Below are 71,629 nucleotides of genomic sequence, written 5' to 3' on the forward strand. Positions count from 1 at the left end.
CCTGCCAGACTTTAAACTGTACTATGAAGCGGCAGCTTTCTGCTGGCTAAAAGATTGGCTGCTTCTTGAAAATACAGACATTTTGGATTTGGAAGGTTTTAACAATATTTTTGGGTGGCATGCATATTTGTGGTATGACAAGGTTAAAGCGCATAAAAGTTTTAAAAATCATATTGTCAGAAAAGCACTATTAAATGTCTGGACCAGATATAAAGATTTGCTGGAAAACAAAACTCCAAGGTGGCTGTCGCCAATGGAAGCTAAGGCAGTTAAAAAGTTAAATATGGAGTCGAAGTGGCCAAGATATTGGGAAATTTTGGAAAAGGAAGGGGACAAACTGAGATTGCAGAGTTTTGAGAAACTAAAAGGGAAGGTGAGAGATTGGTTGCACTATCACCAAATAAATGAAGCGTTTAAATTGGACAGTAAAATTGGCTTCCAGGTGGAAAAATCAAAATTGGAGACTGAATTGTTAGAATCCAGTACTAAGAATTTGTCAAAAATGTACAATTTACTGCTGAGATGGAATACACAAGATGAAACGGTTAAATCAACTATGATTAAATGGGCTCAGGACATTGGTCATAATATTCTGTTTGCGGATTGGGAAAAGTTGTGGACCACCGGGATGAAATTTACGGCATGTAATGCCTTAAGAGAAAATATTATGAAAATGATATATAGGTGGTACATAACCCCAGTCAAGCTTGCAAAGATTTACCATTTGCCTGATAATAAATGTTGGAAATGTAAAGAAAAAGAAGGTACATTTTTTCACCTTTGGTGGACGTGCCCGAAGATTAAGGCATTCTGGGAAATGATCTATAATGAACTTAAAAAAGTATTTAAATATACCTTCCCTAAGAAACCAGAGGCCTTTCTCTTGGGTATTGTCGGCCAAGGGGTGTTAAAGACGGATATAATTTTCTTTATGTATGCTACAACAGCAGCTAGAATACTCATTGCAAAGTACTGGAAGACACAAGATCTACCCACACTGGAAGAATGGCAGATGAAGGTGATTGACTATATGGGCTTGGCAGAAATGACGAGCAGAATCCGAAACCAGGGAAGAGAAGCAGCGGAAGAGGAATGGAAAAAGTTCAAGGATTATTTAAAGAAATATTACAAAATTTAATGAAAGTTAGAATGATGTTGGACTGGAAAGTAAATGGTTACTATTAGTAATGGTTAAGACAAGGAGAATAAGGAAGATTAGCTTAAATTTAAATTAAAACAAGGGAAGATTTGCTGAAGTAATTGATTAGAACCTGGAATACAGAAAAGGGAGGCATGAGGAAGTCGGGGAAGAAAGGTTTAAGAAATTAAGATATGAAATGGTACTCGTTTTCTTTTTCTGTTTTGTTTTTGTTTTTGTTTGTTTATGTATTTGTTGTATTTATGTTATGTTTGTGTGGCTATAAAAACTGCTTAATAAAAAATATTTTAAAAAAAAAAGAACATGGGCAGGATTATTGTAGTAACCTGCAGTTTTATAAGAGTATATATTTATAGTAGATGAATAAATGAGCAGATTAAGTTAATTTGGATATGCAGAAAATGTTAAAAATAAATTTAAGGAACCGCAGAAAGAGGGGGAAGGAAGTCGAGTTTTGAAATGTTAAAATGGTTGTAAAATTACTGAAATGTATAAAACTGAAGTTGATGAATATGACAACAACAACAACAACATGTAGCTGCAATAATGAAAAGAGGAAGTGGTATTGCCCACTGATGACATCAGCAAGTACAGAGCCAAACCCAATGCAGGTACGGCCCCCTTGCGCTTTCAGTCGGCCACACCAGGGGGAGGCAATGCCAACCCACTGTGCATTTCCTTATCTTTTTCGCAGTGAAACAGGACTGAGCTGAAGCGCACTAAACTGGAGAAAATTAAAAGACTGGCCAGGTTCCCCAGGCAATCCAGTCAAGTGACCATTAAACAGGTAACCTGGCAGACAGGAGGTAAACAAAGCACTCAGATTTCTGCTATAGACCACCCTTTCTGTGATGTAGGTATGATGTATCTGCGGGGGTGGTCTTGAGCTACACCCCTTCTGTGATGTATGTATGATGTTTCTGGGGATGGTCTTGGACTCCAGGGAGGGAATTTAAAATGTCTATATAAGGGCAGGCACACTTTTGTTCTGGGTTCCTCCTCCTTTCCTGTATGTGAGGGGAACACCCTGTTGCAACAGATCAATAAAGATCAAGCTTACTAGCTGCTTGGCTTCTCAATATTCTCTGGTTGGTCTCTGTTATTTTCTCCTCCCAATAGGGAACCTACGTAAGGACTCTATATGGGCTCTTGGATACCCCATAAGGGGAAAAGGGCAGATTTTTGTTTACAACAGTGTAGATTGAGGATAACGTGTGGACTGTGCAAAAAAAAAGAAAAGAAAAGAGGCCAGAGTGCACTGAACACATTGTTGAATGTTGTGCGTACACAGCCAGGATATCAGGCAGAGACATGGGCATAACCAGGATTTTTATTGGGGAGGGCCAGGCCTTTGGTTGGGGGGGGCAGAAACTCAGTTAGCTATGTATTTTTATTGATGGGGGGGCAGCTTCCCTGCCTTGCCACCCCTTGGCGATGCCCATTGGCAGAGACCTTTGACAGTGACTGCTTCCTGGTCCTCTTAATTAGATGTTTAATATCTAATAAATATTTCCGCATATAGATGCATCAGGAGAGGAGCAGCAAAGTGTTTTTGTGTGTGGAGATGTGGCATATTTAAGCCAACGGCCATTTGATTCACTGAATGGTAGCATTGCTTAATATTTAAAAGTCTCTTTGTGGTATACAAACAGAAAATACAAAGGGACATAACACTAAAACCAGACACATACGAGTCCCCCCCCCCCATTGTGTGCACATTACGGCTTTTCTGGCTTGCTCCCATTGCTGGTGCTTGAAGCTAAATACAAAGGACATTAGCTGCCATACCTAGGTATCCTTTAGCTTCTTGAGAAATGCTGCTGTTTGATGTGCTGTTCCTCAAAGTGGCTTTCATCTGATTAGTGGTTAAACTGAGGTGTGGGCAATGCATTTCAGGCAGCAGTTGTGCATGCACTAATGACGGCTGCTGTGAACTGGATTTTGGCGTGGAGAAACGAATCAGGTGATGATGTGCATCAGGTAGAGACATCCCTGCCCTCTCTCTGGTCTGTCCAGCGAAATAAAGAATGAGACTTGAAAATAGCTGCTGATGTGTACGTACCCAGTGCTTTTGTTCCTTGTACAGTGGTACCTCGGGCTACATTTGCTTCAGGTTACATACGCTTCAGGTTACAGACTCTGCTAACCCAGAAATAGTACCTCGGATTAAGAACTTTGCTTCAGGATGAGAACAGAAATCGCGCTCCTGCGGTGCGGCGGCAGCAGGAGGCCCCGTTAGCTAAAGTGGTGCTTCAGGTTAAGAACGGACCTCCGGAACGAATTAAGTACTTAACCCGAGGTACCACTTTAACTGAAAACCACCTCTGAGGTTACGAATTTCTCTCTGTGTGTCAAACAGGAAGGAGGAGCTGCTTCATCCTTTCCCTTCCAGCCATTTCCCTGCTCAGAGTCAACATTATTTCCGTTGGAGAAAAAAGCCCGCATGTGAGGATAATGCTGAGGAGAAATGTCAGAAAACAAAGGATTACACAGCCCTTACCCACACTGTCCTGTAAACGTCTCAAACATTTCTTTTCCAGTGTTGAAGAAGAGATGAAATGCACTTATGTGTATCATGTAGTTTGGCCTCCAGAAGCCGCTAAAACAGGGGTGGGGAACTGTTTTCAGCCTGGGGGCCACATTTGCTTCTGAAGAACTTTTCAAGGTCCAGTGATGGGCAGGGCCAGAAGGAAAAGCAGGTGGAGCAACAAATACACACACACACACACACATATATATATAACCTTGGGCAGTAAGCCACTTTCTGCACATATGCACACACACCATTTAGAGAAGGAAAAGGCATTAGCAGAATTCAAGGCAAGCACACCCACATCTTGTGTGACCAGCTTGTGCACTCTACACCACATGTCATGATGTTGGCGCTATGTGACACCATGACCAGTACCGTGGTGACGATTGGGCCAGGGCCTCCACCTCAGGGCCTCTTTTGAGGCCTGCTGCAGTCACAGATGTGCTCCAGAGGCCCCACAGCGGAGGTGCAGGCCCCAGTCCAGTTGCCGCCTCAGTGCTGGAGCGCCAGACGTAAGGCAGTGTTGTGCAGCGGTGGCAAAGGCGGAGCCTAGGCACCCACAGCAAAAAAATAAATTGTGGGTGCCTGGGCCACCAGGGCCTCCAGAGTTGACACCAGTGATTCAAGGACGCTTTCGTGCCTGGCAAAAAATACTGAAGATGAGAAGCAGGACCAATGAGCCCCTAAAACCAACATTAATTTTGTTCTTTTGGAATGCTACCTGCAGGGAGGGTCAGGCACAAGTTATAATGATTCCCGGACATCCTGCTGCTGGGGACAGTAATGACTGTGAATTTGTCTGGCATTAGCAAGTTCCCCCTGCTTTTCCTCTTCCTCCTCCTTGTGTGAGGTGGCAGAACAAATTTACACCCCTTAATTGATTTTAGCCAAGGACAAGATGAAAAATGCATAGGGTAATGGCAGGATCCAAAGGTGTAACTAAGTAATGTAAGGGCGATTGGATGTAGCCTGGAAAGGGATTTTCTGTCTGTTCTCTGAACTTTAGCAGTATACCAGAGAGTATTTCACACATCGCACAACAGCTGAGTCACCTTCACTGTTAAGTATAGACACTCACGGAAAACCTTAGCTATTCCTGGCTCCCCGTTGCAGGTACAAGACAAGGAGGGAGCTCATCAGGAAATAAGGAAGAAACAAAATGGGGAAGAAAAGCCTGAAGCAGGAGCTCAAAAATAGCATTTGGTCACTATCTGTAAATTGCTCAGCTCAGTATTAAATCTGGTGCACCAAGCTAAGAGGCAAGAAAACCCACCATCCCTGAGAAGCTCTTATTTCTTACTTTAAACACATCCTACTGACACATCAGAGACATGTTAAAACTATGAGGGTAAGCTAACATGGCTCTCTGGCGATCCCTCGTAGCCAGGTAAGATTGTCTTCCATGAACATGGTCTTAACAGTGAGTCTGTAAGTCACTGTGGAGGCCTATTTTGGATCCACACGTCCTTCCACAGTGGGGACATAGGTTTCCTGGCGGGAATTGATCATGGTGAGGATTTGCCAAGTGTGCCTTCCTCATAGCATGTTTCTCCCTTTTGACCTGAGTTCAAGCATCTTCAAAGCCCATGACACCTTTGGTAAATGCTGTTCTTCAGTTGGAGCGCTCGCAAGTCAGTGTTTACCCATTGTTGGTGTTTAAATTACATTCTTGTAGACTTGTCCTGACAGGGTCTTTAAACCTCTTTTGTTGACCACCAGCATCACGCTTTTCATTTTTAAGTTTGGAATAGAGTAGTTGCTTTGGAAGACGATAATCAAGACATCTGAACAACATGACCAGTCCAACGAAGTTGATGTTGAAGAATGATTGCTTTGACACTGGTGATCTTTGCTTCTTCCAAGACACTGGCATTAGTTCACTGCCACCCTCCAGATGTCAGTGGACTCCCAACTCCAGATCCAGCCCAACCATGAGTCTCAGTGAGGCAGTTGCCTCAGGTGACAGGATGGGGACAGCTGGGAGATCCAGCAGATCCGGGGGATCCAGGTGTGCTCCACATGCTGCCTCCTGCATTTGTCACCTGCACACTGCTGTCTGCTCCTCTCTGGCCTCCTTTTTCTTCCCCTGCCACCTTCAGTGCACCAAGGCTTCCCCAGGCGGTGGCAGCAGGGGGCAGAGGCCAAAGAGATGCTGTTTTCTGTTTTGCCTCAAGCGGCAAATGTCTTGGGCTGGCCCTGCCCAACTCTAGTCATCCTTGACGATTGGCCAGGTTGTCCGCTGATGATGGGAGTTGGAATCCAACAACATCTGGATGTTGGCTACCAGGGAGCTCTTTGTCACTGTCTTAGAAATGGAAGCAGGTGTCCCTTTCTGAGGATAGTATCTTCTCACCAGCACCAGCTAGGAAGCAGGCAGAGAAAAATGACCTATTTTGAGCTCAAATTTCCAGTGTTTTTGTGAAGAAATGTAGATGAGTTGTTGTTTTTAACTTTCTCCGTTTTGTTTTGGGTGTTTGTTTGGGACTTGACTGTACTGGTTGCATCGCCATGAACACAAAAAAAAGAGACAGTGTTAGATAAGTCTCTCTAAACGTTATAGAGGAGAGGAGAGTTAATGTTTCTGTGTGAATGTATGTGACACAAAGAAGTACAGAAGTTGATGTTTTCCCAAAGAAACAGGAAGTAGAAGTGAGCTGAGAGGAGAAGGTGGAAACATCTCAGAAGGAACTGCATGGCCAAGATGGGTTATGGACAGAAGGCTGAGTGCAAGTCCTGGAAAGAGAGAGAGACAGGAAGAAGCTGCACGCTTCAACTAAGTAAAACTAAGCCCATGCTTACATTAGCACGTGAATGCACTGTATTTTTCACTCTATAAGACGCACCAGACCACAAGACGCACCTAGTTTTTGGAGGAGGAAAACAAGAAAAAAAATATTCTGAATCTCAGAAGCCAGAACAGCAAGAGAGATCGCTGCGCAGTGAAAGCAGCAATGCCTCTTGCTGTTCTGGCTTCTGAGATAGCTGCGCAGCCTGCATTCACTCCATAAGACGCGCACACATTTCCCCTTACTTTTTAGGAGGGGAAAGGTGAGTCTTATAGAGCAAAAAACACGGTAAATACTTTGCATATCTTCTTCTTTAGCTATATGTTTTGTGAGCAAAAGCTTTTGAATATTTTAACGAGTGTTTGGGCATTGTTCTAATTTCAAGAAAAGAGTCAGTATTGCACATGATTTGGTTTCCTAGCTGCAATTTAGCTACACTGCCAACAGGGCATCTGTAACACACAACCCATCATATTTTTAAGGAATGAGGAAAAGAAGGAAAAAGAAAAAGGGGGCATCAAGGGGAAGAACTATTATATCATGAAAGGAAACATTTCTAGAGCCAAAACTTCCCAACCCCTGACCCACAACATACATAGCCGACTTAAAACCTGGAAATGAATTCCAGAAGCCCCAATTCCATTGGGTATCATGAGCCTTGCAAACATACATCTGATTTGCATTCTTCCTTGTTTGTATTTGGGGTTGTATTTAGCATATTTGTTCTGAAAACCTGGGGGACACTGTCTGTGCTAGATCAAAACCCATTTTAAAGAAACATAATGATTGCATAATGTCTGTTTCCAAAACCTAGGGGACATATGTGAAAACAGTTCATGGAGCTGTGAAGCTGTTGGTGCTGGTACATCAGCTTTGGAGGCTGCTGGAAGCCCAGCATGGACTGGAACGTTTTACTGGTGCCATATTGCAGAGAGTACAGCACTTCAGGTAAGCTCCATAATTAATTCCCAAGGAAACCACTTAGCTCTCTTTTGATAGAGATCTTGTTAAATGTGGTCATGGAGAGGGAGTGATTTGCATGACAGCCTTTCAACAGCAAAGAAACAAAACTGGCAAGGGAGCACAACAGAGAACAGCAAAGCCCACACAACTGCTGCCCTCCTGGGAAAGTTGCATCTCTAGAATGTTTCCAAAGGGCTCCTGTAGCAATTGAAACACAGAGCTTCTTTTGCTCTGATGGTCATAGCAAATCTACACTGGCAGCACACAATCTTGTTTAGCAGGTGGCCATATTGCCCTGGTAGCCAGCTAATTATTTGACCATCTGGCCACTTTCAGGAAGTAGCGAGAGAGATGGCAAAGCAAGTTTTTCCTTGGCAAGCTTTTCCCCCCTCATCCTCCTCCACCACCATCACTGTATCAGAAAGAGTTAACCTTCTGTGCAGCTGGATGACATAAAAACCTATATGTATTTATATGTATTTAATGTGCACCCACATCCACACACCCAGCTAGTTAGAAAGAAGTTTAGAGTATCACTGAGCTGCTTCTATGGAGAGCGGTTGCCAGACCAGGGCTGTCTTCCTGCAGAGCTTTCCTGGGCCCAGCAGGCATCTTAGATGAATGCTGCTTGTTGTTCTGATCTAATCATGCCACTTCTGCAATTGCTACAATGTTTGGAAACCCTAGAAATACAATGATAATACAAACCAAGATGTTGTTGTGCCTTTTTCTGATCAGTTGAGGAGGTTGAGAGTGCTGCTGAACCCAGCCCTGCTTTTAGAGGGGAAGGTAATTGGGGGTGGTGGTCAAGATTCAAAACCAAAAGCAACCCAGAAGACTAGAAACCAAATGTGCAGAGAAGGTTCTCAGGGAAATGGTAGGGAAAAAATCATTTTGGGGCGGCAACAGGAATTCAGTTTTGCTGGTTTGATGGGCTGAAGGTTAAAAAAAAGACACAAGGATTTTTCTATATGAGATTGCTCAGCCTCTGCCCTTCAGTATACCAGCTGCCAACCCAAAAGCACCTGTCCTACAGTTTCTGGAGGAATATCAGAGCCAAGAGGATGGAAACAGATGAAATAGACAAACCAGAGCAGTCTCATAAAAATCTTCAAGACAAGATCAAATTACTTTTAACCTACGACCAACGAGAGGAACCCGATGCCATAATCAGTACAGAACACCAGAACTTGATCTCTTCTGAACAAGTCTCCCCAGTGGCTAGGAAGGAGGGTGCGGGCTGCCCCGGGTGTCACCACTGAGGGGGGTGACAAAATGCCGGGCGGTGGCTTGGGCGCAGGCTCCGCGCTGCCCAAAATGGTAGCGTGGGGCTTGTGTCTACCCGCCGCCTTCCCCTCAGCTGCCTCCCCCTCAGTGAGCCGGTTCCATGGAGGCTCAGCTGCTCCTGCACGAGTTCCAGCCGCTGATGGATCGCGCGCACGTGGCTGCTGCTGGTGGGCAGCGTGCGCAAGGGTGATCCAGCGCCGCGGGCGCTGCTGCAGACCTTCGCCCGCGACCCCTTCGCCAAGCCGGAGCCTCGCAAGGAGCAGGAGGCGGAGGAGGCAACGAGGGCGCAGCCGGTTCCTCCCGGGGCGCACAGGGTCCGTGTGTGCGTATGCAGCGGAGGCTCGGCACACTCACGTCCGCCGTGCGCGCTGCTCTTCGTGCTCTTCCGCGCAGGATTCGCTCGCGCCGCCACCGCGCGTGCCAGGAGCGGCTCTGCCTGAACGAGATCCTCCACGACGTGGAAGGCTCTGTGCAGCGCACCGTGCCTTGCTCACCCCACCTCCATCCCCGGCTCGCCCCAACCCCTGGGCGCAGGCAGGGCATGTGTGCCACACCGGGTGCCCGATTGGATAGCTTCGCCACTGAGAAACAGATGCCTAGAACACAGGATTCAGGCCAACGTTTGGAACCAACTCCAGCCCTGGACACTGAAGTTGAAACTTCACCCTCTGGACTCCAACCTGGAAGCACCCAGCATTAACCTCAAGGAAGGAGGCGATTACCAGTGCATCCAGCCCCCATCCCAGGAGAGGGAGATAAATATGGCAGATCTGCATCAAAAATGATTTATACCCAACTATCACCATTGTGAAAGTATGGTCATCCCATACAAAATCTAGGGTGAACCAGGTAGTCAATCCAGGTTGCTAGAGAGAGAAAGCAAAGAAGTAGAGCTGTTTCTTTTCTTTTTTTATTTTTTATTAAATTTTCCAACATACATTTATAGTATCCAATCTAAATTTATCACATATTTTCTCTTTTAGACTTCCTTCAACCTCTCTGACAATCATCCATTATTCAAATTTTTAAATACGCATTTCCTAATTTTATATTGCACTTTATAAACCTTCACACACTTAGTTTTCATCAATACAATAGTCCTCTATCATTTACAGAACTTCTTGAAATCCCACTAGCGTTATTTGCTCATCACATACACATTTCAGATAGTCTGAAAATTTTCCCCAGTCTTCAATGAACTTTTGATCTCGTATATATCTGATCTTTCCTGTTAGTTTGTCCAGTTCAGCATACTCCATCAGTTTCATTCTCCATTCTTCGAGCGTCGGCAGTTGTTCCTGCCAATATTTGGGCCAATAATATTCTCGCTGCTGTTGCTGCATATTGGAAAAGTTTACAGTCCATTCTATTTATTTCATTTCCTACTATTCCTAAAAGAAAAGCCTCTGGTTTCTTAACAAACGTATATTTCAACATCTTTTTCATCTCATTATATATCATTTCCCAGAAGCCCTTCACCTTCTTACAATCCCACCACATATGATAAAATGTTCCTTCTTTTTCTTTACATTTCCAACACTTATTACCTGTTTTATACATTTTTGCCAGTTTCACAGGTGTGATGTACCATCTATATATCATTTTCATAACATTTTCCTTTAATGTGAGCTGTTTCTATTTGTTTAGCTATGGATATCCACAACTGCATCCAAAAGCAGAAGGCAGTCAGGGAGCCCCAGACACATGCAGAAGCAAGGGCCAGCAAGTGAGTGATGGGAAAGATCTTGACTTGGTTGGTTGCTGCCAGTCCGAGCATACCATACTGGGCTAGATGAACCAACACTCTGGTGTGCTATAAGGCAGCTTCCCATGTCTGATATGTGCTTCTGGATATGTATGGCGCAGCTGTGGTTCTAATGATTAATTGCTCCCATTGTGAGCCGGATGTGTATTATGTGACTAATTTTCATTGCATTAATGAATCTCTAGACTGACATTCAAAGGCTTTCTCCCCTTTCTTCTTACAATGACCTCTGCTGTTAATGGATTTTGATAGACTCTGGTAAGTGCACAATGACGAGAACACTACACAAAGGTTCTTGTTAGTGTTTTTCCCCAAACACAGTGTGGGTCATACCAGTCACGGCTTGTACTGTGATGGTCTTCTCCACGTGTGGGCACTCACTGCAAAAGGGCCACTTCCTCAGGGTTGACCCCAGCCGGAGCTTTTGTACTTCAAATAACTGCATCTGAGCAGGGATTTGAATCTGAGCATCCCACATCAAAACCCATCAGCTCTCTATGGAAGCACCATCCCAATATTATTATGGCACATGGGGACAACAATTGGATTTTGGCACATGCTGAAGGAAACCCTGGAACTAATATGAGCTCTCCACAATTCAGATGCTCATCTAAATGACCATAGAAGGGTGAGCAGGTTTGTTCACATTCCTGGCAGGTAGCCTCACTAAAAGAGCATTTGGCAGAATGTCTGAAAAAAAGCTATGAATGTACCAACTGTGGGCAGATCTACACCATACATTTAAAGCACATCCTATGCACATACAACGAAGCATACAACATTCCCCAAAGAATCCTGGGGACAGTAGTTCTTTAAAGGGTTCTGTGAATTGTAGCTCTGTGATAGAGAAACTACAGTTCCCAGCATTCTTTGGGGAAGTCATGTGCTTTAAGGATGCACACACACTACACCTTTAAAGCACATTGATTTATTTTACAGTCATACCTCGGGTTGAAGAAGCTTCGGGATGAGGATTTTCGGGTTGCGTGCTGCGGCGACCCGGAAGTAACAAAGTGCGTTACTTCTGGGTTTTGCCGCTCGCGCATGCGCAGAGGGCCAAAATGACGTCACACGAATGCGTGGAAGCAGCAAATAGTGACACGCGCAGACATGGAGACACAGGTTGTGTTCACTTCTGGATGCGAACGGGGCTCCAGAACAGATCCCATTCGTATCCAGAGGTACCACTGTATTTCATAAAATGTATACACTGCTTGATTTTAACACCAAAAAACCCCCCAAACCCTTATTGAAACACATTATTTCCCTCTGAGCACAGAGTTACAATCCCCAGCAACACTTAATAGTACCATCACTGGGGCCCATCATTGTCTCTTGTGGGAATGAGTTCCATAGTTTAACTATTTCTTTTATCTGTCCTGAATCTTCCAACATTCAGCTTTATGCAGGTGGCACTCTGGGTTAAACCACAGAGCCTAGGACTTGCTGATCAGAAGGTTGGCGGTTCGAATCCCCATGACAGGGTGAGCTCTCATTGCTCGGTCCCTGCTCTGCCAGCCTAGCAGTTCAAAAGCACGTCAAAGTGCAAGTAGATAAATAGGTACCACTCCGGCAGGAAGATAAACTGCGTTTCCGTGCGCTGCTCTGGTTCGCCAGAAGTGGCTTAGTCATGCTGGCCACATGACCCGGAAGCTGTATGCCGGCTCCCTCAGCCAATAAAGCGAGATGAGCGCCACAAACCCAGAGTCGGTCATGACTGGACCTAATGGTCAGGGGTCCCTTTACCTTTATGAGTTCTTGTGACCTGAGAAAGAGAGAGAGAGCTTTTCTCTATCCACTTTCTGTATGCCAGGGATCAATTTATAAACTTCTGTCATTTCACTTCTTATTTGCCTTTTCTCTAAACTAAGAAGTCCCAGACACTGCAACCTTTCCTCATGGGGGAATATAAATGCAAACGAAGGAAAACAAATCTTTATACATTTGCCACTGCTAATACTACCCACTTGAGGACACTATATATTCTTGCACTTTATAAAAATCCAATTCTGTGAATAATTGCAAATTATGTATAATTGCAATTGGGATAAGTATGAATAAAGTATGCTAATTAGGCATCTTATCTAATTTACTGTCACGTTGATAGCGTCTGTCTTTTGAAGAGAAGCAAAATGCCAACGATGACGTTTGCTAGGAATGAAATACAAAGGCAACAGGGGAGAGAAACATGTGCCGTAAGATGAAGATAATAAAGCAAGAGAGATGTATCTAGGGAGAGCTAATGAAGTAACTACTGGAAAACAAGAAAATCTACAATCAGATGGAAGCTCAACTAAAATGGTGGCTCTGCACATGGGCACATAAAACATCAATATTATCCTACAATGCTTGGCTGTCAAGATCTTTCTGTAACATATACTCAGACTTAAGTCCTGTTTGGCAAAGGACCCCAGCAACACTTTATCTTCATGATTTCTGCCTCCAATTCAGCAGGGGTGGGAAACTTTGTTCAGCCCAAAGGCTACCTTCCAAAGTAGATAGCTTCTCCAGGGGCACATTCCAGCACTGGGCAAGGCGGGGGAGGAAGTGAGTGGAGCAATAGATGTGTCTCTTCCTTTTGTACATTAGATTTCATCTCTTCTTTTTAAAAATAAAATAATAATAATAATAATAATAATATATTTTCAAATTTTGAAATTTACAAATAACTGTCAAACAACCAAAATAAAAAGAGAATTCCGTAGGTTCCTCTGGACTTCCCTCTTCCCCTTTGTGGGCCCTTAGTTAACTTTTTCCTCCTGCATCTTCTCTGTTAATCCAAATCTATTAAGTCTCCATTACAACCATAATTCAACTTTAACCTACAAGTATTATTCCAATCCTACTAATAATTTTCATTGTTTACAGTGATTTTTAAGGGAAATTATATATTCCCCCCATTCCTTATTAAAGTTTTGGTCTTTCTGATTTCTGATTCTTCTGGTCATTTTTGACATTTTGGCATAGTCCACCAACTTAACCTGCCATTCTTCTCTGGTAAGGACTCTGTCTTCTTTCCATCTTTGGGCTAGTAACATCCCAGCAACAGTGGCCGTGTACATAAATAGTCTTTTCTAATCTGTTGGTATTTCGGCACCTAGAATTCCTAGAAGGAAAGCTTTGTTTTTTTAAAGAAAAAAGTTATTTTCAACATTTTTTTCAGTTCATTATATAACATCTCCCAGAACGTGCCACAATAGATTACATTTCAACCCCACAAAAGTTAGGGGGTTCTATATGCACATATACCTCTCTCCATTTCTGCAACCAGCCAAGCAAGAATTCCAAGATCCTAGTTTCAGGATACACCACAGTCGGGGAAAATCAATGAGTGAGGGTGTGCAGCAGAGCTCCCTGGCAAGAGGGATTGACTGGTAAAATGCTTTATGAATTGTAGCTGTAGCAACTCTTAGCACCCTTAAAAAACTACACTTCCCAGGATTCTTTGGGTGGGGGAACCATGACTGTTGTGATGGTCAGAGGCAAGTTTGCTTCAAAATACCAGCTGCCTGAAAGCGGAGGGGAGAGACTGTCTGACATTAATGCTTGTATGTTTCCCACAGGCATGTGGTTGGCATGCACGAGAACCGGATGCTAGACTATAACAACAACAACAATTTATTTATACCCCACCCATCTGGGACGTGGGTGGCACTGTGGGTTAAACCACAGAACCTAGGACTTGCCAATCAGAAGGTTGGCAGTTCGAATCCCCGCAACGGGGTGAGCTCCCATTGCTCGGTCCCTGCTCCTGCCAACCTAGCAGTTCGAAAGCACGTCAAAGTGCAAGTAGATAATAGGTACCACTCCGGCAGGAAGGTAAATGGCATTTCCGTGTGCTGCTCTGGTTCGCCAGAAGCGGCTTAGTCATGCTGGCCACATGACCCGGAAGCTGTACGCTGGCTCCCTCGGCCAATAAAGCGAGATGAGCGCCGCAACCCCAGAGTTGTCCACAACTGGACCTAATGGTCAGGGGTCCCTTTACCTTTACCTTTACCTTTACCATCTGGCTGAGTTTCCTCAGCCACTCTGGGCGGCTCCCAATCGAGTGTTAAAAACAATACAGCATTAAATATTAAAAACTTCCCTAAACAGGGCTGTCTTCAGATGTCTTTTAAAGATAAGATAGCTGCTTATTTCCTTCACATCTGGTGGGAGGGCATTCCACAGGGCAGGTGCCACTACTGAGAAGGCCCTCTGCCTGGTTCCCTGTAACTTGGCTTCTCGCAGGGAGGGAACCGCCAGAAGGCCCTTGGCACTGGACCTCAGTGTCCGGGATGAACAATGCGGTTGAAGATGCTCCTTCAGGTATACTGGACTGAGGCTGTTTAGGGCTTTAAAGGTCAGCACCAACACTTTGAATTGTGCTCGGAAACGTACTGGGAGCCAATATAGATCTCTCAGGACCGGTGTTATGTGGTCCCAGTGGCCACTCCCAGTCACCAGTCTAGCTGCCGCATTCTGGATTAATTGCAGTTTCTGGGTCACCTTCAAAGGTAGCCCCATGTAGAGCACATTGCAGTAGATGAGCCATTTGCCTGATCCAACAAGGCATCTTCTTATGTTTTTACTGATAAAGTGCTTTAAATGCCTGATGTGGAAGCGGACTGGAGAAAACGAGAAAGAGAGAAGACGGAATTGACAGATTCATCCATCAGAGAGCCGGTGTGGTGTAGTGGTTAAGAGCGGTGGACTCATAATCTGGTGAACTGGGTTTGCTTCCCCGCTCCTCCACATGCAGCTGCTGGGTGATCTTGGGCCAGTCACACTTCTCTGAAGTCTCTCAGCCTCACTTACCTCACAGAGTGTTTGTTGTGGGGGAGGAAGGGAAAGGAGATTGTTAGCCACTTTGAGACTCCTTAGGGTAGTGATGATGCAGAATATCAAATCCAAACTCTTCTTCTTCTCCTCTGCTTCTTCTTGTCCTTTTCTGCATTGTTAGAAAACAGAACATACATAAATGTCCTTTGCGAGGTGTCAAAATGACGTGTATGGTTCTCTGTGCCCTTGAGAACATTCAGTACTTGCAACTTCACGGGGAGACTGTTCAGTGAAACAACACAGGTTGTGAGTTTGGTAACACGTTGTTAGTTATTTTCCCTGAACACTTTTTTTAAAAGCTACTTTATTGGCTTTTCTCATTTCCTGCCTGGTTGTTAAAATATCCATACCCTCATTTTTTTGAGGGCAGAGGCTGCTGAGTCCTTTCTCTTCATTAGTATCACCTTGGACGCTTTTCTCTTGGACATCTCATGTTTCCAGACTTAGCACACTTTGGTCCTCTGCAATTTGCTTGCCTCCCTTTGTTTGATCTTCTCGGTCTCTGCTTCAGGCACGGCCCATGAGGTTGCCATAGAAACCACTCAGTTGCCTTGCCACAGGATTTCACACGCATGGTTAACCATGCGGTGAGGTCTGAGTCCAGTCCGAGGTCGAGGGTGCGGTATGGAGGCTGTCCGTCAAAGCTGAAGCGGGGTCCAAGGCACGGAGTCAGGTGAGGTCAGGAACTCTGGCAGAAGAGCAGGACAGGGTGCAGGCAGGAACAGGTTACCAACAATGTTGCTCCCACAACCTGAGACTGGGGCTGGCTGGCTTTGATCTGCCCTGAGGCATAGGGCGGCCCCCCGAGGCATAGGGCGGTCCACAGGTGACTCACCTCTCCTGGCCTGGAGGCGAGCACTCCTCCTGCGGGAACTTAGTTCCCTCCGCCTCTCTGCCCTGAGCCTCTGCAGCTCAGGAGAGGCTGGAGGGTTCCCGGACCCAGAGGCAACCTCCTCTTCCCCTGACGGGGCTGAGAGTGGAGCACCTGCAGGCAATGGGTCCTCCCTCACCTCAGGGGCCAGAGCAGACTCAGCTGGTGCCTGCACCTGAGGATCCAGCACAGGTGAGGACCCTTCAGGCTCAAGCCCCAGCCCCGGCTCAGCTGGTTCTGGAGGCGGGGACTCCTGTGCAGGGTGGGATTCCTCAGGTTCAGCCTCTGAATCCGAATCCGAGGCCATCACACCAGGTCCAAATAAGCCCTAAAATGCTTTAAATGGAAAACAACAGTTTGATGATTAGCTGTATAATGACATGGCATCTCAACACTTCACAGCTGATAAACAGGAGCCCTTCAGAATCACACCATGATAGAATCATAGAACAGTAGGGTTGGAAGGGACCCAAGAGTCATCTAGTCCAGCCCCCTGCAATGCAGGAATCTCAGATAAGGCATCCATGATTGAACTGTAGAGCTGGACAGTTGTAGATGTTCAGGTGATCCTCCCCACCCACACATCCATACACCTTGAAAGAAGGCATGAGGCAGGTGGTGAATCTAAGGAGGCTTTGCATGGAGGAGGAGGAGGAGCAGGAGGAGAAGAGGAGGAGGAGGAGGAGGAGTTTGATATCCCACTATATCACTACCCGAAGGAGTCTCAAAGTGGCTCACAATCTCCTTTCCCTTCCTTCCCCACAACAAACACTCTGTGAGGTGAGTGAGGCTGAGAGACTTCAGAAAAGTGTGACTAGCCCAAGGTCACCCAGCAGCTGCATGTGGAGGAGCGGGGAATCGAACTCGGTTCACCAGATTACGAGTCTACTGCTCTTAACCACTACACCACGCTGGCTAATCACCAGTGTGCTTTGTGGCCATGTGTACCAAACATCCCTACCAGTGGGCAGGATGAAGCCCCTCCCAACATCCTTTTTATTGCACTGTCATGATGATTTGTGTTCATGATGCTGTTGGAGACAGTCACAAGGCATCCCACTTTTAATACCGTACTAGAGTAATTCCATGGTGACCAATGTAACATTTGTAAGCTTCTTTACATAATATTCTGCGTTTTGGCTAAAGTTATTTAACTCCAGTTAACACTGTACCACAATATTACAGCTCCCTACAAAAATAATCAAGTAATATGCCACAGGCAGCTTAAATGCTTTATTTTTATTGTGTTTTTAAAGATGTGACTAATGTAACTGTTTCGCAACTTCAAAAACCTATCTATAACTTGGACAAGTGTTTTTCTTTGAAGTATGAATCAACCCTCTCCCCCCCAAATCCATGGCAGTATGCATAAAGAACTAACATGGGCAAGTGTCCAGCTTATAGTCCAACTATGCAAAAAAAAAAGTTTTCTGGCAAATAATCTGTGACCAATGTAACGTGACTAACATAACATGGGAAAATTCATTGATCAACACCCATAAATAAACCCTCTTACTTCCTCTATGCCAGGGATACCCAATGGAATGCCCTTCAGAGATTGTTTGACTACATCCAATCATTTTAGACTACCAAGTATCCCAGTGGGCTTGATGGTTGTTGTAGTCCCAGAACATCTGGAGGGTACCATGTTGGCAACCCAACCCTATGGCAATCAGCCACAGGCGAACTTGAAAGTTTCATTATTGCCTCATTCATTTGCCAGAGCAAGTTGAGATACCAATTACCTTGCAGGTCCAGATGGTTATTTTGCATTATTTTATTAAATTTCTATACCACCCTTCATCTGAAGATCACTGGGCAGTTTATATATCACCACTCCTGCTCTGAAAAAGGACCAGAGCTGTGCTCCTCTTCATCTCCCCTTGACTATGCCACTGTTAGCTTGGCCCTTTGAAAAGCCACACTTGCCAAATCGTCCTCTTCTATACCTGACTCTATTGCTGGGATGGAAGAAAGAGCCATATAGTTTGCGGGCACACGCACTAAACCCTGCCTGTGGTGCCTACCCCTTTACCCCAAATGATGAGACAAGAGACCAGCGTATGGGTTCAAACTGGCCACAACTTTATTGAACTTCAGAAGTGGGAAACTTGGCACAGGCCATGGCAGGTAACCCTCTCAGCCCACCTGGCTGAGGATACACAGGCAGATGAGGTCCAGTGAAAGGGGACTGCAAAGCGCAAACTTACACAGCATGCCCTTCCACTGACCTCGTCCTGGGAGTTTGACCTACATGCCACTGCTCTGGGGCCAGGGACTCCCAGTTTTTGCCCTTTAACGGGCCCTGCAAGTGCCGCCGTATGGGGAGGGAGCATGAATGCATCCCCCCACCCTGACTTGATGTTAGACTAAAGGCTACCTTGCCAGGGCCTAAAATCCGCCACCCGAGGCCCTAAGGGGCCATGCCACCAAGTCCCACAACTGAGGACCAATCAAACCCTGCAGTCTATCCAGTCCCCAAGGACTCGTCGCAAGTCGTGGAGTCAGAGGTCATTACCCAGTGGGGTCAGGTGCACTCCATCCTCCCGGAATAGGTCAACTCTATCTGCTGTGATGGTGGGATGTGGGATAGAGAACCCACCAATTTGCCGCATGGTATTGCGCATGGCCCTGTTCATTTTTTCCACAGCATACCGTATTTTTCGCTCTATAACACGCACCCGACCATAACATGCACGTAGTTTTTAGAGGAGGAAAATCCGTAGGCATGCCACCCGTAGGCATTCCCTCCATAACACGCACAGACATTTCCCCTTACTTTCTAGGAGGAAAAAAGTGAGTGTTATGGCGCAAAAAATACGGTAAATGATGCGAGGGGAAGCCCCCCTCCAGTGAAGACGGGGTAGGAGATTGGACCAGCCGATAGTCATTGTCGGGTACAAGTGATGCAGGCTTTTATATCTGCCCCTGCAGCAAGGGCTAAGGCATTGCCTTTTTGTTCCACTAGATCGTTCTCTCCCGCGCATATAATCAAGACCCTCGGAGGACCATGCACCATCGCTGGGACGGAAGAAAGAGCCATATAGTTTGATGGAGAAATTGAAGATAAACAAATGAATTGGCAGGGGGTGGGGGCTGTAGTATTTTGGTCATCTTCTTCTTGGTTTCTGCTCAGATCTCAGTGTGCATTTCTGGCACTACTGAATTTTAAATAGGCTGGCAAATACATAAACCCAGAAGACGAGAGACAAAGCTAATCCTGGAGAACAACAACAAGGGCCCAGGAAGGACTCCTGCTGCTCTTGCTCAAAAACCAATCAGGCAGCCAGAGCAAATGATCAAGCACTTGAGCAAAGAGGCTTGGAAAGGGGAAATTTCACACAGCTACATCCAGAAGCCACACAGAGACATTCAGAAAATCATGACATGGGCCTGCACAGACTAGCTCAGCAAGCGAAGGACTTAGAAAAGAATCATCCAGGATTATCGGATACTGTCAAACAAAATGAGCCAAATCACTTAGTTTCATAAAGCAGGGATATAAATCCAAAACGCCTACGCAGTACATCTTTTTCTTTTCTTTTGGAGCATTCATCATGATTTGCGCTGATATAGAAAAATAGGGGTGGTTTGCTTTTGCTGCCCAACTCCCCAAGGAACTGAGTCCCCTAACTCCATGATCGGTCAGAGATGAAAGGATGGCGGTAGGATGCAGTGAAAGCAAAGCAGATCTTTATTTTTCTGTTGCAACAGAGTTCCCTCCCCTCCTAGCAAGGAGGCAAGAGAGACCCAGAACCAAGAAGAAACATCTCTTTTAAGGGGATGCATTTTGGCGTGGAGAAGGAGGACAATTCCTTCTATAAACAGACAGACATCACACATAAGATGGCGTTACTGTGGCTCAGGCAGGCCAAGGTGGGATATTCCTGAGGATTTATGAGTAACAATTGATGGAATTGTGTATGTTTCGCCTAGGAAAGAGGAGATATTATAGCCATCTTCAAATATCTAAAGGGCAGTCACATGGAAGATGGAGCAAGCTTGTTTTCTCCTGCTCTGGAAGCTAGGACCTGAACCAACGGCTTCAAGTTATGAGAAAGGAGATCCCAACTAAACATCAGGAAGAACTTTCTGATGGTAAAAGCTGTTCAATAGTAGAATGGTCCGCCTGCCGCCTCCCCCTCAGCTGTAGGGCGGCTGAGTGGGAGGAGGCAGGCAGAATCCGGAGGCCCCCCTGCCCCAGCTGGCCCTGCCCCGCAGGTGGCTGGCCCCGTCCCTGGGCACAGGGCACATGCACCGCCCCAGGCGCCCAATCGGCTCGCTCCACCGCTGCCCTTGAGGTCCCTTCCAACTCTACAATTCTGTGATTCTGTGGTAACAAAGTACAGTCATACCTCATGTTATGTTTGCTTCATGTTACGTTCTTTCAGGTTACGTCCCACAGTGACCTGGAAGTACCGGAAAGGGCTACTTCCAGGTTTTGCCGCTCGCACATGCGCAGACACGCAAAATGATGTCACGTGCATGCGCAGAAGCGGCAAATTGCAACCTGTGCGTGCGCAGATGCGCCGCTGTGGGTTGTGCTCTTTTCATGTTGCAAACTGGCCTCCGAATACTCAGGATGAAACGGTTAAATCTGCTATGATTAAATGGGCACAAGACGTTGGACATAACATTATGTTTGCTGACTGGGAACAGTTGTGGACCACAGGTATGAAATTTACGGCATGTAATGCCTTAAGAGAGAATATTATGAAAATGATATACAGGTGGTACATGACTCCAGTCAAGCTTGCAAAAATCTATCACTTGCCCGATAATAAATGTTGGAAATGTAAAGAAAATGAAGGTACATTCTTTCACCTTTGGTGGACGTGCCCAAGGATTAAGGCTTTCTGGGAGATGATCTATAATGAAATGAAAAAGGTATTTAAATATACCTTCCTGAAGAAACCAGAGGCCTTTCTCCTGGGCATGGTCGGCCAATTGGTGCCAAAGAAGGATAGAACTTTCTTTATGTACACTACAACAGCAGCAAGAATACTCATCGCAAAGTATTGGAAGACACAAGATTTACCCACCCTGGAAGAATGGCAGATGAAAGTGAAAGTGGTACCTCGGGTTACATATGCTTCAGGTTGCATATGCTTCAGGTTACAGACTCTGCTAACCCAGAAATAGTACCTTGGGTTAAGAGCTTTGCTTCAGGATGAGAACAGAAATTGTGCGGTGGCACTGGGAGGTCCCATTAGCTAAAGTGGTGCTTCAGGTTAAGAACAGTTTCAGGTTAAGTATGGACCTCTGGAACGAATTAAGTACTTAACCTGAGGTACCACTGTATCCCTAAATTTCATTAGAGAATAAAATGGCAGATTTGTCCATCCTTACGTCCAGGTAAGTGGGATTAGGACTACAAGCAGTGCTTTTTTTCTAGGAGTACTAAAGGGTATGCAGTCCCAGCTTCCCCCTCCCCCCCCATTAATAGTGTCTCACTTGGACACAGAGCTTTAAAGTGTGAGCCATGTCTGGAAAATGCAGATGAAAGTAAGTGCAGATAATCTTTAATCACTGTACTGTGTTCAGTTCTCTGCGCAGATATTTAAGAACACAGAGAAGCTAGATTGCGTCCACAGGAGGGTGACAAACATGATGGACACTATGCCCTATTAGGAGAGGTCGAAGTCACAGGTTATGGTCCACCTGGATAAAAGATGTCTTAATTGGTGATATGATAGTCATCTTCAAATATTTAAAGTGCTGTGACATGGTAGATGGAGCAAAGTTGATTGTTGTTGCTCCAAAGGTCAGGATCTGAACATATATTGTTCAAATGGCAAGAACAGGGGTTTTTGATTAAACTTTCTGAATAACTTCTTGATGGTACAAGCTGTGTGGGACAGTTTGCCTTGGGAGGTGGTTTACTCCTCTTCAGCAGAGGTTTCCAATAAGAGCCTGGATGGTCACCTGTCAGGGATGCTGCAGCTGTGGATCTGCTGCATCAACAGGGGGTTGTACTAGAGACTTTTGGGTCATTCTCTGACCCACCACCTAAAAATCTAGATGTCAGGGGGGAACAGATCTAAACAGAGCCTTCATTCTGACATGCTGTTTTCTATGTGCAGCAATTATCACTTGTAGTTTGAAAGTGATGCAAAGCAATCAAATCAAGAAAAGGGGTTTTGTTGTTTAAATTAGCTAACAAATACATAACTGAAAAGGTGGCTTTTGATGTCTTTGTAGTAAAGCATGACAGATTGTTTTAATGATCAACGGTGGCTGGGTAGTAAACTTGACATTTTGCATCCGGAATGGGAGATTATGTTTTTAGAAATTATTCATGGCTTGAAGTCCAAACAAAAACCTTTGATCTAATCTTATACAGAGGCTTTGCAAAACAAAGTTTTATTGCACCTATTAAAAAATCATTCAGGTGGACTCTCTTGAAGGTTCATGGCTCTCACTCGAACTCTCCACGAGCTCACTTTGGATTTGAGGGATCGTGGTCACAATTGCTTCATGGATGCTCCGTGCGACATAGTCCAGGTTCTTTGAATTAATGCTGCAGATGTTGATCTGCTTGTTTGCAAGGAGGTAGATATGTTTGTGCTGCGCCAGGAAATCCACTTGGGAAGCTGGCAGGAAATAAGTAACAGTATTGGCCTGGGCATAAAACCAGCTATGATCAAAAGGCGCATCAATGCAAACAACCTCAAAAGAATTACGAAACACACGGGATGCAAATGAAGCATGCATACAAATAATGCACACATTTACTTAGCTTGAATGGCTACAGAGTTTAGGGCTGACGTGATAAAAATCTGCAGCTTCAAGAATTTCCCATCCCCAGTGTAATGGATGATGATGATGATTACAAAGTTATATCTCACCCTTCCTCCCAAAGGATTCCAGGCAGCAGACACAGAAACAATAAAACCATTAATGCAACTTATTTTATTTTTCAAAAAATGATCCTGCCATTCTCCTGATTCTGCCTGTTCACTCAGATCATCTCTGAACTGGAGAACTTGCTTCATTTCCATGCCCAGTCTGAACGAAGTGGACGTTTCAATTTCTTACTTAACTCTAATACAGCTAGCTAATTGGGAAATTTAATTAGTGCGGAATCCAAAGCTTTTGTAATCATTCATGAATCGTGACTTTGTGGAGCCACAATTTGTTTAGAATGAAAACATTTCGAAGCATGACTCGCATATTAAAAGCATCCACCTCAATCCAACATAGGAGGGACGCGGGTGGCACTGCAGGTTAAACCACAGAGCCTAGGGCTTGCCCATCAGAAGGTCGGCGGTTCGAATCCCCGCGACGGGGTGAGCTCCCATTGCTCAGTCCCTACTCCTGCCAACCTAGCAGTTCGAAAGCACATCAAAGTGCAAGTAGATAAATAGGTACCACTCCAGCAGGAAGGTAAATGGCGTTTCCGTGCGCTGCTCTGGTTCACCAGAAGCAGCTTAGTCATGCTGGCCACATGACCCGGAAGCTGTACGCCGGCTCCCTCGGCCAGTAAAGCGAGATGAGCGCCACAACCTCAGAGTCAGCCACGACTGTAGCTAATGGTCAGGGATCCCTTTACCTTTACCTTTACACCTCAATACATGTTTTCGGGGTGAAATCTGCAGGTCTGGGGGATGATTCCCTCCCCAAAAAATTTTTTTACTTGTAACCTCTGATTCCATCCCTTGAACATAAACAAAAGTTAGAGATGGAAGTGAGATCATGGGCCCCCATCCCAATATCTCTTATAGGCAGGTGTGGAGTCTTCACCCCCACCTTCTGGTGGCTCTACCCTGTGAGTGGTATGTGAGCCAGGAAGTCACACATGTATAGACTCTTAATCTCAGTAGGAATCTGGTGCACTCAGGGTTCCCACTGACATGCACAAGCACCTGAACTGATGTTCTGCTAGGGATGGGAACCAAATTTGTTTTGGTTTGCAGACTGGCATGTGAGCAGCTGAACAGAAAGGGGAGTGACCAAGAGAGTAGGAGGAAATAGGGAATGATCTGGGAGACAGGTGGGGCAGTGGATGGGAATAGAGTAGCCGGGGGGACTGGGGAACAGCTTAATGAGTGCGCTCAGTGGCTACAGAATTATGACTCACTGCTGGGGAACAAAACAGAAAACCATGGGAGAGACTGGAACCCTGAACAAAAGCACTTCACGCTGCAATGGTTTGTTGCACCTCCAACTTCCTCCTTTTAAAAAGCATATAGAAAACAGTGCAGAGGCTGTGATTTCCCCTCCGCAACACATGTTATTTGAGTTCTATCTCTTAAGGGCAGCTTAGAGATGTGAGATGGAAGTTACTTCCAGGTGAACAGACCACACCAAACACACAGTGAAGCAGTCCTGTGGTTCCTCTACCATGCATCCAGATCAATGGCAACTCACCATGGCAAAGCAGGGAGCAAAGAGAGATACATACCCCTGGTAAGGTTTGAGCCTAGTGCTTAGGAAGGGCACAGTCCAGATGCAGACCTGTCTTGGGCTCAGCAACAGACAATGGCGGCTGGTGCCCTTTAGGACTTGTAGGGAGGAAGGCAGGGAGGTGAACAGTAGACAGAGCAAGAGCCAATGACAGGCAGAGCCAACTAATTGTAGATTTGTCCACACAAATCCTCCTCTCTGCTGAGTTCTACAAGGCCAACACGGAGTCAAAGGAGGAGGAAGCAGATAGCCACCCCCTCCAGCCTCTGGACTGGTTGTAAGTAAGAAGGCAGCCAGGTGGGGGCTGACTTAAGGCAGACCAAAGTGATGGAGCAGTGCCCCATTTGCCCTAATGGACCAGCTTCCACTGACAAGAGAATAGGCTTATTGGATACATACGGAGGAGCCCGACAAAGCTATTGACTCCTGATTGGGCTGTGATATGTTCCCAGGAACCCGGTGTCCCCAGGATACGCAGCTTTTCCTTCAGTTTTTCTCTAATCAGCATAATTCTCTTTACTAGTTTCAGCAGACTCTGCTTCCTGAGGACAGGGATAGAAAAGATATGGCATGAGATCCCCTCCCCGCCCCCCGCTCCCTCCTCAAAACAGCTGCAAAGTCTGGTTCAGACAGAATGATTACAGCCCAACAAACCAAAGTTTGCTGAACTAGGAATGAGTCATGCGTTCACATGCTCCCACATTATTTCTTTCCTCCCTTCGCTTTCATGCTTTAATTCAATGTTCAGTTAAACCACAGTTTCCTTTTGATATCCATATCAAGAAACTGTGGTTTGAGCAATCCATACAAATTACGATATCAAACCAGAATCAAACCAATCCCTAGGTCTAGACATCTATAGATTTTAAGAATGAGGCATTTCTCCTTTCACAGTAGTACCTGCTGTGACATGTCCACGAATCCTCTAAAAAAGAAAGAGGCTTTTTTGCTTTAGCAGCTGGTCTTATGTATAGGCATCTATGCAGATTTAAAGAGTGGATGGATGAACCAGTCAACCACCCATAAATTAATCATTCCTGATTTCTTTTTGACAAGTGGACAACCCTAATTTTTTATACTAGTGATATAATCTGTATATGAGATCTCTGAGTGCTTTTAAATGTTCCCGATCACCCCTTCATCCTTAAGGGCACCAGGGCAGAATATTACAGGCATGACTGAACCAACCATACCAAGACAAAATACAATAATGCAACAAGAACAAAACAATCAATGAAACAGTTCATGAACCAGTTAACACAACAGAGCAAACCAACAGCATAGCCAACATTTAAATGTCCAGGCAAATAAAAAGGGTGATAATAGTTGGCACCACTTGCAGCCACACTAGCTGGGACTGATGGGAAATGGAGTCCAGAGGGCTGCAGGTTCCTCACTCCTGCATTGAATGCTATTATAGCACTGGTGCCTGCAGAATACCGTATTTTTTATTCTATAAGACTCACTTTTTCCCTCCTAAAAAGTAAGGGGAAATGTGTGTGCATCTTATGGAGCTCATGCAGGGTGCACAGCTATCCCAGAAGCCAGAACAGCAAGAGGGATTGCTGCTTTCACTGCGCAGTGATCTCTCTTGCTGTTCTGGCATCTGAGATTCAGAATTTTTTTTTTCTTGTTTTCCTCCTCCAAAAACTAGGTGCGTCTTGTGGTCTGGTGCATCTTATAGAGCGAAAAATACGGTATTTATTCAACCCTTGCCTCCGTTGCTGATCTCCCTCTTTCCTGTTGCCTTTTCCCACTCACAGCAATTGTGCAAAAATATTTTGGGAAATACCTTCATTACAGGTGCATCAAAATATTCACAAAACAGCAGCAGACAATTGTGGGTTTTTTTGTCCAATACAAGCCCCGACCGCGGAGTTACCTGCCTTCCTTCTTACCACTCGTACAGCAGTGCAGGGCTGGTCAGCACCATTGCGATGACCCTTGCCCCCAAGCTGGTGGGGCTAAACCACGTCATGCATATTTGCTTGGACAGCTGGGACTGGATTCTGATCAGTGTCTGGTTGTTTTTCGTCACCACAATGAGATTTCCAACCCGCTCCTCTGCATGAAATAATAGCAAAAGGGAACAGGGCGTGTTGAAGATGGCGTTGCGAAATCAATTGTATACGAATCAATTACATGCATACGCAGCCAGCTCTCCCCACACAGAACAGCTTCAGACTACACTTCCTATTCCTCCACCAAATTCGGAAATTGCTGGGGCTGGTGGGAGTTGCAGGGAGTATCCCTGAGGCTGCCAGTCCAGAGGACAACCCACCCAAGCCTTCAAAGGAATATAGGAACATGCCTTACATTGAGTCAGTCCACTCAGGACCATCAGGCATGCGGCCGTCTACACTTTCACCATATGAACCTGCCCGGACCCTGAGATCGTCACCTGAGCCCCTTCTCTGTATGCCACCTCTGAAGTGTTATGTACTGAAGTTCTCACCCTGGGCCAGCAGGAGGATACTGTAGATAGTTATGCAAATGGGCCTGACATGATGGCTACAAAGGAAAATAAGAAATCGAGCCAGAGGCCTGACATGATGGTTACAAAGGAAAATAAGTACTGGATGATGAAAATCTGGTTTGAATTGGAGATTGAAGAATGGAGAGATCTCCTTATGTGGAGATCTGAAGACCTATGGATTACAAATTTGATTAAGGTGGAAGTTGGAGCTTTCAGGACAACTGGACTTAAAAGGAGTAAGAAACAAGATTCGGGCTCCACTTTTGAGTATGGAGGTCTGGCTGGAAGAAACATGGACCTTATTGGGACAGAGCTTCTCCGAGATCTGGTGTCTAATACTAAGGACTATCAAAAAAACTGGCAGAGAGGAATTGAGAGAGAATTAAGAGCCTCGGACGTGAGGTCTCCAGGCTGATAGTAGATTAAGACTGATGGACATTTGTTGGGGATTGAAACCGGGAAAGGGGGTGGCGGCGTCTGGGAATCCAAAGGGTGTACAATTATAATCTGTTTTTTTGTTTTGTTTTGTTATTAGTATGAAAATTGGGGAATTCGTGGAAGGGAATTTGGGTCGACTTTAGAAAAAGGTTTTAAGAATGAGCACTGATGTACAAATATTGATGTTTATAAGTCAAAATTGGTTTTTCTAAAATGAATTAAATATAAAAAGGTTAAAAATTGGGGATAAGAACTTGTTGAACTAACAATTTGAATTGGAATATAAGAAGGGGAGGTGTGGGGAAGTCAGGGAAAGATGTTATTGAAAATATGGATTGTAAACTTTATGTGTTTTCAATTTTTTTTTGTTTTTTGTTTTTTGATTTTTTTTTACTCAATGTATCAAGGTGAAAAATTTCAATAAATATTTAATAAAAAAAAGATAGTTATGCAAATGAAGGATCGAAAGTGACGTTCAGTGATTGGATTGTTTTAGAAAGTTGCTACAGTAACGTTGTATTGGAGCTCTATATAAGCAGGCTGACTGAGCCCTTCAGTTCAGTTCTGTTCTGGTCTCTGAATAAACAAGAGCTGTTGAAGAATCGCTGTGTCGTCTGATATGTTCACCCACAACTTAACATGAAGGACATTCAGAGGGTGGCAATGAGAGAACATACCTTTTCTATAATAGCTCAATATATATGAAAGGCTTTCCCCAGAGAGGTCCACTTATGGCAGGCAGGGTTTTCATTTACTGGGGACTGGGCAGGACCAGTGATTGGAAGTCTGCATTATGATGATTATTTTTAATATGCTTGTGCATTTTTATCACTAGATTTTTATACTGGTCGTAAAATCACTTTAGGGCTTTTTGTTGTGGGATTTAATAAACCGAAATCTACACTGTCCATGCTCCCCAGTGCTTCAGGTGGGGGACATCCCTAGCCCAAATCGGAAATGCTGGGGATTGAACCTGGAATCTTCTGCATGCAAAGCAAATGCCCTCCCACTGAGCTACGGCTCTTCTCCTATGTGATTAGTTCCTGAAGAGCATCAGTCAGTTTTTACCCCTGCCACTCAATCCAATTTTGGAAGCGCTTTTGGATGGCACACAATAGGAGTGGATTTTTAAACCACTCCATAAAATCATCACAAGCATAAACGTGATATAAACTGGGCATTGATGTAGCAAGCTGAAGTCTAGGATTACTACCAGAAAAAGAAGAGAATAACCTGGAGTGAGTGCACTCATTGTTACTCACTAATTTCTGAACTCCTTTCTCTTGTCTTTGAGGACCTCTAGTGTTTAAATATAGGTATGATCTCTTTTCAGAGCAGTCATGGACTTCCAGGCAGCCTTCCCAACTATGTGACACCTGCTTTATCTTACAGCTCCTGGGTCCCCATGATGATGCGTAGGTTTTAAATGCAAGTGACAAACAAACAGACTCATGCACTGAGAGCATATGCAAAGGGGCTGCAGAGCTGTGCTGCCTAGGCCTGCATCATGCCATCAATGGAAGGGAAAGGTCCAGTATATCTGAAGGAGCGTCTCTACCCCCATCGTTCTGCCCAGACACTGAAATCCAGTGCCGAGGGCCTTCTGGCGGTTCCCTCACTGCGAGAAGTGAAGTTACCGGGAACCAGGCAGAGGGCCTTCTCAGTAGTGGCACCTGCCCTGTGGAACGCTCTCCCACCAGATGTCAAAGAGAACAACGACTACCAGACTTTTGGAAGACATCTGAAGGCAGTCCTGTTTAGGGAAGCTTTTAATGTTTGATGCATTACTGTATTTTAATATTTTGTTGGAAGCCGCCCAGAGTGGCTGGGGAGGCCCGGCCAGATGGGTGGGGTATAAATAATAAATTATCATCATCATCATCATCATCATCATCTTCAAAGCACACAGCAGAAATGGATTTGGCAGCAATGTAACACAGGTTCCTGATACGGTGATAGGGGACGACGTTACCTGGGATGATCCCACAATCCTCTTATGCATGCTTTTGCTGTTCAACTTGAAAGGGGTTTCTTGTGATTCCACTGACCTCCCCCAAGATGCTTGGTCTGCCTCGGACCCACTTAGCGTGACCCTTAGAGTCCTACCGTATAGGCCAAACATTTTGGAAAAAGACTGGGCACACAGAAGCTCAAATCCCTTTGCTACAAAATGCCGCACCGCCCAGACATCCTTGTCCAAGTTTCCTGAAGCCAGTCCTTGAGCTGCGATGTCGAAAAAGGGGAAGAGGTGCTTTTTCTAAGGACCCAAAAGAGGTGGGAAGAAAGAAGAAACAGATGCATTGTGAATTTGGCTGACATTATTGTGAACTATAGCTATGGGTTTACCTAAAAACAGCTTTGCATTGAAACACTAGCCTGGCAATCATGGCAAGGAATTGCTGTTGGGTGAGTAAATGGAATTCCATAGAAGTGCGTGAGTGAGCTAAAGGAGGATGGATGGAGCACTCTGTTCCTTCTCTGTAGCCCAGCATACAAAGCAAATTTGCTATCAGAGCAGGGAAGCCCCCTTCTCCATGCCTAGCACAAAAATATAGCCGGCTGCTGTAAGAGGACTGGAGCTCCAGCAGAATAGAGGTTTGGTTTCGTTCTTTTGGACAGGCTAGTGACTTTTATGGTCTTATTTACAATGCTGCCTAAAAGTGCCATCTGATGAGTGTCTAGGATTTGACCAAGGAAGCTTAATGTTCCTCCTAATGGCTTGATGTTATTTCCTGAATGCACAATTCACCTGCAAGGTAGGATCTCAAAATGTGCATGGGGAAAACAGGCAGGCAGCAGGGTTTGTTTTTTTTAATGGAAGGGAAAGATTTTGGGATGTAGTCTCTGGTGAATGTGCAGCCTGCTGGAGGAGGGCCTGTTTTGCCTCCGCTGTGATTTGCTTGTAAATTTGTAAATCGAGCCAGTGTTACAAACAGAGCTGAAGTCTCTTAAGTGTCCACTCATCAAAAGAAAGAGAAAAACCCTAAAGTTTTGCCCTAAAACATCTCACTTCTTGGAAGTGGGGATGGCATAATTATTTGCAGTGAAGCATGGGATATACTTGCACATTATCTTTTTTAACAACTGGGACCTGAAACAAACTGGGTATCAAGTGCTTCTCCCGAGGATTCTAACCACTCCACTCCATACTATGCCCCCTTTTCCAACAAATTTCCATTTTCCCACTATCAGACAGGCCCATATGCCCTATGCTTTTAAAGCAGCATCATACCCAGGCATAGGCAAACTCCAGCCCTCCAGATGTTTTGGGACTACAACTCCCATCATCCCTAGCTAACAGGACCAGTGGTCAGGGAGATGGGAACTGTAGTCCCAAAACATCTGGAGGGCCGAGTTTGCTTGTGCCTGATCATACCACTTTGAACAGTCACAGCACCCTCTCCACCACCAAAGAATTCTGCTAACTTTACTTTGTTAAGCTGCTGAGAGTCGTTAGGAGACCTCTATTCCGTTAATGGATCTACTGTTCCCAAAGTGGTTTAACAATTGATCCCTCTTCCCAGAGAATTGTGAGAATGGTAGGTCTTTGAGAAGAACAGCGGTCTCTTAACAGCTCTCAGCACTCTTAACAAGCTACATTTCCCAGGATTCTCTGGGGGAAGCCATGCCTGTTTAAAGTGGTTTGACTCCAAGAACATTAGGAGGGCTGCAGGTTCCATATTCCTGGTCTGTCCAGTCATTGGCCTCTCTAGTGGATTCCTATATTTACCTCCATCACTGCTGCAACTTCTTCCCACTGCTTGGGTGTCAGGCCAGTTTCCTCAGGAGCATGCAGGAACACGATGGAGCCTTCTGGTGCATCCTGAAAGCAAACCAATCCTTCAGTCAACACCTTATGTTGACTTGGAATACTGGGGGTCATAGACGTTGGGTGGGGGAGAAGTCTGGGAAGAAAACTGGGATTGCCTGAGGCAAATGTTATGGTTTATCAATGGCTGTTGCTATCATTCCTAAGTATAAAACCTTCACATTCAGAAGCAGTGCACTACTGATTTCAAAATGCTAGGGACACAGAACAGGAGCGATGGTTTGTATCGGGCACATGGGTGTGAGGGGCACGACACTATAGCTCAGTGTCAGAATACATGTGTTGCTTACAAGAAGTCCCGTGTTGCAAAGGAACCAAGGAGGCTGCTTTATACTCATCTTGGGGCTCATCTAGACTTGCATTTGCCCTGAGGTTAGAAAGTGTGGGTCTGAGAGGTTTTCCTCCTGCCCCATCGTTTCCTCCCAGGAAAAAAAAAAAAACACTTTTTGGCACAAGGTCAGAGCAAACCTCCATCTGGGAACAATGATGTTTGCTCTGATTCAGTGATAACAATTGGGTCTTCCCAGGGGAATGCAGCAGGTGAAGAGGGCATGTGGATATGGTCTATGGATGTGGATGTGGATGTGGATATGGTCATAACTGGTATGGTCTATGCTTACTTTGAAACCAATTTCCATGATTTCAGCCAAGAGTCTTTTCCAGCCTTACCTGGAGATGTTGGGGATTGAACTTGGGACCTTCTGTGTGTGAGGCAGTGCCTCATTCACTGAGCTATAGGCCTTTTTCAAGGCCGAGCATCTCTTAGCAGCATCAGGAGGCAGACAATGAGGAAGACTTCAGACTGAGGCTCAGCCAGGGTAGATAATACTAGGCTAGATGACACAGCTTCCTGTGTTCTGTTGACAACTGGGTGGGCACTGCTGCAGGAAGGAGGCTGTATTTATTTATTTAATCAATTACATTTGCATCCTGCCCTTCCTCTGCAGGGGTCAGAGTGCACACACCATCCCTGTAGGCCAGGCTAGGACACAGTTACTTGTCGGTGGGTACCCAGTCAAGCTTCATAAATGAGCAGAGAATTCTACCTAAGTTTCCTACATTCCCTTCCAACTCAACATTCTAGCTCAGGGCTTGCTAAACTTTTCCGTGTTGAGGGCCACTTTCACCTTTGACCCATCCTCCGGGGGCCGCATACCAACAGTTCCTCTCCACACCTGTGCTAATTAAAAGGCCAATATAAGGAGAGGAAGGGGTGATTTGGATCCCATCAGGCCTCTCTGAGCTCTGACCACGACAGTGCTGTGCCTACTTTACATTTTTCTTTTCTTTTTGCCAGTGCTGGGCCCCAGAAAAAATTCTTTGGGTGAGGGGGTGAAACAGACCCTTGAACTGGGAGTTAGCCACCGCTGCTCTTGCTACTGCACCTGATATCTTAGCTGTTTGAACACTAGGACTAGTAGGTAGTGCTGTGCAAGGAATTAGAGGCTGCAAGTAGGAAGATAAAGTCAGTAATATGTTACCTTTTCCAGCCTGGTGCTCTGGTTCTCTGTTTTGTTTGTTTGTTTGTTTGTTTGTTTGTTTAACGTATTTTTTATTAAAGATTTCTTGGTTTACAAAAGTATGTGCAATGTCTCTTTTTTCAAGTTATATTTTCTACAGATCAGTTTCATTCATTGAGACATTAGTGTTACATTAGGAAGAAAGGGGGGGAGAGGTGGAGGGGGCCATGGTGAGGGGGGTGGAGTCCCGTGGCGATGTTTCTATTTTACTTTTTTTATATAAATGTTTTTATTAGCAATTTCAACATAACAACATATCAAAACATATCATATTCATTATTTCCCCCACTCCTAAACCCTCCCTCCCCTCCCCTCCCCCAGAGACTTCCCTCAGCTCATCTCTCTGATTTCTCAGCACATATTATTCTCTGCATGTTATAGAATTACCGTATACGAATCCTTACATTATCTATCTACCATGTTGTCAATCAATAAATTTTTGTATGTTTATTCAAAACCTGCCAAGGAGTCCAATTCATTTTGTTGTCTTTTTAAGTAATTTGTGAAAAGTTCCCATTCTTCTTTGAAGTCACAGTTGTCCTTATCTCGCAGTTTGTATGTCAGTTTAGCCAATTCTGCGTAGTTCATCAATTTCTCTTGCCACTGTTCTTTTGTCAGGGTTTCCTCATTCTTCCATCCTTGTGCTAACAAGACTCCTGCCGCTGTTGTTGCATACATAAATTTCCTTGGCAGGTCTTGTCTATTTTACTTAATGTATGTGTGGTATTTTGTGTCAGCATCACATGTGCAGGTTCTCCTTACTATTGACTTGGGTTCCTTTGGTGGTGAGAGAGGTTGGGGTTGGCCTAGGATGTGGTTGTTTGTTTGTGATTGGCTGTGGTGAACTTTGTTTTCATGTGTGAGTGGGGTGGGTGGGTGGTTTTGAATCAGGTTAGGTATAGTGATTCATATGCTGTTGGTGGATTCTTGTCGTTGTTTCGTTGGGCTGTGTATGTGATAAAAGGGAACCGTACCGGGGTGAAAGCGTCTTCTTCCATTTGTCCCCGTGTCAGTTTCAGTTTATTGGTTAATTTTTCTAATAAGGCTGTTTCCCATACTACTTGGTACTATTGGTGCCCTGGTTCTCTGTTAACCGTACATGGTGCCATCTCTAGCTCTGGCTGATCAAGTACAGTAGTCCTTTATTCTCAGGACATTACCTGCAGCTCCTCCAAGAACCCTTCCGTGTCAACAGTCAATTTGATGGGATCCCAGTAGTGGTAAGAACGGATGTCTGAAAAGCCAGCAACTTGGAATATGCAACCAAGATTGTCTGAAAAGATAGGAGGGGGAAGCTTGTGGGAGCTTTGTTTTGTGCCAGCTTTGTTTTTTTGTTGAAAATGAGGGATGCACTCACATGAGGAATGGGGCAGAGTTCAGTGGTAGAGCACATGCTTGAATGCAGAGGGCCCAAGATTCATTCTCTAATTAAATGATGTCAGGGAGAAGGGCTGGGAAAGACCTCTGCTTGAGTCCATTTAGATATACTCAGTGTCAGGGACGGCTCCATCATTAGGCAGAATTGGCAGCATACTGCCCTCAGATGTGATGAAGCCAGGCAGTGTTGAAGTAGGATCCAGGTGCCAGTCTGGTTAGCTTCTGCATGCAAAATTATATTGGGAGGGTCAACTTGTCATTCATCTCAGGCATTCAAAGGTCTTGGCCAATACTTTGCAATATTGTCAGAGTGGGTGATACCAGGACAGATGGATTAACAGTCTAAAGCAGCTTCATATGTACATGAGATACATAGGGCAACTGCCAGGGGCCCAGTGCTTACCAACTTTGTGTCTATCAACATTGACATCTGCCCAGGGGCCCTCATGTCAAGGGCAGCTGGGCTGCAATTCTCTGTATTCATTTCCTCCAATGCCCTGTAATGATATGGTTTTGGGTGTCCTGGGGCATTGTGGGAAATTAAAATGGCAACTTCTTGGAGTGTTCCTGCTGCCACTGTCAAGTGAGTCTGATGGGGTCCAGCAGCCTAAGCAAAGCCCACGGTAGGACATGATATCCATTATCATCTCAAATTTGGAGGCAGCTGTAATGGCCTGATTTAGGAGCTAAATCTCCCTTAACTGAATTGCGGTGGGTGCTTGAATGTGATGACAGTGAGGCTCCTGCCTCATCTCGCAAAGCTGTAAGACTCTGGCCATATGCACAGCATGCATTTAAAGCAATATAATACCACTTTATGAGTTTGACCAAACATGAGTTTGACCAAACTGTGGGAGGCAGTGGAAGACAGAAGTGCCTGGCGTGCTCTGGTCCAGGGGGTCACGAAGAGTCGGACACAACTAAACGACTAAACAACAATACCACTTTAAACAGTCATGGCTTCCCCCAAAGAATTCTGGGAACTGCCATTCATTAAGGGGGCTGAGAGTTGTTAGGAGGCTCCTATTTCTCTTTGAGAGTTACAATTTCCTGAGTTTCCTGAGAAGAGAGATTGACTGTCGCAATACAGTCTGAAACTCTGCAGCTCTGAACAGGGGTCTCCTACCTGTTCTCAGCACCCTTATTGAACTACATACCATCCAACATTTCAGGGAGGCAAAGTAGAACACCCCTCCCATATCCTCCCTGCCTGATCTCACCACTCTTTCGCCCAGCCCCTGCCCAATCTCCATGCTCTGTCTCACCCCCACCCATCCACATGATCTTCGCTCCAATCTTTGAGCCTACTTGGTCTCTCCCTGGCCACCGGAATTGGTGTGCCTGCCTTCAGAGGTGTACACACATGTGCTGTGCCCGCTTCTGGGAGTACAGCAGTGGCAGAGAAGGTTGTGGAAGCTGCCATGGCTGCCCCAGAAGACGAGGATGAGGAGGTGAGGAATCCAGGATTTCAAACAGAAGCCGGGGCATCTGGGATGTCTCGCTCAAAGCAGGATTGTTGGGTAGTATGGAACAGCTCTCAGAATTCTTCGGGGGAAGCAATAAGTTTTAAAAGTGGTATCATAGTACTTTAAACATATGGTATGTGTGCCCTCTAGATTATGTTTTCTGCACTGCTGGCACTGCTACAGATTGGGATTCTTTTTTAAATCACAGCAACATTTCCCATGGGCTTGCAGCTTCAACTGTAGGGCGAGGCATCAAAGTGGAGAAGGAAAAACAACAACAATTTATATACCTAAGTGGGGTGCGGCGATCAAAACAGTTGCTGGAGCTGTGCAGTAGCTGGGCTTGTACCAATGGTGCAGAAATTCAGCTCCAATCCACAAGGCTCCGGTTCCACCATTTGTCTGAACACCACATGCCTATTTACAAAGGAAAGTTTGGGGTAAGTCAAGACGGGGCAAAAGTAGGGATTTAAGAAGGCATCAACTTCCATTCTGCCCAGCATTTGCTGTATTCTGCTGCAGCTCCCAGTTCTGTTTTTGTCATAATTCTCTAACATCTCTAGACAGAAGGACCACATAAGTGAAGCTAAGGTACAGGATAAGCACGGGGTTAATTTGTGTACAGAATGGCTTAATTAGCTGACTTCTAATTTAGCTGCTATTGCTGATGAAAGCTGTTACCCTGTTGTCTAGGAGAGCGTGGCTGTCCTTGCCAATAGCTAGCTCCATGGCTGCTCGGGTGAATTCCAAAATTCCGAGCTGTGGGAGGTATTCGTGGTTCAGTGTTGGGTCCTCAGGAATTTGAAGCAGGATTCGTTTTACCACTGGTGGGATCCAGACTTCCTCCAGATCTGTCTGGCAGCCTGGGAAGAAAGGCAGTGCTGATGTAAGCTGTACCCACCAACATTTCAGAGACAAAAACAGGAGGGCACACTCATGCGTTTGGTCATGCTGTGTTTCAGTTCTGCATCCATAAAGGACTTTGGAGGTTCCAAATTATTTGATCTTGTTGACAGTTGAAAAAAATATGGCCATCTCTTTCTCTCTTGGTAATCACCTTGTGTCTTTGCAGCTTGCGTCCGCTGCCAAAGTTATGTGCCTCTCTCATCACTAGGGATGGGGATGAAATCTGCTCCAGTTAGCATTTAAAGGCAAACCTATCTAATTCATATTTTCTGAAACAATACAAAAATCTCAACGAAAATGTGGAAATCTGAGAAACTGAGAGTAACTGATATTGATAGATTCACCTGCCCCAATTTGCCCTTCTGATGACATGCATCACTTTTCAGTTTTCTGCTACTGGATTCTGGTTGGCTCCTGGATCTAGCGCAAAGCTCCTTGTCATTATCTTCAAATCTCTCCATGAACTCACACCCTCACTTTCAATCTCACATCCTAATGTAGCCTGACCTCACTTCTCTAGCTCCACCACCCTTATGTTTATTGACTCATTTAAGTCCCAGTTCTCCTCCAAGGACCTCAAGGTAGCATATACGGTTCTCCCCCCCTCCCCACTTTACCCTACGACAACCCTGCAAAGTAGGTTAGGCTGAGAGGCAGGGACTGGCCCAAGGACACCTGGCAAACGTCATAGCTGAGTGGGGATTTGAACCCAGGTCCAGAGTTCTCCTGTTCCCTCAAGAGCCTGCTGTTGTGGATGAGTAGGAAACAGGAGGGGTGTGGGCTGTTGCATACTTTAAAAAATATCTCCAACTCTATATGGAGTTAGTCTGCCTGCTGGTTGGCTGCACTCAGAGAATTGGTTTCTGCCTTAGGGTGAGAATCTCTTGCTCAAACCTGCCCCCCACCCCTGGTGAGAGGTGGGAGATGTGTGTCTTCCCCCTGGGTGAGACATGGCAATGGCCTGCTTAGTGGAGTTTTTTTGTTTTGTTTTATGCTACATTCTGATTGATGTTCCTGGAATATATGATTTATTTTTTATGTAACTTATATTGTTTTGATTTGTTTAGCATATGAATTATACTTCTGGTTCATTCTTTGTACTTACTGAATCTTTGTTGTGTGTGTGTGTGTATATATATATATATATATATATATTCTGAATTAGGAAGTGTTCTTTATATTGGTTAATCCTTCGTTAATCACTCAGAGCTGCTTTCAGCTAACTTCCCTGCTGGAAAGGGGGTGTTCAGATATAAAATCAAAATATAGAAGGCTCTGCACTTTCTGTCTGTATGCTCAGAAGTCCCTCCCAGAACTCCTGTGGGTGCTAAAGGTAAAGGGATCCTTGACCATGAGGTCCAGTCGTGACCAACTCTGGGGTTGTGGCGCTCATCTCGCTTTATTGGCCAAGGGGGCCGGTGTACAGCTTCCGGGTCATGTGGCCAGCATGACTAAGCCGCTTCTGGAGAACCAAAGCAGTGCACAGAAACGCCGTTAACTTTCTGGCCGGAGCAGTACCTACTTGCACTGGCGTGCTTTCGAATTGCTAGGTTGGCAGGAGCAGGGACCGAGCAATGGGAGCTCACCCCATCGCGGGGATTTGAACCGCCGAACTTCTGATCTGCAAGTCCTAGGCTCTGTGGTTTAACTCACAGCGCCACCCACGTCCCATGGCGTCACCGCCATCCTGTGGGTGCTAGCTCCCCTCAAAGACCTCCTCAGACATCACCTTTTCTGTTGGCTCAATCCTCAACTTCCCATGCAATACTGGAACGAACTAAACACACATGAAACTTTAACAACCACATATTGCTTCCCTCTGCTCCCCTTCCTTGGTTGCATCTACACTATCCGTCCCATTATAATTTTAGACTGGAAGCCGCTTGGGAGCAGGGGCCTGTCCTCTTGTGCTCTGGAAAGTGCTTAGGGCAATGTCTCTATATGTCTTATGTTTTTGCCTCTCAAAATCACAGTCGTCTGGGTGGCTAAGAAACAGTAAGCCATTAACCTCAGAGGAACAGCAAAAGGTTGATTCCCTTATGTGCCTCACATCTACAACACCATGGTCACTGAATATTTCTTCTCACCTGTGACAACATTGGAGTTAAGTTGTGCAACCTTCCCTATTGAAACAGATTATTGTTGGAAGGAGCTAGGCTTGGCTAGGAAATCTACCTGCATGGCCAAGGCACACCTTTTGGGGTGAAGGATCTGCTCTGTACGCATCCAAGGGAACGTCTGCTGCTTTGGCTAATGGAACATCAAGGAAAACCGAAAGAGTCGCCATGGCCCAGCCTGGCTAAGACAAATGAAGCTTTCACTTGCACCTTCTTCTGCTCAAACAGTGGTGCCAAAATACTTGCTTAAAGTCCTCCAGAAGAACCCACCTTGACCCTCTGTCTCATGGAACTGTAAGACAATTGTTTCCTGGGGTACCATGTGCATTTGCACTCAAACATTCCAAGGTAAGGAAGTGGATAGAAAATTGCCCACTTGGTGAAATCCAGCACGCATGATTCTCTGGGACTGCTCCCTCTCTTCTCCTCTACCAAAGGAGAGAGGGGGAAGAAAACCCCCGTATAAAGTTATTTGTCATTGTGTGAAAGTTAGGGCTGTGCAAGCCACAGCTTCCCGATTCAGTTCAGATCCAATTGGATGGCCTGGATTTGGATCTGATCAGACCCAGATCAGACTTTTTGATGCTTAGGGCAGTGGTAAATTCTGAAGTGCAGCAGTTCAGTGTGGTAACTCATGGCTATGCCTCCAAGGAGAGTCCAAAAGCAAACAAACTAAAGAGAAGGTTAACCCTGCCAAATTCCAGACAGGTAGATCCAGGGGCAGTATAGAGGTCTTCTAACAACTCTCAGGACCCTTAACTACAGTTCCCAGATTTTTGGGGGGAGGAAGCAATGACTGACTAAAGTGGTATGATGCTGCTTCAAATGTATAGTGCAGATAGGGCCATTGTCAGTGGAGGTAGCTCTCTTTGCTCCCAGGCATAGAGAATGACCCTTATTTGCCCCTGGTGAACATTATGTTCAACAGCCTAAGACCAACCCTGCTTTATAAGTCCCATCCAGTCCAGAATTCTGTTCCCACAGTAGCCAACCAGATGCCTATGGAAAGTTCACAAGCAGGACCTGAGTGCCCCCATTAGTAGAGGCAGAACACAGCCTTACCCCCCAGGAATTTGTCTAATCAACTTTTAAAGCCATCCAAGTTGGTGGCCATCATTATTTCCTGTGGAAATGAATTCCATCAATTAGCTAAGCTCTGTGTGAAGAGGTACTTTTTCTCTCTGTCCTGAATCTTCCAGCATTCATTGGTTGTCCTTGAGTTCTAATCTGCTCATCTTCTGCATAGCAGCCCTTCAGGCAGGCCTCTTCATTGCATGAATACCAGTAACACATTGCATAAAATGTGCCATTTTTTTTACACACACCCTTCAAAGGGTCCCAATTCAGCTTATCGTAATTATTTCAGAAGTCTTTTTGTATGGAGGAGTGTGGTGCAGTTGTTTGAGCCCAGTTAGGATCAATCAATCACTGGTTCATCCAGTGACCTTGGGTCATAGTGACTATCACTACCTCTTGCAGGAGCGAATTCCATTATGTGCTGCATGCAGGAATACTTACTTTTGTCAGTTCTGAATCTTCCAACATTCAGTTTCCACCAATGTCTCCAAGTTCTAGTACAGTGGTACCTCTAGATGTGAACACAATCCGTTCCAGAGCCCTGTTCGCATCTAGAAGCAAACATAACCCGGGTCTGCGTGTCTGCGGGTCACGTTTAGGCGCTTCTGCGCATGCGCATGATGTCATTTTTGAGTGTCTGTGCATGCGCGAGCGGCGAAACCCAGAAGTAACGTGCCCCGTTACTTCCGGGTTGCTGCGGAGCGCAACTTGAATGCGCTCATCCCAAAGCACATTAAACCCGAGGTATGACTGTATTATGAATGTTTGCTGCTAATGCTCACTTGCTTGAGTATACCATCCAAACAACAGCTTACCAATAGAGAGAAAGAAGGAGGAGGAGGAGGAGGGGGGGGGATGTAAGAGTGTAATTTGTGAGTTTGGGCGCTGTGCACACACATGCATGCACAAACCAACCCAGGGCTCTGTCCTGACCCAGGGAGTACATGCTCTGTCCTCAAATCAACTTTTTGGGAGGGAGAGCTAATGTTTAGGGTTAATGTGGTCAGCCACCTTGACTCAAAATGGTGTCTGGCATCCAAGACCATCACTTCCACCTCAGAAACCCATGTGCCAGGTTTCACAATGATATCTTAGGAGGCATCCAAATTGGTACAGGTTGGAACTGTCCCACTAAATGTGGTAAAGAGTCACCAAATGGGTGAATGGAACATTCAGAGGTGTCCAAATTGGTGTAGTTTGGACCCCTTATGCCAAAAAAAGGGTTAAGTCACTGCAAAGTCACATTTTGATCCATCATCTTGATTCAAAATGGCACCCAACATCCAAACATTGGCAAAGACCACCATTCCCACCTCGGGAACCCTTGTACGAAGTTTGGTTACAATATCTCAGGAGGTGGCTGAACCTATGCCAAAGTGATGTTTCAGTCTGCCATCTTGATACAAAATGGCAGCCAGAGATACACACACACACACACACACACACACACACACACACATTGGGAACCCTCACACCAAATTTGGAGATGATATCGAGAGAGACATCTGAATGCATAGAAAACATAGGCTTCTCAGCCTTTTCGCCAAGATCAAGTATATATGGATAAATAATTTTCCAAAATATATGGTGGGCTGGTAATATTTTAACCACAGAATGCCGCCAAACCAAGAGGACCTCATGGCACAGACTGGAAGAGAAGAAGCTTTTTTTCCTCCTCTAACAAATATTTAATAACCGTTCCATAATATAATCTGTTGGTAGAATTTGGAACCATCTAAAGCTGTTCTCCAGACGATGCTTGCCACAACGAGGAAATGGGACATCATCGTTGATTAGCTTCTTCTTCCTAAGGATGGGGGATACAGCAAAAGATCAGTTTTGAGAGCTCAAGTTGGAACAAACTTAAGATTCCCAGTTTGAAGGTGCTAACTGCTGTTGCCACCTTTTCATTTCTATTTTTTCCTTATTCAGCCCATCTGGGAGCTTTGTGAGCTGAAGAGGGGGCAAAAATGCTTTCATACAGAGCTGTGGGACCTGTGGCCTTCCTGGGGTTGTTGAAATGCAGCCCACATCAGCCCCAGCTAGCATGGGCAATAGCCAGAAGTGGTGGGAGCTGCAGTTCGTCAACATGTGGACAGCACCACAATGACTACCCTTGCTGCTTCTTCTTTTAAAACCACATTAGTCTTCAACAGCTAGCTTGAAATGTATTGTTGTTGGCATCTGTCCGTCTCAAGGGTCAATGGAGTGAATGCACCTCTGGGGGTGAAGTCAAACCACTGCGTTAGCAGCACTGAAGTGCTGGGGCACAAGCCATGATAGTGTGTATGGAGATCCTTGGTTGCCCAGACAACAAGACCACCACCCCTCTCGGACTTGCTGATGTGGTCCAAATGAAAGCAGAGCAATACATCTGGCACCAGCTTGGTTGAAGGAGATGCCAGGCAAAGGTGTACAAAACACCATTGAACCGTCTTAGGGACTCCATTCTGGATTTGTAAAGTTATGGTTTTCCCAGTAGTGATGTATGGAAGTGAGAGCTGGACCATAAAGAAGGCTGATCGCCGAAGAATTGATGCTTTTGAATTATGGTGCTGGAGGAGGTTCTTGAGAGTCCCATGGACTGCAAGAAGATCAAACCTATCCATTCTTAGGGAAATCAGCCCTGAGTGCTCACTGGAAGGACAGATCGTGAAGCTGAGGCTCCAATACTTTGGCCACCTCATGAGAAGAGAAGACTCCCTGAAAAAGACCCTGATGTTGGGAAAGATGGAGGGCACAAAGAGAAGGGGACGAAAGAGGACGAGATGGTTGGACAGTGTTCCCGAAGCTACTAACATGAGTTTGACCAAACTGTGGGAGGCAGTGGAAGACAGGAGTGCCTGGCGTGCTCTGGTCCATGGGGTTACAAAGAGTCGGACATGACTAAACGACTAAACAACAACAACATTCCTTATAGCCTTTTCTTTTCCCAAATACGTCCCACAAGGCAGTGGAGGTTTAGGGTCAGAGTTTTCCTTCTACTAGATGAGCTAGTGGAAGAGCCCCATCTGCCTCTCACTTCATTCTACAGCACGTGTAGAAGCCACTTCCTTGACCATTGGACTCACTCTCGGTCTCTTCTGCTCAATCCACTGGAGCCTGTCTTGAAATGCTGCTACAGAAATCAGCTCAAAATATCCCACTCTTCCAAAGAAGCCAGCAGAGGGAATCAGAATTCATTGGTCACAGTATAAGTCAAACCTCAATGCAAAGCAGCAACTTCTGGGATTATTTATTTTTTAAAGGTAGGATCTAAAACCCATGTGTTTTGAATAGAACTGAAATCATCACCCGGCCACTTAAAATTGTCTTGTATGAACTCTTGAAACTTCAAAAACTCTGAAAATTTGTTAGCTGCGCAAATATTTGGCCAGGTGATATTCAGTATCAGCATTTTGACATCCAACCATTTTACAACAGTGAATATCTGGCCATATCCAACAGCCAAGTTACTATAGGATTTATTAAGCTAGTTTTCCCTCGTCCAGTGTTTGGGCTGTTGCTTATGCAGCCAAAGCAGTATCATTCAGATACAGGGAAGGGCTGTCAGAAGGAGGGACAGGGAGAGAAATGCAATTTAGCTTGCATTTAAAGGCAAATCTACCTAATCATAGTTTTTGGAACAATATGCAAATCAAAACACAACTCTCATTTGAAATCCACACTTGTCAGAATTTTGCAATGCAGTTTTCCAGCCAAGTATTGTATCCAAAATGCAAATTGTAGGGTGAAATGCACAGATGGATGCATATATTAATGAAAATAACATCAACATGCATTACATTAGTGGAAATATAATTATTATGGAAACAAGCCTTGCAAAAACGAGTACATTAGGCAAAACAGCCTACAAAAATGAGTACATTAGGATAAATTAGCACTAAAATGCTGCTGAATTTTCATGAGGACTTAAAAAAAAAAAGCAATCCCAAACTATTGTAGAGAACTGAATTTAAGATTGGAGAAATTGAGAGGAAGAGATAGAGTCACCCATCTCTAATATGGAGCTGGCCGTAGTCAGTGCCACCAGGTAAACAGAATACCTGTGGGGAGGAGGGATGGGCAGAGGCGAGTGACTGATGGCAGTTAACATCAGCAAAGCCATGCTGATGGCAGCAGCAATGGGAAGGAGCCATTGGTGGGAGAACAAGCATGCCAACTACCAACCCTGAGGGTGGTCAGTGGTAATTACTAGGAAGACAACCATGGGAAAGAGTTGCTATATTTCAATAAAAACAAAATCAAATTAATCTCATCTCCTGCATGAACATAATACTTAGCTTTGCCAACAAAAGCCCTTTATAACATATCCAGTGCTATTTTTCCAGAAAAAGAGGTGTCGGAACTCACCATGAACACCTCCCTCGTTCTCTTATAATAGCAACAGAGAGGTGCCGGAACCCACCTGAGAGGTGCTGGAACTGAGTTCCAGTGAGTTCCAGCTGGAAAAAGCCCTATATATAGCCACGCGCTCACCCAGCACACTAACACCAGAAATGAATTACTTCTTGCTTTGCAGCAAGACTGGGGAACCTTTGGCCCTCCGGATGTTGTGGAACTACAATTCCCACCAGACATGGTAAGCATGGCCAGTGGCCAGGGATGATGAGAGTTGTGGCTCAGTAACATCTGGAAGGCCACACCTGACTGACAAGAGCAATAGCTGTACAACAACAAAATCCTCTATATCAGGCATCCCCAAACTCGACCCTCCAGATGTTTTGGCACTACAACTCCCATCATCCCTAGCTAACAGGACCAGTGGTCAGGGATGATGGGAACTGTAGTCCCAAGACATCTGGAGGGCCGAGTGTGGAGTGTGTCCAACTACACTCAACTTTCCCTTGCCTCTGTATCATGAAACCCAGGAGGACATGATCACTTCCTCCCAAGGCCCCCAGACAAACTCCATGAGCATCTAAATTAGAACACGAGTGAAAACCTCAAGACCAGGGGCTAAGTGAATCCCCACCCAGCCCTGTCTTTCTTTCCCCAGGGCCATATACCTCACCAGACTGCTGTGTGCCCCTCACAAGGGCTTTTGCCTGGCTGGAATGTGTCCGTAAACTGTGAGCATTGTAGCTAAACCAGTAAGAGTCATCTGTTGCTCCACCCACTTCTTGCCTCTGGTCCCACCCACCACTAGCATGCAGCTCACAGAAGGCTGCCCATGAGGGAACAGCCACCTTGAAAACTCAATGGTGAAACAGTGAGGTCTGCTTAAAAATAGGTGGCACAGTCCTTCACATGCCATTTTCAAATGCTGCAACAGCCTTCCCCAGCCAGGTGCCTTCCAGCTGAGGCTGATGGGAGTTTTAATCCAAAACATCTGGAAAGCACTAAGCTGGGCCTAGGTGTGCCATAATAAAGGCTGAGCTCCGCTTGGAGTCCTTGGTAGGTAAGACAACTTGGTACAGGTTATTGGTGTGGGATAAATCAGCCTCATATAACCAACATACTTAACTCTAATTAATACATGAAGGGGTTAAGACCATAGAGTAAGCTGTCATGCCTTGAATAGCTAAGTCAGACCCCCTTAGCTTGGGAGGAAGGGCTACCCAATTCTGTTCTTTCTGTCTTCCACCATGAGAACACTTCCAGTAAGGAGGTCTAAGCTGGATGCTCCAAGCTTAGGCAATCCATCTTTGTGTTTCTATACAAATAATTTAGAAACCTTTACCATTTTGGAACTAACCTAAGTTTTACTGCCTGACTTTCCTTGCTGCTATATGGAAAACCTTTGAAAAGTTTGTAAGTAAATCATTTTTAACTTACATGTGGTTTCTTTCTATGCTCAGGGAAGTGGGAGGCTTTGGAAGCAACTTAGAAAGGAATATTTTAAAGCAAGAAATATTTTCCATGCTTTATTTTGCTGCATATTTTGTGATTTGAAATCTCTGCTGGGCCTCTTTCAACAAAGAGTACTTGCCCCAAACCTGGATTTAGACATGCAAAGAATTCTCTTTTTATTTTACCTAAAGTATTTCCCCCTTTAACCAAATTACAAAATACTAAAACCAACCATTTGTTTTAATGCATTGGTCTGCAGCTGAGGGGTTGGGACCCACTACACAGCCATGACCTGATCTAAGGTGGGTTGCAACAGCAGTGCTACCAACTATACAAATATATGATAAAAATAATGATTAAGAAATGGGTCCCCACATGCACCTTTGGATTAAACGTTAGTCCTGAGCTGGAGAAGGTTGAGGACTACTGGTTCAATTAACCTATATGCCACCTTTCAAGAGGTATTCCCAGGTATTGGAACTTCGGGGAAGGGACATAGCTTGGTGGCAGAGCATCTGCTTTGCACACAGAAGATCCAAAGTTCAACCCCCAGAATATATCCAGGTAGGGCTAGGAGAAACTGTCTGAAACCCTGGAGAACCGGGACTTCCGGGTTGATGCCTTCGGCAATAGCGGAGCTCCTCCGATCGGGAGGAACTTGCTCCGTGAAAAGCAGGGTCTAACCGCCACAGCGAAGGCGGAGACCCACAGAAATCACAGGCGGGAGAAGCCTGTGAACTTGGGATTTGGCTGGCACCTCTTGCGCCTCCCCTACTCGCGGGGAAACCCTGTTTTGGGGATCCGGAGCGACGTGGGGTGAGTGGCGCGGTGCTTTGAATCGACTGCTTCTTTCATGGAGTGAAGCCGCATTGCTGTTGCCGGAGAGCGCTGACTTTTTCCTGTGGACAATTGGACTTTAAACAACTACCCGTGAGTAGACTGGAAAATTTGGATCTTCAAATATTCTAATTTGGCAAAGTAGCGGGAAGGCTCTAAACAGGAAGTCCGCCTCCCGTTTTTGTAAATAGATTGAAGCAAAGGCGTTACAAACTAAAGTCTCTGAAAGTTTTTGGATAAAGGATTAAAATTCTACTGGTTAAAAATATCAAACCCCCCTTGGAAGCAGGAGAAGAGGGGGGAAGCTGTGGACCTAGGGAGAACCTGCAGGAGAGAGGGAAAAGTAAACTACCACTGCTCTGAACCTGGGGACGGTCTGCCTGATGACGTTTGGGGAAGGTTCACTGACAGAACGGATTTGACAGATACTTAAAATTAGAAAGATACTGTTTCCATTGATCTCTTCTGAGTTTATTAAAGGGAGGGAAAATAACTGAAAATCGAAACTGTTTCTGTGACTGAAAGAACTGATACAATTTGAAACTGCTTCCCTCCAGAGGGAGCATGTGAAACTGTTACAGGAGTGTAACAGGGTAAACTCCAGCTGCAAGATAAAGCTCCTGAGAATCAGAGATTGACCTTGGACTATTCAAAATGCTGATAGGAGAAGTTATTGTGACTGCATTACTCAAAATAAATCATTCACTTGAACAGCTGCACAAAAATGTAGATGACATGATCTTCAAACTTGACAGCCGGGAACAGAAAGTGACTAACTTGAATCAAAAAGCAAACAACAACATGGACTTGGTACAGGAAAATATCTTGGCAAGACAAATGGTGGAGGAAAAGGAGAAAGATGCCGTTGTGAAACTTAAAGTAATTCAAGAAGGATCCTCAGTTCTACAGAGGCAAATCGAGGATTACAAATGGAGGCCCTGCATGATTGATTTTAGCAAAAACCAGAGCTTGAGGATGGGACCCTGCCTTGGACCGAAGAACGAAAGTTGGAAAGACCCCTTCATCCAGGGATTAACTGACATCTGGGACATGGGTTGGGGCCTGGAGGAGCTTGAAGCTGTGGGGGCCTATGGACTTGGAGGAATCCTGAAATACGTCCTGAAATACCCTATGGACCTTAGTTTCAAGTATGGAAATTTGGCTGAGCTGTTCAGAAGGAACAAAAGTTCTGTTTGGTTGGAGTTTTCCCGAGATTTGCTCCTGAGCATCAAAGAATATGAAGAAGATCTGCAGAAGGGACTTGGAAAAGAATTAAGAGCCTCGGACATAAGATCTCCAGGTTGATGGAATATATGGATTTGACGGAAAGGACTGGCAGAATCCGAAACCAGGGAGAGGAGAGGGTGGAGGAAGATTGGGAAGCTAAAGCTTATATTTAGAAATTTTGCAAAATTAATGACTGTTAGAAAAATCGTGGAATGTTATTATATGGATTTAGTAGAAATGTTAGAAGAAGTTAAGAATAGATAAGTAATTTAGTCTTAAAGGGAAATAAGGTTAAAAAATATGTTATTTACAAGACGATAAAAAATAGAGAAAGATGGAAAGGATTTGCTGAAATAATTAGAAGAATGGGAATACAAAAAGGGAGATGTGAGGAAGTCGAGGAAATAAGGAAATGAAGGATAGAATATGGAAAAGGAGAGATGTATTTTAAACTGTTTTGTTTAGATTTATTTATGTGTTTAGCTTAATGGGATTGGGTTGGGGTTTATATTATTTGTATACTGTATTGTATTGTGGTGTTTTTTCATATATATTTTTCTTTCTTCGTTTGTCTTTAAATTTTCTCTTTTCTTCTTTCTTCTTTTTCTGTAATCTTTAAAAGCAATAAATATTTTTTTTTTAAAAAAATGAAACCCTGGAGAACTGCCGCCAATCATGGTAGATAATAAAAGGTAAAGACAAAGGGACCCCTGACCATTAGGTCCAGTCTTGACCGACTCTGGGGTTGCGGTTCTCATCTCGCTTTATTAGCCGAGGGAGCTGGCGTACAGCTTCCGGGTCATGTGACCAGCATGACTAAGCTGCTTCTGGCGAACCAGAGCAGCGCACGGAAACGCCGTTTACCTTCCCGCCAGAGTGGTACCTATTTATCATCTTGCATCTCGCGGGGATTCGAACAGCCGACCTTCTGATTGGCAAGTCCTAGGCTCTGTGGTTTAACCCTCAGCACCACCCGCATCCCCATGGTAGATAATACTGTAGACTAAATGGACCAGCGGTCTGATTCGGTGCCAGGCAGGTTGCTATGTTCCCATGTTATTTATCATCCGCTACTTAGAGGGTCCTGAATTTCACTTAGGGAATGAGCATAAACTACACATGAAATAAATGAACACAACTTACTGCTTGTGCTTGTGTTTGTGCTTGTGCTTCAGCTGCAGTTTCTCCTGCAGCTTCTGGACCATACTGCTCCACGTCCTCACCATAATTGCTCTCCCCGAAGTCTGCTTCATTTGAATAATCCACTTCTGGCGCCCCATAGTCCCCAGGTCCATAGCCTTGGAAAAGGGAGTTGCAAGGCAGGACAAAGTAGAAAAACCAACAGCAACACAATTGTGCTCCTTTGAAAGGCATCGCCTCCTTCCCTTAACAAAAAGTGCTCTGGGCAAACTGGTGAGGAGGAGAATGAAGAAAGAAATGTCCTGGGTTGCGCAGAGAGCCTTCCTTTAGTAGGGGAGCGCAGCCAATGGACTCAACAGCACAAAGAGTTCTGTGCCAGTTAAGTTGGGATGTTGGTGGAGAGAATAGAAGCAAGAGCAGGAAGTGATGTCACAATGACAGCAAAGGCTGGTGTTTGTAAGAAGAACCTGATGCTGGAAACTGGCATGCTGGCTCCTTTTATTTTAAAAGTTGGCTACAATAAAAGAGTTTCTTCTAGGGCTGCCCAGTGGATCCTGCACTGAACCAGGCGTTGGCTGTATTGAGTTGAGGGATCCCCCAATCACACTGGGTCCACACAGATTGAGCTGGGACTGTCAACAGGTTCTGGGAAAATATCTATAACGAATTGAAAAAGATGTTTAGATTTTCATTTGAAGAAAAACCAGAATCCTTTCTCCTAGGCATCATGTCAGAGGAAATAAAAAGAACGGTCAGACCAATATTTATGTATGCAACTACAGCGGCCAGGTTATTGATTGCCAAAAATTGGAAAAGCAGCGGCATCCCAACTAAAACAGACTGGTTATCTAAAATGATGGAATACTTCCATATTGCTGAACTAACAGGGAGGATAAGAGGAGACATGGTACAAAAAGTGAATAAGGAGTGGGCTATCTTTAAGGAATATATCAAAGTTTATGTGGAAAAAGTAGAATTTCTGATAGATATTGAGTGAATTCAGAAAATAGAGTGAAAGGAGAGTAAAGTTAAGATAGAAGAAGAGATTAAGTAATGAAATGCATTTAAGCTAGTTGGAAAAATAAAGTAGCGCAACAAGAACGGCTGGAAGTCAAGTCACTTGGTGGGTGTCCCTGTGTGGTAGGTGTGTAGCTATGTTGATATGTACAGTATAGGTAAGTATTATATAGAGTAATGTAGGTATGTTTTATGTTATGAATATAAGGTAGTGTGTTATGTACATGTATTGTGTAATTGTGTAAATGTATATGTATGTGTTTTATATGTTAATAAAATTTATTTAATAAAAAAATATTTTTTTTAAATGTCTGGGACTGTCAAAATGGGGGGGGGCAGTCTGTTGGGGAGGACCAGGGAGCAGGAAGAGACAGATGTACAGGCAGCTTCGTGCAGCTCCTTCTCCCGCCACCCTGACTGTGTGACCCTCCCAATTGGTGTGGGGCTCAGAACCAAATCAGATCCACTTGGAAGTGCTGGACCAAGCCCCAAATCAGATAAAGCAGGCAGACATGCTGCCCTACATTTTACAGGCATAATTGCAGCAGGGAAGGGGCTGAGCAAGGAGGGGATGCCTTGGGCCTGATGGGGAGACCCCACAGGTTGCTTCTGATTCACAGGTTGGCTGGTGGTTCCCCATCCCTGTGATAAGCATTGCCATTGCTAGATGCCTCCGGTGGCCAAGGTTTGGCAAGGTTCAGGCAAGGACTTCCCCTATAGAAGAGGTGGTCGTGGATGGGATTGAAGGTGCCTTTTTGAGAATTTACTCTCGCCAGCTTGAAATAATTACTAATGCCTCTGTATTTAATGGTGAGAGCCATCGTGTTTAATGGTAGCTGGTTCTTCAATGAGCTGTACGCCACTTTTGAATATGTAAGGTTAGAAAAAAGCAGCTTATAGAATGGCATGCCTAACAAGTGAAACAAAAGCTAAAAGCCTCTGAAGGGCTAAAATTATTATTTTTAAAAAATATTTTTTTATTAGTTTTTACACATATTTTCCAGCATAACATCCTTTTGAAATTTTTGGCTATCACAGCCTAAGACTTCCTTTGACCTCGACTGAGGTCTTTCTAATTATGCATTTTGTTACTGTAATTATTACTATAAACTCAAATTTCCAATACATGTATTCTTAATTCTTTTCACAAAAGCAGCTTATAGAACGGCACGCCCAACAAGTGAAACAAAAGCTAAAAGCCTCAGAAGGGCTAAAATTAAGCCTGATGTAGGAGACACACAAACTTTGTCTCTTTCCCCCAAATACTGATACACGCCACCACAAGATTCCATGGGTTCCAGGTGTGCTTTACCTAGGATTTGTGTTTCCTTTTGGAAAATGAGGAACAGGCTATTTGTTCAGTCATCTACTCTCAACCGGCAATGGCTTCTCTAGAGTATCTGGCAAAGAGTCTTCCTTGGCCCCATCATCAGATTTCAGGGAGTCCTTAGCACAGAACAGCCAATGAGCTCTGATCCTCGCAACCCCCTCACATGCCCATGTCTTTAAAATTCTGCTGCCACCATAGCAGCTCAGTAGCAGATGCTTTGCATGCAGGAAGTCAACTCCTGGCATCTCCAGGTGGGAATGCTGGTGGGTGGGAACGTCAGGGTGCATTCCAGGGGAAGGAAACTGTTATGTACTGAGTTGAATAGGATCCAAACTGCAGCAGTCTGATTGGTCCTAGAACAATAGGATTCAGAATGCAGCAGTCTGATTGGTCCTAGAACAATGCAGCAGTATGATTGGTTGGCAGGAACCACCCAATCATGCTCCAGATAGAAGTGAATCCACAACCTGATTGGCTTACAGTAGAATTCCGGAATTAGCCAATCATGTGCAGCCCATTGTGTAATGTATATAAAGCAGATACTTTGAGGGGACATTCATTTATTCCTCCTCACCACTGAATAAAGAGCATGAAATCACTTTGCGACTCTGAGTATATTTCAGAACCCCCCCCCCCCACACATGTCCATCAACATGCAGCATGCCACTTGAACCTGTTTTGAACACTCAAGAATGCCAGCACTTCTGAGCATGTGCAGAGTTCCTTTCTAGTCAAACCAAGGCATATCAGAGCTTGCCCTCTACCAGAGTAAATATTACAGGTGAGAACGTTTTGCCCTCCAGATGTTGCTAGGCTCCCAACTGCCATCATTCCTGGCTCTGCTGGCTGGGGCTGGTGAGAGTTGGGAGTACAACATCTGGAACATCACAGTTCCCGAGTTCCTGTCTTAACTGCTGCAGATTAAATGGCAGTTAAATAAATGATTACAGGGACCAATCAAAAAGTTGGCAACCTTTAGATAGAGATGCAACTGATGAGCTGACATGGTGTAAATTTCTTATGACTTTATTGCCTATTACCTATTTGCAGGAAGGGAAATAAATGTAGGTTCAGCTTTAGCTCATGGCTGCGGCTTTTATGCATTAACTGTGCTGTCCCATCTAGACTGCAGCTGATTTTATGACACGTGAAAGTACTCAAGGGCACAGAATGGAAGGATGCGTGTCTATTTTAAGTCATCCAGTTAGCTTGTGTTTCGTGAAGAGAAACCTGTATCCAGCAGATGGCAGCAGAACTTTGTTCTTGATAAGGTGACCAAAACACAAGTGTACAGTGAGTGTATGCACTGGCGGAGGAACAGGGGTGCGGGGGGGAGCATACCGCCCCCGGGTGCACAATCCCGGTGGGGTGCCATCACGGCTGGCCCCCCCCAGCACTGGGCACCACGCCCCCGCAGGCGGCACACTCCGGCCCCAGGATGCATGCCATGCCCCCGGGACGTGCACCAGCCATGCCCCGCCGGCTCTCCACCCCCCTCCCCCCGCCAGAGCTTGAAGCTTCACCACTGTATAGGGTGTTAGAGGAGGGGTGATGCCTCTGGTGGGGGGCACAATGCGCTCATCCTGAGGTAGTAGTTTGACTACCTGTTACCCCCACCCTGCATCCACCTCTCACCTGTGGCTCCTAGAAGCTGTCAGCATGGGACAAGGCTCAGATGGCTCGGAAAGTAGAGCATGAGGCTATTAATCTCAGGGTCAAGATTTCGCCAAAAATCCAACGTCATCCGATTTACTCCAAACCAGTGCCAAATGCCACGAAAAGGCCCCCTGTAATGTTTGGCAGTGAAAACCCCACAGGGGTCAATATTTTGCTGAAAACCCTGCGTCATCCGATTCACTCCAAAGCAGAACCAAACGCTGGCAGAAGTCCCCCTACAACGCTTGATGGTCAAAACCCAATGTTTTAGGGCACCCCACAAAATGACCCCTAATCTGTGGGGTCAAGATTTCGCCAAAAACCCGAGAGTTATAAGTCTGCAATATCGGGAGACCCACACATCCTCTCCATCCCTGCTCTAATTCCAAGGGCCCCTTATAAAAGACTTATCAAAAGTGCCAATGAACCTCAAAGCCAGGATCTGAAATGTGAGCATGACTGCTTCTGATTGTAAATAAGACTTCTCAACACTCGCAATGTTTTCAAGTTTTTATTTTTTATTTTTTTTACAAAATTTACATACATTGATGGTTAAAGAGTTCTTTGATGGGTATTTCGCTGGTAAGGGGAGGGTAGGTGGGGCAGAAGTACAGTAACTAAAACACATTTATATTCACCATCCAAAATGCCATTGGTATAAGACTGGAACAGCCAAGGACATCTCACCATCCTTCTGAGACTGCCCTCAGCCACCTGTGTTCTTACATACAACCAATTCAGTGGGTGTCACTGGCTGGCCATTTCTGCCCCAGTGCTCCCCTTGTAGAAGTCAGGAGGGAGGAGGCTGGGGACCAAAGTAGAATGAGTTGGCTGTGCCTGTCATTGGCTATGGCGCCACCTAATGTTGATCTCCCTGCCTTCCACCCCAACAGACACCAGCCGCCATTGCTCCTTCGGTTCTTATTAGTTGGTGAGGACCAGGGAATTTCAGCAAGCCCTGATTCTAGTGGCACAGAACTGCAGGAGTGAGAATTAAGCTGGAGTTGCCCAAATCCTCCTTGCTACCTAAGCATGACAAGTGCAGGGAGTCTCTTTTTTTCTATTGCGACTGTATGTAGTAAGCACTGAGGTCCTGAATACAAAGGTACCCCCCAAGATAGGACTTTCCATGGGGTGTCTGTACTCCACAGCAAGAATGGAAAGAACCTGACCCTACTGGACTCCAAGGACCCATCAGGCCACAGCCAGCATGGTCAATGGTCAGGGAGGATGGGAGCTGGAGTCCAGCAGCATCTGAAGAGCCGCAAGTTCCCCACCTTTATTTCCATCACTTATTGTCCAGCATTGTTTGGGCCAGAAGGAGAGGCAGGTGAACAAGCAATGGTGAAGTGGAGAAGCAGTTCAGGAGGTTTATCAGTGGGCCTGACCATGCTGACCCTTGACACCACCTAGAGAAACAGCGTCATAGTTAACCCTTTCTTCCACTAAGCTTAACAGAGTGCTCTAGTGAATTTCCCCCAAATATATTACAAAATATGAAAACCAAAAGAAGGGAGGAAGAGTGCATGTGAAGCTAATACTTTGGCAGAACTCCAAAGCTTTGGCTTCTGAGGTAGATAATTCAATACAAGAGGCATTCCCTCTGTGGTTGCTTTTGGGGATTTTACAGAGCTGTTCTCTGGCCCAGAAAGGACTGACAGTAAAAAAAAGGTGATTATCTTCATGGATCAAATATACATATTCATGGCCCTGAACAGATATTTAAATTGCAAGTATTTGAAATGCAAATTGGCATACATTTCAAACAGGATCCATTCCAACTCCATTTCGATTAGGCTGTGGGCTTTTTATTCATTTTAATAAATAGAACTGGAAATGAATTTCCAAGGAAGACGTTCGCTGCAATCTCTGCACCTTTCAACTGAATTAACACTACGTTTCAGATTTGTCAAAACTCGTATGAAATAAATGCCAATGATAAAATAATTACAATCTCAAACACACTGGCACTGGACTAATCCTATTTCACAGGCATTTTACATTTTCAGATGAGTTATGGAATTTGCATAGAAGTACATTAGGGAAGAAAAGCATTTTGAGTCTGCAGTTCTAATTTGAACTGATGACTTCTGAACTAGTGCAAAGCATCAGAGTCTATAGATTGTTTCAGAGGTAACATAAGAAAAGGCTGCAGGATGAGGCCAATGGCCAGCATCCTGTTCTCACAGTGGCCAGCCCAATGCCTGTGGGAAACCTAGAAGCAGGCCCTAAGCACAAGGCCACTCTCCCTTGCATTTTCTAGCAACTGGTCCATCTTTGTCCCCAGAGCTGCCTATCTTGTTTCACTGCCTGAGGCAAAGAGGGAAGGTGCCTTGCCCCTGTCATCTCACATACTGGGGTTGAACAGCTGCAGTAAGGTAAAGGTAAAGGGACCCCTGACCATTAGGTCCAGTCGTGGCTGACTCTGGGGTTGCTGCGCTCATCTCGCTTTATTGGCCGAGGGAGCCGGCGTACAGCTTCCGGGTCATGTGGCCAGCATGACTAAGCCGCTTCTGGCGAACCAGAGCAGCACACGGAAATGCTATTTACCTTCCCGCTGGAGCACTTTATCTACTTGCCCTTTGACGTGCTTTCGAACTGCTAGGTTGGCAGGAGCAGGGACCGAGCAACGGGAGCTCACCCCGTTGCGGGGATTCGAACCGCCGACCTTCTGATTGGCAAGTCCTAGGCTCTGTGGTTTAACCCACAGCGCCACCTGCGTCCCTACACAGCTGCAGTAGCTCCTGGCAAAATCCTGCCGGACGATGCCACCACTTCTCCTTCCTTCTCCAGGGATGGGTGGGGTTGCCCATGCAGGCACTGCCCCATGGCATTCCGCCACCCATGGTGGCCACATCAGTCTGCCTCTTGGGTGGGCCAGCCCTGTTGGTCCCTTATTTATACTGGCAGCTGCTGCAGCTTCTGTAGCTCATTCTAAAATGCCGCCAACTGCTTTGAGACATCAGAACTCACGGGACTCCAACAATTGTGTAGATCAGGAAATGTCAACAGAAGCAGCTTTACACGCTCCTGACTGGCAAGCTATGTGTGCCAATATTTCCTGCTCTTCTAAACAGCTAAAAGGGCCTTTGCCAAAGCTCTGCTAAGAGGATCCTTGTTCTCCTCTGAAACTGGCCGCTCAACAGAGGGAGAGAGAGAGAATATGTCCTTATGGGATAGCTTCTTGAAGGCAAATCTGTTGGATTGGAAGAGGCTTGGATGAATTGCATCTGGCCCCTTGGAAGTCGCAGCTATATGGTGAAAGTTTGCAGTCAAAGTTGGACCAGACAAATAGATGGATCAATCAGCAGTATAGGGCACAAAAATTCACAGCAGCTAGACTGTCATTCCTCAGTCCCACCCTGGGATTTTGAAACTGCATGAGAGAGAAATCCAACAGATGCAATGTTTCTGGAAATGACTATGAACCGAATAAGCTGCCTTCTATCAGCAAAGGCTATTGATCCATCTAGCCCAGTGCTGTCTACTCTGGCCAGCAGTGCCTCTCCGGGGTCTCTGGCAGAGGTCAGCTGTCAGCTGCCACCTGATGGGTGAATTGGAGAACCTTGGAACATTCTGTGTGTAACGCATGTGTTCTACCACTGAGCTATAGCAGGGTTGCTTCCTAGCCAGGCAGGTGGGAAACAGCCTCAATGTTGCTGAACTGCAATTCCCATCAGCCCCAGCAAATATGGGCAATGGCTAGGACTGATGGGAGGTGTACTTCACCACTGGTTCCCAACACCTGCTTTACAGGTTTCAGCCCCTAAAAATCAGCAGGGGAAGCTTTTGACGGCATACTGCTATAAACATTAGCACCTGCAAATTAGCACCTGCAAATCAAACAACCAGCTGAAATGCTGGAAACCCTGAAATGTGGTGATAAGACAGCCCACCCCTGTTAATTCTCTGCCATCACTGCAGAACAACAGTGCCTAAAACAGTCTTCCCTAACCTGGTGCCCTCCATATATTTTATTTTACAGATCCCATCATTTCTGTCCATTGACTGGGATTGATGGGACTTGTAGTCCAAAATATCTAGAAAGCATTGGGTTGGAGATGGCTGTCTTGAAGCATGATTCCATATTCACCCTTGTTTGATCCTTGACCATCACTATCAAAGCCAATCATGACAAAATCCATACCCCTACGCCCCCCTTTGCTATGTTTGCCTATTGGTAGATTAGCAGCAGAGAACCTGGAGCTCTCCAAATACTCCTAACATCCCTGACCATTGGCCATGCTTGCTATGGCTGCTGGAAGTTGGACTATACCAACGTCAGGAGTGACACACCTTCGCTGCCTCTGTTGTAAGTATGAAACTGCATTAAGGAATGGCTTCATCCAGCCATCATGACTTGCTTAAAGTGTTGTTGTTCCTTCTTCACAATGACTGGCTGCTGGAGGAAAGGGGAATTATGACGTGTGCATTTCAAAATACCTGAGTCAGCATCAAAAAGACAGACATCTATACCTGTCAAGTAGGCACCCATAGAAGCGGCTTATAGCCAGACTATGGATGAAGGACTTGTATTCCCTCAGTGTAAGTTCCATGTTAAACCAGCAGTGAGCATCTTGGGTGGAGAAACAGTATTAAAGGGACAGAACTGCTTCTAGGATTTGTAATTTAACTAGCAAGTTAAATTATAGCTGATGATTCTGGGATCCAGAGTAACTACTTCTGTCCTTTCTCAACCAAAATAACCCCCTCTGGAGTATCCCTATCAGATGACGGCAACTTCACTGTCTCTGGGGAACACATGATAGCCATTCCCCAAACTGAACACAAAAGGAACAAACTGGTAATTTTAAAAAGGGAGTTTTTCCTCCTCCTTCTTTTCTGAACACTGATGTAGAGTCAATTATAATTATTTGGCGATCAGGAGATCCAGACCCCTCCCAGCCAAGCTTGCGTTGCTGTCCTGAAAAGAAAGAAGAAAAAGGAGTTTGAAAAGGGAAATAACAGTTTGCTGATGCACGTCAGTTCCCATCAAAGACAACAACAGACCCTAATCCAACACAGCAATTTAGCCTGTCATTGACAAATCAAGCCAGGCTTAGGTTTCATTAAGGCAAACAAACACACAGAGCTGGAATCAATAAGCAAGTGTGTGTGGATTGATTGCATAACTGGTTCTTCAGAGCTCCTAGTGGATTTCTCTCCGGGGGAAATAAACCGTAAACCATTTCCGTCCCAAGCTAAGGCATAAAGCCAACAAAAGCAAAAGCAATTCTAAGGTGACACACATTTTACTCCAGCAAAATGCTGGCCCCTTGCCCCTGTACCTGCAGAGCCGTGAAAACGAGTAAACCAAGAAGACAAGAGATCATGTGCTTCTCAGCACACATGAGTCCCACTGGGGCAAGGAGCCACTCTTGTGCTTTGGAACTCTCTGCACACTGATGTTAGGCAGACGCCCTCACTGTTTCCTTTTAGGTCAGGGGCTGGGGAACCTGAGCCAGGCAAGCCTGTTCCCAGGCAGCAACCGTAAGAACTTTGCCACAGCTGCAGCTGTTTCCAGGGAGAACCCTATTGTTGAGGACAGGGTTTGTGATGGGCAGTTGGCATTTGCGGTGAGAGCAGGAATGCGACTCACAAATGCACGAGGTGTGATTCATGGTGCGCCTGGGTTTTTCCTGTTCTATATCTTTATTCATTGGTTTACCAGATTTATGTTTTGTATTTTTGCGTTTCTAGCTGATGCACTTTTATTGTATTTTGGGGGGTATTCATCTATTCACCTCTTTGGGGGCCTTGGACAAACAGCAGTATATAAATATCTCGATGAGGATTTGACTCATGAGGCCGTTTCTCCCTGAAACCAAATCCACTTCCCCCAGGTCTGATGTTACCGTATATTTTGCTCTATAAGACTCACTTTTTCCCTCCTAAAAAGTAAGGGGAAATGTGTGTGCGTCTTATGGAGCGAATGCAGGCTGCGCAACTATCCCAGAAGCCAGAACAGCAAGAGGGATTGCTGCTTTCACTGAGCAGTGATCCCTCTTGCTGTTCTGGCTTCTGAGATTCAGAATATTTTTTTTCTTGTTTTCCTCCTCCAAAAACTTGGTGCATCTTGTGGTCTGGTGTATCTTATAGAGCGAAAAATACGGTATATATGGCATCAGGTGATGTGAAGGTAGAGAAGTTGCTGGATCATAAGGCTGCCAGGCAACTGACAGGTGGCTTGTCTCACCCAAGTGTCAAAGTTGGTTTAAAAGGTCTGGCTTATTTTTATCTGCACTTTAAGGGGAAATATGCTATGAAGATTTGCCTTTTAAATGATTCTGTGGATTTTAGCTGTCTTTGATCTACAGTTTTAGCTGGACGTCACTTAGAGAGCTCTTTGACGAAGAGGCTTCTAAATAAATGTGTTCTGTGAATTCAGGCAGTCACACAACGAGAAGGGGAGCCACTGTCCCCAACCACAAAATTCCTACCCACGACTGCTCTACCCTGACTCCTGTCCTCCTTCCGCTCAGGGGGAAGGTCTGCAAGGGTCCCCATGCATTGTTCAGCTGAATGTTCCCTTCAGTATCCCCAGCCCAACAAGGGAATGGGGCACATTGACAACATTATCATTTAGTTATTATTTTATTCCTTGCATTAATACCCCATCATTTTCTCCAAGGAGCTCAAGGGGGCATCTGTGATTCTCCAACCCCCCCCCCATTGAATCCCCAAAACAACTCTGAGAGGTGGGTTAGGCTGAGAGGCAGTGACTGGCCTGAGATCACCCAGTGATCTTCATGGAAGAATGGGGACTTGAACCTTGCTCTGCCAGGTCTGGGTCTGAAACTCTAACCACAACATTGGATTATTCATATTATTATTTTAATTTATATCCCACCCTTGCTTTTGAAGGAGCCCAGAGCAGAAAACACATCAATAATAAAACATTTTTTGAAAAACAAACAGTGATCTCAGGGTTGCCAGTAACAGTGTCTTTCAGCCATCAAATGCTGGGGTAAACAGGATTTGTTTAAAAAAATAAAATCCTGAAAGTCAGTAATACTTTAAATACATTTAAAGCACATTACTTTCCCCAAAGAATCTTGGGAACTGTAGTTCACCCCCCCCCCCACAGAGCTACCATTCCAGCACCCTCAACAAACTACAGTTACCAGGATGCTTTGGGAGAAGCCCTGTTACTTTTGATGTACTGGGCTCAATTCAAGGTGTTAGTATGGGCATACAAATGACTCGGGAGCAGAGCACCTAAAAGAGTGGCTTCCCCAATTTCAACCATCTCCACAACCAGCTGGTGAAATGGTGGTGGTGGTGGTGGTGGTGCCGCCGCCACCAGCAGGGGTTTCTTGGTCCCCAGGGGCCTTTGACAGGACCTTTTCAGTGGCAGCTCCCTGTTTGTGGAAAACCTTTCCAGGTGAGGTTCATCTGTCTCCTCCTTTCAGGAGGAATTTGAAAACCTTCCAGGCATTTGACGGCTAAGAAACACTCTTCCTGTCAACCGGAGATCACTATTTTTAGAATGCTTTTAGACTGCTGTTGTTGGTGTTAATGTTTTTGTCACCCTGGGTTCCTTTGGGAGGAACAGCAGGATATCAATTGAAATAATAATAACTAATAATAATACTTATTAGTCACTCACTACAAACAAAGCACCAAAGCATCTTAAATTAAAAGCCTCGGGAATAGAACAAAATCAGATATGCTTTCCAAATTCCAAATATGGCATTTGGATCCTGGGAGCACTAAGAAGATTACGAGCGTAAGCAGGAAAGATAAAATTCTCTGGGTAAGCTTGACGACAGAAAGCGCTTCTGATGTTTTCCCTGTACTTACAATCCCTGCCTCTGGACTGCCTTCTTGTCCAGTCCAACATCCACATGCAGTCACTAAAGCTTTAGATTAAGAACTCAGGCTTATGGCAGCCCAAACATCCATCCAGCTCCAACTTTAAAAAACAAAAACTGTCCAGCCTGTTTGTCTCTCTTGAAGGTTCTGTGGTTGTGCTGTGGTTGTTTCTCCTGCTGTCTAAAGAATACGACTGGTTGAATTTCTTGAATTCTTGGTAGAAAAGCCCTCTGGTCTGATTAATGTGCATGGATGGGGAAAGGGCATAGCTTGGGACCAGAACATTTGCTTTGCATGCAGAAGAACCCAGGTTCAACCTCCAGCAGGACTGTGGGAGACCCCCTACTCAACACTGGAGATGTGCTGCCAGTACCGAGCTAATAGTCTAACTAAGACAGCTTCCTCCATTCCTGTGCAATATCTGCATCTTACAGCATGACTAAAAGAGCTTGCCAAGAAGCCATTGAGCCTCTTCAAATGAACGGGGGCATGATTCAGAACCCTGGGGGGTTTGTGCAGCTGCCCTCCAACTCAGAGTGTTAACTGTACATGGTATCAGATCACCTAGAGAGGGATTTGGAATCCTGCTTTCTCAGCTGAAGGGCTGGAGCTGAGAGGGAGAGTATTAGCTCTTATATGCAGGAGGTCCCAGCTTCCATCTCCATCTTCTCCAAGTAGTTATGGGAGAACTCAAAGCAGGCATGAGGATCTTTATAACCAAGTTGGTAGAGCATGAGACTCTCAATCTCAGGGTTGCGGCTTCAAGCCCCACCTTGGGCAAGAGGTTATTGCATTGCAGGGGGATGGACTAGAATCTAGATGACAGTTCTGCCATTCTATGCTTCTATTCTCTTTTTCAGCCCAAGGACCACAGTTCCTTCTGGGCAGCGATCTCAGGACTGCATGCCAGTGGTGGGTGGAGCCAGAGGCAAAAGTGGGTGCAGTCATGAATGCAGACACTACCTTTGAACAGTAGCCTAGGTTCTACACACATACACACACACAAACATACTTCTCTATCCTCCATCTAGGGCTCAAGCAGGGCTTCTTTTCTGGGGGTACTCCAAGGTACACAGTACCTTGTAAGAAGTATTCAACTGCAAGTACAGTAAGAAGAATTCAACTGCAAAGCAGCCCCAAGGAGAGGATCCCAGTTTATATTGCATGACCCAATATGGCAGGGGTGGGGAACCTTTTTGGCCTACTAGGCTAGATCTTTATCTCCCTCAACACACTCCATGGGCCAACTTTGACACATGGCAATCTAATGATGTCAGGTGATTGGCAGGTGGGTGGTTCTGTCCTCCTGTCAAAGTTGGCCTGCAGGGGTGAGGGAAAGTAGTGAGCAGAGTTCAAGTGCACCAGTGAGTTCCCTCTGGAGCACGAGACTGAGCACCGTAAGCAAGCAGGATTGAACTGCCCAACCCTCAGTTGATGCACAGGGACTTCAACTGTGTTTTCCAGTCACAGGACCCAGCTGTGTCTCCATCTGCAGCAACCCTTACGTTGCAGATAATGTCAGGTGGCTGGGGAAATTGACCTAACAGGCCAAATTGGGTTCCTGGGCTGGAGGTTTCCCACTTCTGAAATACAGGTTATACCCACTATTGGCCCAACAGTACAGTGGTACCTCAGGTTACATACGCTTCAGGTTATATACGCTTCAGGTTACATACGCTTCAGGTTACATACTCTGCTAACCCAGAAATAGTGCTTCAGGTTAAGAACTTTGCTTCAGGATAGAACAGAAATCGTGTTCCAGCAGCGCAGCGGCAGCAGGAGGCCCCATTAGCTAAAGTGGTGCTTCAGGTTAAGAACAGTTTCAGGTTAAGAACGGACCTCCGGAACGAATTAAGTACTTAACCCAAGGTGCCACTGTAATTTTTCTGCCACCACTGCATCCTTGGAGCATCGGCAAACAGAACATGTCATCCTGATCAATCTTCTAAGGCAGTCCCGCATATAGCAGATTGTAATAATCTATCCAAAGCAAAGGCAACTGAGTCTGCGTTCAAAGGCAGAATCTATCAAACAACCTGCATATTTGGCTCAGAGTTTCAAAGGGATACTCACTGTATTTTCTTTGGCTTCTTCCTTCTGTCACATTCTAGGACAATCTGTCACTTCTTTGGTGGGAAATCTTTTTTTAAAAAAAGAAAAAGGCAACAAGAATAAAAACAGTTTAATTTACCAGTCAGGGTTTTTTCTTAGCCAATCTTTTACAGCATTGAGAACTGGGTCTTGTGGGACGCAGGTGTTTTAAAGCACAAGTTGCATCTGATCAGAGCAGATTTGCCCGTGGAGCAAATCCTCAAAGTGTTCTCTCTCTTGTCCTCTGTTTAGTCTGTCATGGGCACATTTCGTATTGTATTTCTTTTATTGTTACATATACACAGTATCCCACCTTTCCCCCATGCAGGTGAAGGTGGCCCTCCCCATTTTATCCTCACAACAACCCTGTGAGGTAGGTTTGGCTGTCTCAGTCTTGACTATCCCAGGGTCATCTAGTGAGCTTCATAGCTGAGTCATAGCTGTCAACTTACAGATTTGAAAATAAGGGACCAGCAGCCTCGAAAATAAGGGATCAGCAGCCAAAATAAGGGATCAACAATTACTTTTATAAAATACCTATTTTGTTGCGTGCAAATGGCTTTAGATATCTATTAGGTCCATAAATTACCATATAGCATATATTCAACACAAAAAACAGCAACAATTTGTTGTTGACAAAGCAAGCTGGACATAGAAAGGGCCCCATTACCTGCAGTAGCTTATTTAAGAGACATCATCAATAAGGGACAGCAGCGGGACATGGCACTGGAATAAGGGACTGTCCCGCCAAATAAGGGACGCTTGACAGCTATGAGCTGAGTAGGGACTGGAATCCTGTCCTCCCAAGTCCTGGTCCAGCGTTCTAACCACTGCTCCACATTGCTACCCATAAAAAGTCTTCAGAAATTAATTAAGATAAGTTGAAATGGGCCCCTCTGAGGGGTGTGTCTAAAAACCGGCAAGTTTTATTCAATGTGTTACAGGTATTCATGTAAGGAAGAGGCATGTCTGAAGAGCTGTCATGCAGAAGATGAGCAGATTGGAACTTGGGGACATCCAATGGAGCTGAATGCTGAAAGATTCAGGATACACAAAAGAAAGTACCTCTTCACAAAGCACATAGTTAAACTACAGAATTTCCTTCCAGGAACATGGAGGCTTAGACAAATTCATGGAAGATTAAGCTAACAATGGCTACTAGCCAGGACAGCTATGTTCCACATCCACAGTTGGGAGGCAGTATGCCTCTGAATAAGGGACGCGGGTGGCACTGTGGGTTAAACTACAGAGCCTAGGGCTTGCCGATCAGAAGGTCTGCGGTTCGAATCCCAGCGACGGGGTGAGCTCCCGTTGCTTAGTCCCTGCTCCTGCCAACCTAGCAGTTCGAAAGTACGTCAAAGTGCAAGTAGATAAATAGGTACCGCTCCGGCAGGAAGGTAAATGGCTTTTCCGTGCACTACTCTGGTTCGCCAGAAGCAGCTTAGTCATGCTGGCCACATGACCCGGAAGCTGTACGCTGGCTTCCTCGGCCAATAAAGTGAGAAGAGCACCGTAACCCTAGAGTAGGCCATGACTGGACCTAATGGTCAGGGGTCCCCTTACCTTTACCTTTTATGCCTCTGAATACCAGCTTCTGGAGATCACACAGGTGGGGAGAATACTGTTGCACTCAGTCCTGCTTATACTACTACTACTACTACTACTACTACTATATTATTTATACCCCGCCCATCTGGCTGGGCTTCCCCAGCCACTCTGGGCAGCTTCCAACAAAATATTAAAATACAGTAATGCATCAAACATTAAAAGCTTCCTTAAACAGGGCTGCCTTCAGATGTCTTCTAAAAGTCTGGTAGTTGTTGTTCTCTTTGACATCTGGTGGGAGGGCGTTCCACAGGGCGGGTGCCACTACCGAGAAGGCCCTCTGCCTGGTTCCCTGTAGCTTGGCTTCTCGCAGTGAGGGAACTGCCAGAAGGCCCTCGGCGCTGGACCACTTAGGGTTGATTGCATTCAAGAAGTACAGTGGTACCTCGGGTTACATACGCTTCAGGTTGCATATGCTTCAGGTTACAGACTCTGCTAACCCAGAAATAGTACCTCGGGCTAAGAACTTTGCTTCAGGATGAGAAGAGAAATCGTGCTCCGGCGGCGCAGCAGCAGCAGCGGGAGGCCTTATTAGCTAAAGTGGTGCTTCAGGTTAAGAACTGTTTCAGGTTAAGAACTTACCTCCGGAACGAATTAAGTACTGTATTTTTCGCTCTATAACACGCACCCGACCATAACACGCACGTAGTTTTTAGAGGAGGAAAATCCGTAGGCATTCCCTCCATAACACGCACAGACATTTCCCCTTACTTTCTAGGAGGAAAAAAGTGAGTGTTATGGTGCAAAAAATACGGTACTTAACCTGAGGTACCACTGTATATAGAATCATAGAACTGCAGAGTTGGAAGGGGCCATGAGTGTCATCTAGTCCAACCCCCTGCAATGCAGGAATATTTTGCCCAATTTGGGGCTTGGAACCCGCAACACTGAGATTACGAGTCTCACGCTCTTCTGACTGAGTTATCCCCATTAACATTTTGTTACATGAATAAATCTGGTTGGCCACTGTTAGAGCAGGATGCCAGATTAGATGGGGCATTGGCCTGATCCAGAAGAACCTTATTACATTAGATTTGTTACACGGCATTAGCCCAGCCCACTTTTTCAGTTTGGGTACCACTGAACAGGGATGCATGCATCCATTCACGTAGGTACCCTCTTTCAGTGGCTGACTCCTTTTAGAAAAGTATACGCATGGCTTGCTTCATGATCTCACCTGCAAATCAACCCCCTCAACCCTGTTTTCCCCAGAAAATAAGATCAAACTTAGAAGTATGGGCAAGAAGACAGGATGAGATTGATGCAAAAATACCCAACCACAAGAACGAAATGCATATGGCCATCTGTATGGAGGCATGAGGAGGTGAGGGAAAGAATGTAACTGTAAGTACTGGGGAAGTTGGGGGAAATAGTGTAATGGGTTGAAGATGTTGCTGTGGAGACCCCTAGTTCAGAGGCAGAGTACATACTTTGAATGCCTAGGGTTTAAACCTTGACATTTCCAGACAGAGTATGTCAGCTCTGCCATTCAGAAAGGACAGTATTAAACTCCAGAGGTCAATGGTCTGACTCACTTGAAGTGTGTGTGTTGGGGTGGGGGGGATAGCTCAGGCAGTAGAGCATGAGACTTAATCTCAAGATTGTGGGTTCAAGCCCCACGATGGGCAAAAGATTCCTCCTTTTGGTGTGAGTTGGACCAGATGACCCTCATGATCTCTTCCAACTCGCTCTATATAGGCTAACAGCTAAAGCTAAATGGTTTGAGGTGGGGAGATCTTCCAGCCCAAGGGCCGCATAGCCTTCTGGGGGCCACACTGACAGTGGGAAAGGCCAGAGGCAAAAGTGGATGGAGCGACAGGTGTACCATTGTACCTTTGTAATGATAGGTTAATTCCTACACAGCCATCTCTAGTCTCCACCCAGAGTCATTATCAGAGATCAAAGACATGCTCCAGTCAGGCAAAAACACTTGGGGTGCAAAGCAGGGCCTCTGTGGATTGTGGCCAAGGAGGGTTGTGTGGTGTAGGGGGGAGTAATGAGGGCCAGACAAGAGAGGCTTGGAGGACCATAGCTGGTCTCAGGGCATGAGGTTCTCCATCCCCTGATCTAGACAGAAGACCTTCTGGGAACTTCTTCAGTTGCTCTGAAGAAAGGAAGGATGTAAAATGAAATAAAGGAATAAATGCAAGTGCTTGTGACAGTGCAATGTAGCCAACTAAGTTCTACTCAGAACAGACCCACTGAAATTAATGAGCCTACGTTAGCTTTGTTCATTAACTGCAGTGGGTCTACTCTGATTAGGGGTAGCACTGGAAAAACAACCCATTATTTACATCTTGTTTTTCCAGCTTTCAAAGAAGCATGCAACATGGTATGAGAGGAATCATTGGAAATTAAGGACATGCACCCTTTTGTGGGGGCATGTTTGCCTCAAACCGGAGCTGTCCGTTGAAGAGACGAGGACACAGTCCAGACACATATTGGTGGCCAAGCCTATCCTCCTATAAAACTGAAAGACGCTGACTGTCCCCACTGTTGAACCCTGGTTTTGAGACCTTTTGGAACTTTCTGCTTACAAGTGGGGCTGATATTTCAGACTCCAGGAAGAAGATACATTTCAAGATATTCTAAAAGAGTCTAAGAAGCAAGCTCAGTGCAGTGTTAAGAACGGAATGTGCTTTTGTTTCTTTCTTTATTAGTAATGCTATTCTTAATATCTTATTTGCAGACTTTAGTACGCTGAGTTGTCCTATAGGCCTATTTTTGACATTTTATATGGACACTGGATGTAAGGGAAGCTATTCTGTAATTTATGCCCAATCTGTAAATGGGCACAGATAGGGAGGGGGAGGGTAAGTGGGGGGGGGGGGAGAGAAGCAGGAAAGCTTGTGATAAAACTGCAGCTGTTCACTTTTTTTAAAATGCCAGGATAAAAATCAAATCAAATAGCAATAAATAAGTTCTCAGTTCAGCAATGTACGCCAAGATCCTCCTTTTGCTGAAGAAACCACTTAGGCTGTGCACATGTGTAGCTTTTAAAACACACCAAGGACATTTTTTCACAGGCCGCAAGTAAACCCACCTTTGCACAATAACCCAATCTAAAGTGAAACAAAATAAAAAAATAAAAAAATTCCTTCCAGTTGTACCTTAGAGACCAACTAAGTTTGTTAGTGGTATGAGCTTTCGTGTGCATGCACACTTCTTTTGTTTTGACTACAGCAGACCAACATGGCTACCTACCTATAACTCATCTAAAGCAGCAGCTACTGTACATGCAGATGAGCACAATTTCACTAATTTCCACCTCTCAATTAGTGTTTCCACAGTCCTTTTTTTTTTAAATAATTTCCCCCAACCTTTCAAAAGAGAGGAGCTAGAATTTGGTGTGTTGGTATACTATATTGGCATACGGAGTTACTGTACTGCATCCTATTTTGAAGGGGACTGGTAAGTATAAGCAACCCAAGTAAGTTCTCTCTGTATAGTACTCAGCCAGGCAGCAAGTGCTCAAGAAGTACATTACTGGCACAAAATGAATGATACCCAGCGCAGCAGAATGCACTTTAGATTGGCAAGTAGCGCAGGCCAGGGATGACTTGGGGATGATGTCATGTGTACAGCACCCCCAAAAAGCACTCGCATCCAGCACTAAATGCACATTGTCATGCTATGTGTATGTGCCTTTTGAGAGGGCTGACCAGGGCAAACACACATTTGAAGCCCTGGGCGTGGAGGGCGGAGATGTGGAAGGGTTGTAGTTCAGTGGTAGAGCATCTGCTTTGCATCTGGAAGGACTCTGGTTCAATCCCCAGCATCTCTCAGGTAGGGATGGGAGAGATCGCTAGAGATGCTGCTGTCTGCTAGGGTAGACAATGGTGGGCTCAATGGACCAAGGGTCTCACTCAGTATAAGGCAGCTTCCTATGTTCCTCAGGGTCCTCCTCCCACCAGTTCACCCCACCCCAACATGAGCTGGCTTCTCCTGCTCACATTTGTGTGAAATGTATAGTTTGGACCAAAGGACGCTTTGCCCGCTGAGATATATTGGGGCTGAGTCACTCTGAGATGTAGAAAAGGCCATGGCTCAATGGAAGAGCATGTGCAAAAAGTCCTGGGACATCAGATTAAGAGCTCAGACTTACAGCAGCCCTCACTTTAAAATCCAGCTCCAACTTTAAGAACACAAAAAACAATCCACCCTGTTTGTGTCTTTAAAGTCCTGAGATAGTTCTATGCCATCTAAAATACTACCAGTTAAATGTCTTAGAATCTTAATAGGGAAGTCCCAAGTCTGGTTAACTTATATGGCTAAACTGATGAAGAGGCATAGCTCAGTGGTAGAGTAGCTGCTTTGCATGTAGAAGCTCCCAGGTTAAACCCCCAACATCTCCAGGTAGGTCTGGGAAAGAGCCCTGTCTGAAACCTGAAAGAGAGGCACTGCCAGACAGTGTAGATCCAGTGGTACCTCCGGTTGTGGACGGGATCCATTCCGGAGCTCTGATCGGATCCCAAGGTTTCCACAACCGGAGAGACCGCTTCTGTACATGCATGTGCGGCGGTAGAGCACTTCTGCGCATGTGCGTGCAGCAAAAACCCGGAAATATACTTCCAGGTTTGCTGCTTACGTATCCTGAAGTTTACGTAAGCTGAGGGATACGTAAGCGGAGGTATGACTGTATTTAGAAAATATTGAGCTGGAATGGCAAACTGACTGACTATATAAGGCAGCTCCCAATGTTCCTAATCTCTGGAAAGTATCCCTAGTTATAAGTAGATCAGTCACAGGTGATGGGAAAGGCTTTTCTGTGTCTGAATCCCCAGAAAGCTACTGCCAGTCAGACTAGATAATATTGGACTAGTAGACAAACTGGTATTCACGCAGATGCTCTTGGACTGCAACTCCCATCAGCCCCAGCCAGCATGGCTAATGGTCAGGGATGATGGATGTTGTAGCTCAGTGACAACTGGTGAGCACCACGTTGGCTAGTCCTGAGCTAGATTGGATTAGATCAGGTGTGATGAACCTGTAGCTCTCCAGATGTTGCAAAACTACAACTCCTGTCACCCCTGGCTATTGGCCATGCTTGCTGGAGCTGATGGGGAGTTTTAGTCAAACAACATTTGGAGGGCCAAAAGTTAGTCACACTTGGATTGGACGGACAGATAAAGCTGCCTTCTATGAACCTGTGAATATGAGTTGCCAGGGAGCTACAGCCACATCGTGACTCTTCACAAATATACCATAGTTAGAATGCCCCTTTACACATGTCAATGTTCACCCTGAAACACATGATGGGATGCATCTGCTGGGTGAAGGGTGAATGGCTAATGGTCGGGGGTGTATCCAGCAACTTCTGGGGGGAGGGCAGTTTCCTAGAAACAGAAGACAAGCCCTAATAAATTAGTACAGTTCTCAGAGTGGTTTCAAAGTCCCTATTCCTTGGGAACTCTGGGAACAGAAGCTCTGCAGGAGGAATTGGAGTCTCCTAGCAACTCTCAGCACCCTTAACAAACTATAACTCCCAGTATTTGGGGGGGGGGGTTCTATGGCTATTTGAGGGACACGGGTGGCGCTGTGGGTTATACCGCAGAGCCTAGGACTTGCCGATCAGAAGGTCGGCAGTTCGAATCCCCGCGATGGGGTTGAGCTCCCGTTGCTCAGTCCCAGCTCCTGCAAACCTAGCAGTTCAAAAGCAGGTCAAAGTGCAAGTAAATAAATAGGTACCGCTCCAGCGGGAAAGTAAACGGCATTTCCATGCACTGCTCTTGTTCGCCAGAAGCAGCTTAGTCATGCTGGTCACATGACCTGGAAGCTGTATGTCAGCTCCCTCGGTCAATAGAGCGAGATGAGCGCCGCAACCCCAGAGTCGTCCGTGACTGGACCTAATGGTCAGGGGTCCCTTTACCTTATGGCTGTTTGAAGTGGTATAATTGCTTGGTCTTCCACACAATGTGCCCTCATTGCACATTAGCAAGATTGAAACAGGCCACAAATAAGAGACATAGGCACTCTTTAGCACAGGAATGAGGAGACTATGTCCCGCCCCCAGGTATTGTTGGACTTCAGTACCCATCATCCCTGACCATTGGTTACATTGGCTAGGACTGATGGGAGCTGGAGTCCAACAGCATCTAGAGCAGGTATCCCCAAACTCAGCCCTCCAGATGTTTTGGGACTACAACTCCCATGATCCCTAGCTAACAGGACCAGTTGTCAGGGATGATGGGAATTGTAGTCCCAAAACATCTGGAGGGCCGAGTTTGGGGGTGGCTGATCTAGAGGCTACTGTCTCCCCACGTCTGTTTTAGTGTCTTGGGTGACAAGGGGCCAAAGGTATCTATAGTATACCACTTGCCACTTGCGTGTGCCAAGTAGAAGTTGCCTGGAGTGAGCAACCAAGATGCAAAGAGATTTGTTCTCACTGGAGGCTGAGATGGATGCTGGATTTTGCACATTCATCCTCTTAATTTGTCCCTGGCAGTGAAAGAAGAGGAACTGAGCGACAGCAAAAACTGGAAGCTGTCATAGACGATATCGGCTTTGTTTCCCCAAACACAGCAGGGGGTGAGGAACTACCTCATCTGTATTTAAAACACAGATGTGTGAACTTTTGCCTTCGAAAATGACAGCAGCTGCAAGATAAGTTGCATAGCAACTCAGTCTACACCAGCCAACTGCATCATGTTGAGGAAGACATACATGGCTCCTGCTGTATAGTATCCAAAGCCAAGCACAACACAATAAGAGACCTACTGGACCGTCACCAAAGACCCGTCTAGTTCAGCATCGTGTTCTCACAGTGGCCAACCAGATGCTGGTGGGAAGCCTGCAAGCAAGCAAGACCTGAGCACAGCAAAACTCTCCTCACCTGTGATTTCCAGAAACTGGTAAAGTTGGCTCTGTGAGCTGGGAGATGAGCTTATGCGCAGCAGTGAAATGGGACACATGCCTGCATTCACCATTTGCTTAATTAAGCTGACATGCTCAACCTCTTGTTGAGGGGCTCGTCCACACTTCTGCTTGACTCGTGCTTAGAAAGTACAGGTCCAAGCAGTTTTCTGTTTGTCCCACATTTTCTAGGCATGGATCCAAGTGGTTCTGCCTTTGCCTTGCTGCTTTCCTGTTATGGTGATTTTATTAGTACACTATTATAACGCTCTGTGTTGTTTTTCTTATGCTCTGTAAAATACGTTCTTAATATTGTACAGCGCCCTAGGGTATTTTGATATAGGGTGGTATATATATCTAAATGATGGTGATGATAATACCCCTAAAACACACACCACTCTTTAGTGCTAAATCAGAACAAATGGCAATCTGTGGAGAACCTGATTGCTGTTTGTTCTGAATCAGTGCT

The 71,629-nt window shown here is 45.3% G+C and overlaps 2 protein-coding genes and 1 long non-coding RNA gene across 4 annotated transcripts in view; all 3 read right to left on the bottom strand.

The window, feature by feature from the left end:
- Nucleotides 1–22,532: 22,532 nt before the first annotated feature.
- GOT1L1 (glutamic-oxaloacetic transaminase 1 like 1) lies at nucleotides 22,533–38,996 on the bottom strand. Of its 2 annotated transcripts, none has more exons than XM_083588871.1 (9): nucleotides 38,779–38,996; nucleotides 36,379–36,560; nucleotides 35,988–36,114; nucleotides 34,015–34,127; nucleotides 31,236–31,328; nucleotides 29,612–29,762; nucleotides 26,490–26,655; nucleotides 24,991–25,133; nucleotides 22,533–22,778 (listed from the first exon to the last, which is right to left on the bottom strand). In XM_083588871.1, the coding sequence occupies exons 1-9, from the start codon at nucleotides 38,888–38,890 to the stop codon at nucleotides 22,573–22,575; spliced, it is 1,293 nt and encodes a 430-aa protein (XP_083444997.1). In that variant the 5' UTR covers nucleotides 38,891–38,996; the 3' UTR covers nucleotides 22,533–22,572. The 2 variants fall into 2 exon arrangements, with proteins under 2 accessions (XP_083444997.1, XP_083444998.1); XM_083588872.1 differs by having other exon boundaries at nucleotides 38,691–38,827.
- A 2,450-nt stretch (nucleotides 38,997–41,446) lies between these two features.
- LOC310750716 lies at nucleotides 41,447–49,830 on the bottom strand. The gene is made up of 2 exons (XR_014542169.1): nucleotides 48,798–49,830; nucleotides 41,447–41,604 (listed from the first exon to the last, which is right to left on the bottom strand). It is a non-coding gene; the product is annotated as an uncharacterized lncRNA (long non-coding RNA).
- Nucleotides 49,831–53,295: 3,465 nt separating this feature from the next.
- The window catches only part of ADRB3 (adrenoceptor beta 3), a 23,396-nt gene continuing 5,062 nt past the window's right edge, over nucleotides 53,296–71,629 (bottom strand). Inside the window, exons 2-3 of the mRNA XM_083588829.1 lie at nucleotides 62,686–62,752; nucleotides 53,296–57,721 (exon numbers count right to left, since the gene is read on the bottom strand). Of these exons, the coding sequence (XP_083444955.1) occupies nucleotides 62,713–62,752 (40 nt within the window). The 3' untranslated portion in view covers nucleotides 53,296–57,721; nucleotides 62,686–62,712. The remainder of the gene's footprint in view (nucleotides 57,722–62,685; nucleotides 62,753–71,629) is intronic.

The sequence above is a fragment of the Podarcis filfolensis genome (genome assembly GCF_964270895.1).
Source record: "Podarcis filfolensis genome assembly, chromosome: 15".
NCBI classification, from domain to species: domain Eukaryota; kingdom Metazoa; phylum Chordata; class Lepidosauria; order Squamata; family Lacertidae; genus Podarcis; species Podarcis filfolensis.

Bases quoted from the DNA above. Each gene is read 5' to 3' on its own strand.
- GOT1L1 (XM_083588871.1), bottom strand. From the start codon at position 38,890: ATGGCGACTCTTTCGGTTTTCCTTGATGTTCCATTAGCCAAAGCAGCA. The intron at 34,128-35,987 runs GTATATAAATTG...CTATCTTTTCAG, and splicing joins GATCGCCGCACCCCACTTAG to ACAATCTTGGTTGCATATTC. The intron at 31,329-34,014 runs GTAATGTCCTGA...GTTTGCTTTCAG, and splicing joins GGTTCTTGGAGGAGCTGCAG to GATGCACCAGAAGGCTCCAT.